Below are 72,089 nucleotides of genomic sequence, written 5' to 3' on the forward strand. Positions count from 1 at the left end.
TTTTTTGAAAATCTCCAATTTGAAAAGTAACTGGTGCGTACCATTTTTGAAAATTAATTTTATTAATAACGGTGATAAAATCATCATCATCCCCATTAACTTTCTCTTTTCCCAAAGAAAGATTTTCTTTATAGATGGGGTTTTCTAAAATAGATAATTTTGTTTCAAGTTCGAAATCTTTGATTTCTAAATGCTTTAAACTATTTTTGATAGAAATGATGTCTTCTTTGATTTTATTTATTTCAAGTTGAAGATCTTTGACCGAAAGAGTTTGATTCTTAATAGGAATTAATTTAGAAGTCATTTCTTTGGAAGAGTATTTTTCTAATAATTTTGAAATATTGAAAGGTTCAATTTGAGGAATTGGAATACTTTCTTTGTTTTTAGAGGTAGAGGTTTCACCCAAAACCATAGTTTTGAGTTTCAAAAGGGTTTCTCTTTTGATCTCTTTATCTTGGATTTTGTCAACGAGATCAAAAAGAAATTCCACATTTTTCTCTTTATCTGTTAAAACATTAATGCATTTGATAGGAGAGGAAGAAATCGAAGATTCAGAATCAGAAGTTTGATCATTAATTTGTAAAATTTCGTCATCTTCATTTTCTGAAGAAGAAGAAGAAGAAGTAGACTCAGGAGTTTCTCATAATATTTTGGATATTTTATCTCCTAGCTCAGAGTCGTTAATAAATAATTCTTGAATCTTTTTCTTTGTGGTACAAGCATTTGCTTTATGCCCAGGTTTTCCACACGAATAACAAAAGATTTTGAAAGCTTTGTTTGATTTTCGGAAATTTCCAAAATTTTTCTTTCCTCGTTTCTTTCGATAATAAGAAGGATAAGAATTTTTATTTTTATCTTTTGAAAATTTAGAAAATTGTTTTTTAATTTTCTTTTTTGTAGAGGGAGCTCTAATAGCTTCCATACCAAATGCTTCACAGAAACATCCAATTTCTTTCCTAGATTGTTTCTTTTCAGAGGTATATTTGGCTTGGAGTTTGAGTTCTTCACATAAAGAAAGACCTTCCTTTTTAATGAAAGCGAATAGTCCTCCATAAGTAGTATTATTAAGAGCTTGTTCTTTATCTGTATCATGTTCAGCTATTTTTCTAAAAATTCTTTGAGCAAATAATTTTGGTAGTCCTGATATAAATTTTTCTTTCCAAAAACTTTGATTGCAATCTTGTCTTTGTAAAACATAACTAAAGAAGGTATCTTTATACCATCTATAGTCACTTAAAGTTGGGTAACGTAAATTTTGTAAAATCGTTTCTCTAGAAGAAAGAGTTTGAGTAGGGTTACCGACAAAATGAAAGGCAATAACTATGATTAAGAAATCACAGCAGTCAGATTTTTGAAATACATTTCCTTGATCATCCATGATGTCAGTAACGTGATTCAAAATTTCTAATCTGTCTTGTAAAGTGAGAAGATTATCCCACCAGTTTTTTAATTGCCCAGTAAAACCTGATATAATAAAACCAAAAATTATTTGTTCATCCAAAGGTTTTGCCTTGTAAGCTACAATAGCCATTCCCATATTTTGAAGAGTATTAAGAATTTCATAATCAGATTTTCCATCTATGTTCCATTCATGGATCATATCTGGGGAAAAGGATTTGGAGGTAAATGTAGACCTTTCTTCATATTGAAGATCAACAGGAGTAGGCCTAGGATAATAGTTTTTTGTAGGGATATTCTTCCAAGATGATCGAATTTTATTAATTTGATGAGGATCATTATCAGATTCTTGAAATTGCTTTGCAACTTTTGAAATGATTAAAGACTCAAAATTTTCTTCATCAGAAGATATCTCTGAACTTTGATATTTACTCAAAACCTTAATATGACTTGGACTATCTGCTAATTTTTGTAAAGATTTTTGAATTTTATCTAACACTGCAGAATTAGAGTTAGAAGAAGTAAAACCATTTTTTGGAAACATTTGAGTCATAGGTATAGTTAATCCTGGTGGTTTGAAATGCGGTGCAGAAACCTTATCAGATCCTAATGATGCAATCGTATTAGGGGCTATGGATCTAGAGGTTTCTTTTTGTAGATTATCAACCTTATTTGAAAGTTGATCTACTTGTGTAGCAACGGTATGAAGCATTTGATTTGTAAAATTATTTTGATGATAAATTTTAATGATGTCTTCTACATTTGAAGTTTAATCTGTTTGATCTACTCTTCCTTCTTTAAAAGGACTAGCCTTTATTTCACGGTCATAATAGGGAAAAGTAATATTTTGTAATGGTGGATGAACTGAACTAATTGTTTGTCCATCTTTCAAAACCCAATTTTTTTGAATTTTGGTTTGTACAAATATGTGATTTTGAGAATATGGATTAGCAATACCTTGTTTTTCACAAAACAATAAAAACCATGTAAAAAACGGGATATTAATTTGAAGAGTATTCATATCTTTATACCATACATCTCTTATTGAGTCTTTGAAGGAGCGAGAAAAAGATCTAAACCAATCTCGATGTTCAGCATTGTGAGAGGAATTAAATTCATCTCTTAGATAGTTTTTATCTATTTCAAAATCTTTAGTAATTGTATTGATAGAGTCAAAATTTTGCATATCAGACATTGTGGGAGATGCAGGTCTAGATGAAGATATTTGAGAAGTTTGAGAAGCAATTGCTTCATATTCAGGAATAGGAGATTTATATCTGACTTTGATTGGTTCAGAAATGACTGAAGTTGTTTTTTGAGGAAAAGAAAAAGATCTTCGTGGATAGTTGGAAGAAGAAGTACAAGGAGAACTAGATAATTCTCTCATAGACCCAAACCTTATAAGAACTTTATTTTCGTCTTCCTCAATGCATTCTATTTCTTGTCTTATGTTTCTAGGAGGCATTGGATTTGAGAATCGAAATGTCTCAGGAATAGAAATTTGATCTCATCTCAAGGTTTTTGCTGTAGAAACTATTGATTTAGTATTCTCAGCATGAACCTCTATAAAAATAGTTTCTTCTTTTGAAGAAGCCTCATGTATGAATTTTGGATTAACTGTGGAATTCATTAATCTAAAATAAACACGGAAAACAATTGCAAAATTTCTAGCAAACTTTTTAAATTTATTATTTAAAATTTGAATATCTAAAAAATGAAGATAAGATTAATGGGTCTTGAAGATCTACTGTAAAGTTTGGAAAACAATTGAAATATATTGGGCCATTACAGATATTAGTTTGAATCATAGCCAAAACAGAATCTTTATAATTATTAAGTCGATCGTCTCTGAGAGCTAGGAAAATTGGACAATCAACTCCTTTATGAACTAATGGTTTTATTCCTATTTGAACAAGGCCAAAATGAATGAATCTAAATCTGTGTTTGAGATAAGCTTTAATGCTGGATTCTGAAAGTAAATGCATAGTTTCAGATTCTTTTTGAATGCTTCTAGTCTCTTCATGAGTTTTGATGCTAAATGCAGTCTTAAAATCAGTAATGCCTATATGATAAATTTTAGTAAGATTTTCTTTTGGAATTTCCCAATTTGAAAAGTTCTTTTCTATATGAACTTCACTACTTTGAATTATATTATTAGGTGATCCTAAACTAATAGCTTTCCTTAACCAGTTTGCCATTAATAAATTAAATGTTGCATAAACTAAATATGACTGAATTGAATGGGAACAGTGGGACCACCTAACCGGGAACACCAAGACTTAAAATGGCTTACCAACAATTTAATTAGGCTGACCAAGCACTAATAAATGCACAATTAATTACACTGTTCTCGGTTTACACAATTAATTTAATAGACAATTAAATAACCGGTGTAATAACCGGGAACAGTGGGAACAGTGTAATTTAATACACTTGTTCATTCAAGTCTTGTTAAAGTGCAGTTGAAAAACTATTTAAATCATTAAATTAAATATTAATTAAATTGTTTATATAATTTTTATTAAAATAACCGTTACTTATAGTATATATTTCATTTGATTATGTAGAAACAATTGTAGAAATATTAATAACACTAATTATTCAATAACTCTATTTGAAAAATTAATAATTATGTTATGGTAGAAAATATTTTTTTGATTTCTTTTATATACACCCTTATGTATTAACTTTATGTAGAAAAATTATTTTTTTATTTTATTTATAAAGTTGTATTGTATTTCACTTGATTCTTTTAGATAAATATTCAATTCACTTAATCTTTTTCCATTTATGTTTATTTTGCAATTTACATTATCCAGCATAATAAAACAATGTGACTTACATTTGCACTTTTTCATATTTTATATAAGAACTTAAAAAATTATTTTCTCTAACATTAATCCTAAAAAAAGTAAATACCAAAATAAAATGAATTCTTTTTTTTCATCTCTCGGATTTTCGCAAATCAAAAATTTTGTTAATAATTATGTAAATTTATACATGATAGTCAAAAATTATTTGGGGAATGACTATAATTATTTATGATAACATTGTTGGAAAATCACCTAAATTTTTCTTAAAAGTTATAATTTTAAAAATAAAAGCACTATATGTTATAAACTTTTTAAATCAGATAGTGCGTGCAATTGAAAAACTATTTAAATCAGTAAATTAAATATTAATTAAATTGTTTATATAATTTTATTTAAAATAACCGTTACTTATAGTATATTTTTCATTCGATTATGTAGAAACAATTGTAAAAATATTAATAACACTAATTATTCAATAACTCTATTTGAAAAATTAATAATTATGTTATGGTAGAAAATATTTTTTTGATTTCTTTTATATACACCCTTATGTATTAACTTTATGTTGAAAAATTATTTTTTTATTATATTTATAAAGTTGTATTGTATTTCACTTGATTCTTTTAGATAAATATTCAATTCACTCAATCTTTTTACATTTATGTTTATTTTGCAATTTACATTATACAGTATAATAAAACAATGTGACTTACATTTTCACTTTTTCATATTTTATAAAAGAACTTAAAAAATTATTTTCTCTAACATTAAGACTAAAAAAAAGTAAATACCAAAATAAAATGAATTCTTTTTTTTCATCTCTCGGATTTTCGCAAATCAAAAAATTTTAATAATAATTATGTAAATTTATACATGATAGTCAAAAATTATTTGGGGAATGACTAAAATTATTTATGATAACATTGTTGGAAAATCACCAAAATTTTTCTTAAAAGTTATAATTTTAGAAATAAAAGCACTATATGTTATAAATTTTTTAAATCACATCGTGCGTGCAGTTGAAAAACTATTTAAATCTAAATTAAATATTAATTAAATTGTTTATATAATTTTTTTTAAAATAACCTTTACTTATAGTATATATTTCATTTGATTATGTAGAAACAATTGTAGAAATATTAATAACACAAATTATTCAATAACTCTATTTGAAAAATTGATAATTATGTTATGGTTGAAAATATTGTTTTGATTTCTTTTATACACACCCTTATGTATTAACTTTATGTAGAAAAATTATTTTTTTATTATATTTATAAAGTTGTATTGTATTTCACTTGATTCTTTTAGATAAATATTCAATTCACTCAATCTTTTTCCATTTATGTTTATTTTGCAATTTACATTATCCAGTATAATAAAACAATGTGATTTACATTTGCACTTTTTCATATTTTATAGAAGAACTTAAAAAATTATTTTCTGTAACATTTAGCCTAAAAAAAGTAAATACCAAAATAAAATTAATTCTTTTTTTTCATCTCTCGGATTTTCGCAAATCAAAAAATTTTGTTAATAATTATGTAAATTTATACATCATACTCAAAAATTTTTTGGGGAATGACTAAAATTATTTATGATAACATTGTTGGAAAATCACCTAAATTTTTCTTAAAAGTTATAATTTTAAAAATAAAAGCACTATATGTTATAAATTTTTTAAATCACATCGTGCGTGCAGTTGAAAATCTATTTAAATCAGTAAATTAAATATTAATTAAATTGTTTATATAATTTTTTTTAAAATAACCGTTACTTATAGTATATATTTCATTTGATTATGTAGAAACAATTGTAGAAATATTAATAACACTAATTATTCAATAACTCTATTTGAAAAATTAATAATTATGTTATGGTAAAAAATATTTTTTTGATTTCTTTTATATACTCCCTTATGTATTAACTTTATGTAGAAAAATTATTTTTTTATTATATTTATAAAGTTGTATTGTATTTCACTTGATTCTTTTAGATAAATATTCAATTCACTCAATCTTTTTCCATTTATGTTTATTTTGCAATTTACATTATCCAGTATAATAAAACAATGTGACTTACATTTGCACTTTTTCATATTTTATAGAAGAACTTAAAAAATTATTTTCTCTAACATTAAGCCTAAAAAAAGTAAATACCAAAATAAAATGAATACTTTTTTTTCAACTCTCGGATTTTCGCAAATCAAAAAATTTTGTTAATAATTATGTAAATTTATACATGATAGTCAAAAATTAATTGGGGAATGACTAAAATTATTCATGATAACATTGTTGGAAAATCACCTAAATTTTTCTTAAAAGTTATAATTTTAAAAATAAAAGCACTATATGTTATAAATTTTTTAAATCACATCGTGCGTGCATTTGAAAAACTATTTAAATCAGTAAATTAAATATTAATTAAATTGTTCATATAATTTTTTTTCAAATAACCGTTACTTATAGTATATATTTCATTTGATTATGTAGAAACAATTATAGAAATATTAATAACACTAATTATTCAATAACTCTATTTGAAAAATTAATAATTATGTTATGGTAGAAAATATTTATTTGATTTCTTTTATATACACCCTTATGTATTAACTTTATGTAGAAAAATTATTTTTTTATTATATTTATAAAGTTGTATTGTATTTCACTTGATTCTTTTAGATAAATATTCAATTCACTCAATCTTTTTCCATTTATGTTTATTTTGCAATTTACATTATCCAGTATAATAAAACAATGTGACTTACATTTGCACTTTTTCATATTTTATAGAACTTAAAAAATTATTTTCTCTAACATTAAGCCTAAAAAAGTAAATACCAAAATAAAATGAATTCTTTTTTTTCATCTCTCGGATTTTCGCAAATTAAAAAATTTTGTTAATAATTATGTAAATTTATACACGATAGTCAAAAACTATTTGGGTAATGACTAAAATTATTTATGATAACATTGTTGGAAAATCACCTAAATTTTTCTTAAAAGTTATAATTTTAAAAATAAAAGCACTATATGTTATAAATTTTTTAAATCACATCGTGCGTGCAGTTGAAAAACTATTTAAATCAGTAAATTAAATATTAATTAAATTGTTTATATCATTTTTTTTAAAATACCCGTTACTTATAGTGTATATTTCATTTGATTATGTAGAAACAATTGTAGAAATATTAATAACACTAATTATTCAATAACTCTATTTGAAAAATTAATAATTATGTTATGGTAGAAAATATTTTTTTGATTTCTTTTATATACACCCTTATGTATTAACTTTATGTAGAAAAAATTTTTTTTTATTATATTTATAAAGTTGTATTGTATTTCACTTGATTCTTTTAGATAAATATTCAATTCACTCAATCTTTTTCCATTTATGTTTATTTTGCAATTTACATTATCCAGTATAATAAAACAATGTGACTTACATTTGCACTTTTTCATATTTTATATAAGAACTTAAAAAATTATTTTCTCTAACATTAAGCCTAAAAAAAGTAAATACCAAAATAAAATGAATTGTTTTTTTCATCTCTCGGATTTTCGTAAATCTAAAAATTTTGTTAATAATTATGTAAATTTATACGTAAATCTAAAAATTTGGTTGTATTACTTAACAAACAATTTCTCTTTACCTTGTACCATCCGGGGTACATTGTAGTTGTAATCTTGAACAATTGCTACTTTTCTTTGTTTTTTTATTTTCATGGTCTGTGACAATTAACTCTATGCAGGTTTAATTATTGTTCATAGCACTTGCTTTTATTATTGTTGTTTGTTGCTTTCATCACTAACAAATCTATATGGTTTGTGCTGAGATTTGATAACTCCCAATTCTTTTTGATTGATGTCAAAAGGGGGAAGATTATTGCACAAACTTAACAGGAGCAGTGAATACACAATTACATATCTTGTTGATTTATATTGATTCTTATGGATATAATGTGTGCTGCTGTGTTTATGGTAGTTTAGTGATCATCTGTGTTGCTAAGTTTGTTGAAGTTCTCATGAATATTTGTTTCTGTGAAAATACTTAATATGTTATGTTAGGTTTATTATAGTTTTATTATGTTAGCTCATATTATGTTAGTTTTATTATATTAGGGTATTATGTTATGTTAGTCTTTATCTATTTCCGTTTAACTTAGTTTATTTTATTTAGGTTTTAAGTTAATTAATTTTGAAAACTTTTTGAAAAATATTTGATATTTTAGAGTAAACTGTTTGATTATGAATGCTTGGTAAATTATATTCTAACAAGTTGATTTGCTAAGTTAATTAGAGTTACTTTAATCTCTAGTATGCTCTATGAATTTTGTTTTACTCTATTTCACTTAAGTTTGTTTATAAAGTTTGCCATCATCAAAAAGGGGGAATTTGTTGGCCTCTTAAGGTTTTGATGATGACTTTACTTTTAAATAAACAAACATATTATTAGAGATTGTTTTGTAGGTACATATCCGATTTAATGTGAATCGTTGATAAAGCCTATGACTTGATTCGTGGAAGCTGTACATGTCTCAAATATCCAAGAAGTTGGGCAATGCCTCTGGAAAACAGTTTACTGTTCCTAGGAGTTGAAGTTCTGACGAAGGTTGTAGATGGAGACAGTGTGCTGTTCCTTACGATGCAGGTCTGAAGAAGACATTGACTGGAAGATTACGAAAATTAAGTTTTCTGTTTTTGGTTAATGTAAAAGGTTAAAATTTAATTAGTTGCTTAATTAAATTTATTTATTAATTGGCAAAATAATTTTAATTCGCCTAAAAACATGGAGAAAATCAATTCCTTGTTTATCTCCTATAAACTCGGAATTCAAGAGATTTGTTCTCTACTTTGAATTGGTCTCCTACAATTTAGGATCTCCTTGACCCATGATGTTTTAACCGTGCATACAGCAGTTACATTCCACTCTTACCTATTAACTCACTTCCCGTTTTCTTTGGGAGTAAGTTAGTTATGGAGAACGTGGGATATGTGCAGCTCCTGGAGAACATGGGCTGAGTGCACTGCTTGCTGTTCCTCTTTTAAAAGAAGGGAACTTACGGTTCAGATGGGTATGCATGAATTAAGAGTGTCCATCAAAAGGGAGATTTATTTGAGAAAAATATTCTAAGTTTTTAATGCCAATTAATTCATAATATTTCTCTTAAAGCAACTATTTCATTTTGATCTTTATGAATTGGCCTTGTAAAGGGTAATCGAGTGTTATTGTTGTAATTAGACTTGTGGGAAGTCTAAGGGTAGTAGAAGAGAGAATCGTGAAGAAGAGAAAGAGAAGGAGAGAATAGAAGAGAGAATTAGGCCTAAGTAGAGAAGCTTTGAGTAAAGCACTTAGAGAATTGAGAAGCTTCAAGTGAAGCAAATTATTGTTATGTGTAATTGTAATTGATTGCCTTAACATAGTGAGAATTTTGAAATCCCGGGGGGTCGTGGTTTTTCCTTCTTATTAGGCCAAGAAGGTTTCCACGTAAAATTCTTGTCTCCTTTATTATTTTTCTTTTCGTTTTTAAGTTTAAGTTTTTGTTCTATACTTATTATAATTCCGCAAAAAGTTGAGCAAAAAAAATCTTAAACTAACTACACAACAATTCACCCCCCCTCTTGTTGCATTCGATCATCCATTAGTATTTCTACAATTGGTATCAGAGCCCTGTTCCTCATTTAATCAGGAAACCCTGAGAGCAGTATCCTGTTCCCTGTCAAGATGTTGAAGATGAACGAACGCATGGAAGAAGGTTACTCTACACAAAGGCCACCTATGTTTGATGGGAAATTTTACACCTATTGGAAAAATAGAATGGAAATATTCATAAAGGCTGAAAATTACCAAGTATGGAGAGTTATTGAAATTGGAGACTTTGAGGTGACGACCATCAACTCCAACAATGAAGCTGTTCCAAAACCAATCACTGAATATGAAAAAGAAGATTTTCAAAAGATGGAGATGAACGCTCTTGCTATCAAGTTACTTCACTGTGGGCTTGGTCCAAATGAGCACAATCGAATTATGGGTTGCAAAACCGCTAAGCAGATTTGGGACCTGCTCGAAGTTACCCATGAAGGTACTAGTGAAGTAAAGAGATCCAAGATTGATTTGCTGATGTCCAAATATGAAAGATTCGTCATGGAATCTAGGGAAAACATTCAAGAAATGTTCACTAGATTCACGAATATTACGAATGAGTTAGTCTCTCTTGGTAGAATCATTCCCGTTGATGAACAAGTTAGAAAAGTGCTTAGGAGTCTTCCTCAAGACGAACGCTGGAGAGCAAAGGTAACAGCCATTCAGGAGTCCAAAGATTTCACCAAGTTCAGTTTGGAAGAACTGGCTGGTTCCCTTATGACCCATGAATTGCATTTGGGAACAGTTGACAGTTCCCGAAACAAAGGACTGGCTCTAGCAGCAGATGATAGCGATGAATCTGAAACTGGTGAAGAGGAAGCAGCACTGTTGGCACGAAAATTCAAAAAATTCTTCAGGAACAGAAGATATGGAAATCAAAGAAATAACAAAGAGAAGGGAACAACGAACGTGAAGACAAGTTTTGAATGCCACAAGTGTGGGAGCACTGAACACTTCATCAAGGGTTGCCCTCAATGGAAAAATGAGAAGGGCAAGGGAAAAGCAAGAGAAGTTGGAAGACAATATAAGAAGGGTAATTTCAAAACTGATTTTAGGAAAGCAATGATAGCAGCTTGGGGAGATACGGAGAGCGAGGCTGAGACAGAAGCTCCAGTTGAGGAGGAAACAGCAAACCTATGCCTCATGGCATCTCATGAAGAATCCGAAGAAAAAGAGGTAATGCTTTCTGTTCCATCTCCTAAACAACTGTCCAACATGAGTAAAAACAATTTAATCAGATTACTCTTAGAGAAACAAGAAAAGCTAGATGAAAAAACAGCTAAGTGTCTCCAGATTGAGAAAGATCTTAACTTAAGTGAAGATCATATCTCATATCTAAACTCCTTTAGAATCGATGTACAAAGTAGATTTTTTGATTTATTAGATGAAAATATAATTTTGAAAGAGCAGTTGGAGAAATTAAAACAGGAATTTGTCACTCTTAATATTGAATTAAATCAAAGCAAATTGTTAGGATTAAAATCGGTTGAAAATGATAAAACCACTCATGAGTTTAACACAGAAGTTCAAGAAATAAAATTAAAACTAGAATCAAGTGAGAAGGAAAATAAGTTCCTAAAAGATCAAATAAACTTAAGAGGAAAAGGGAAAATCAAAGAAATTCCCAAATGGATTCTAGATGCTAAAACCAAGAGTAAAGAAGGTCTAGGCTTTATTAAGAATGATAAAAAGAAAAAGGTATACGTAGATCTTCCTAGTAGTAAAGTCTGTTCCTTCTGTGGCAAAAGTGGACACCTAAAACATCAATGTATAAAGAGGGAACAGCATGTCAAAGCAAATAAAAATTATGCCGAACGTACATGGATTAAGAAATGTGATTCAAATATTATCGACAAGGAACCCAAGGATGAATGGGTTCCTGCATCTAACCATTAGTTTGCTTTGCAGGTTCAAGTGAGGGGGAACAACTCATGGTATTTCGACAGTGGGTGTTCCAAGCATATGACGGGTGATAAATCTAAATTTCTCTCACTTGAAGCCTATGATGGGGGAACAGTAACCTTCGGTGACAACATGAAGGGTGAGATAATCGCCAAAGGAAAGGTTGGAAGGTCTAGTTCCCATGCCATTGATAATGTATTTTTAGTCGAGAGTTTAAAACACAATTTGTTAAGTATTTCTCAATTTTGCGACAAAGGTAACTCTGTTAAGTTTACTTCTGAAAAATGCATAATTTCTAGGAACAGTACAGGAGACCCTGTGCTGGAGGGAATCAGAAAAGGGAACACCTATGTGGTGGACCTGGACACTGTTCCCAGAAACAGTCTAACGTGTTTAAGTGTTATTGAAGAAGACCCACTTCTTTGGCACAAGCGTCTAGGTCATGCTAGTTATTCATTGATTAACACTTTAAGATCAAAAGACCTAGTAAGAGGATTACCTGCAATAAAATTCCTTAAAAATGAAATTTGTGATCCTTGTGCTAAAGGAAAACAAGTGCGGTCATCCTTTAAATCAAAGAACGTTGTGACTACCACTAGACCATTAGAATTAATTCATATGGATTTATGTGGACCAATGAGAACACAAAGTCGTAGTGGCAAAAAGTATGTGTTTGTTGTTGTTGATGATTATAGTAGATTCACGTGGACCTTATTTTTGGCAAGCAAAGATGAAGCTTTTGATGAGTTTGTTTCCTTTGCTAATAAAACACAAAAATCTACCAATAATCAAATTGTTCACATTAGGTCTGATCATGGGAAAGAATTTGAAAATTCAAACTTCATGAATTATTGCAATGAACATGGTATAAATCACAATTTTTCCGCACCTAGAACACCACAACAAAATGGAGTGGTAGAAAGGAAAAATAGGACCTTAGAAGAAATGGCTAGGACCATGTTGATTGCTAGTGGTCTACCTAGGAATTTTTGGGCAGAAGCCGTTAATACTGCATGCTATACATTGAATCGTGTACTAATTAGACCAATCACTTCAAAGACACCCTATGAATTGCTTAAAGGTGTTAAACCAAATATTTCCTATTTTCGTATATTTGGATGCAAATGTTTTGTACATGTAAATGGAAAACGAAATTTGGGTAAATTTGATGAAAGAAGTGATGAGGCAGTGTTTCTTGGTTATTCATCACAAAGCAAAGCTTACAGAGTATATAATAAGAGAACAATGAGTGTAGAAGAGTCTGTTCACATAATCTTTGATGAAACTAACTTTTCAACAAGTGAACAGGAAACAAGTAATATTAAAATAGGTCTTGCAAATTTGGAAGATGAAGATGAAGGAATAAAAGTGCAAGATCGAGGAACAGCAAGCGAACAGTCGATACAAGAAGAGGCAGAAGAAACTGATCAAATCCAGGAACTGCCAGCACAACAGGACCAGCAGACTGTTCCCAATCCAGCTGTTCCCACAGATGAGCAAAATGATCCAGTAGCTGAACAGAATGCCAATCAAGTTGCTGAACAAGAACATGCTACTGTTCCTTCAAGATAATTTGTGCCTAAACCTTGGAAGTATCAAAAATATCATCCTCTTGATTCAATTGTAAGTGATATAAATAAGGGAACACAAACTAGATCTCAATTGAGAAACTTTTGTGCACACTTTGCGTTCCTATCATCACTTGAACCTAAAAATCACGAGGAAGCTTTAAAGGATTCTGATTGGATAGTTGCCATGCAAGATGAATTGAATGAGTTTGAGAGAAATAAAGTGTGGCACTTGGAACCCAAACCGAAAAACAAGAAAGTTATTGGTTTGAAATGGGTATTTCGGAACAAGCTTGATGAGCATGGAATAATTGTTAGAAATAAAGCTAGACTCGTGGTTAAAGGTTATAATCAACAAGAAGGTATTGATTACACTGAGACTTTTGCTCCAGTAGCAAGGTTAGAGGCTATCCGAATCTTAATTTCTTTTGCTGCATTTATGAATTTTAAGCTATATCAAATGGATGTGAAATGTGCTTTTTTGAATGGTTATCTTGATGAAGAAGTTTTTGTAGAACAACCTCCAGGTTTTGAGAATACCTCTTGTCCTAATCATGTCTACAAGCTTGACAAAGCCCTATATGGCTTGAAGCAAGCACCTAGGCAATGGTACGAAAGACTTTCAAAGTTTTTGATTCAAAATAACTTTGTAAGAGGAAAAATCGACAAAACCTTGTTCTTTAAGAATAAAGGTTCTCATATTTTGGTTGTTCAAATTTATGTTGATGATATTATTTTTGGTGCTACTAATGATTTATTATGTAAAGAATTTGCTAACCTTATGGGTACAGAATTTGAAATGAGCATGATGGGAGAATTGAATTTCTTTCTTGGTTTGCAAATTAAACAAACTGAAAATGGTATTTTCATTCATCAACAAAAATACATCAAAGAACTTCTTAAGAAATATGGACTAAACAACTCTAAAACCAACCACACACCTATGGCTACCAGTGTTAGACTAGATGAAGACATAAATGGGAACAATGTAGATCAAACCATGTATAGAGGCATGATAGGTTCTTTATTGTATCTAACTGCAAGTAGACCTGATATTTCTTTTAGTGTTGGTTTATGTGCTAGATTTCAATCAAATCCTAAAGAATCACATCTCACTGCAGTCAAACGAATTTTGAGATATTTAAAGGGAATAGACGACTTGTCCCTATTTTATCCTAAAAGTGATGTTTATGATTTAAAAGGTTTTAGTGATGCAGATTATGCTGGTGATCTTGTTAATAGAAAGAGTACATCAGGTATGGTACAATATCTTGGCTCATGTTTAGTTTCATGGAGTTCCAAGAAACAAAATACAGTTGCATTATCCACTGCAGAAGCTGAATACGTAGCAGCAGCAGCTTGCTGTTCCCAAATGCTTTAGATAAAACAGCAACTTAGAGATTTTGGTATTAAAGTTGAATGCATTCCTATTTATTGTGATAATACTAGTGCCATATGTATATCTAAAGATCCAGTGCATCATTCACGTGCTAAACATATACACATCAGACATCATTTTGTTAAGGATAATGTAGAACACAAAAATATTGTATTGAAGCATGTTAACACAAATGAACAAGTTGCAGATATTCTGACCAAACCACTTCCTAGGGAACAATATGAAAAAATGAGATTGGAACTTGGTATGATCAAGCTCCACTATAGTTAGTTGCATATATTTCCCTTTGAAGCATTATGAGAATGAAGAGGTCAGGAATCAATCTCAAAATCTTGATTGAAAATCAATTATTACATGGATCAGGTAAACACGTAATGAAGTTTGTACTATGAATGTTTTTACGTTTGCATGTTGTTAATTCAAACAGACCAATGCAATAAGTTCATTATTTTCTCCATAATATTTCATAAAATTTTCATATTATATCATCACATTGTTTGGAAATTAGTACAGCCAACTTAAAATTAAAACTAATGGGAAACGGTTTTTAATAACCAAAATACACAATCCTTCCATATCTAATGCATTGATGAAAAGGCTTTGATGAGATGGTACGTTTGATAACTATCAACTCTCTTTAAAAAGCCCTCATTACATCACAATCACTCAAACCGTCATTCTTCTCCCTCCTCACAAACCGTCACAAGAAACTGTCCTTCTTCTCCCTCAAATCTTCAACACTCAACCATGAAAACTCCCAAATCAAGCAAGAAAACATCAAAATCTGGAAAGAAAGCGTCCTCATCCCACCAAAACATCCAGCCGACACCCTTACAAGTTGTTCATCCATCCCCATTGTTAAAAGATGCACCACCACCAACACCCTCACAAGAAACCACTGACAGTGCTCGACCAAAACGCAAATCATTCACACCAAGAGGTGAATCATCATCCCAAACTGCCAAACGTTTGAAGCAAGTCGACCCAAATAGTGCCGAGGAGATTGCTAAAGAGATGACTGTTGGATTTGGGGTTGACAAATTCTGGTATGACTCTACTTACTTTCCACAACTCCATGACATTTTAAAATTTCAAGAATGGGAAGGTTTGATGACGGAATATTGTTGCAATTCTCTCTTCCCAAATATCATGAGAGAGTTTATTTCAAATTTTTCAAATGATTGTGGTAAGTGTTCCAGTGTGGTTAGGAACATTAAAATAGAGTTTAATAGTGCTTTATTGGCAGAATGGTTTAAAATTTCGAATGTAGGGTTTGATACATACAGTATTGGTGCTAAGATAGTTTTCTCTGGGATAAATGAAAAAACAATCTTTAAGTTTTTAGGGGTTGAACAGAAAAGGGGTAAAATCAGTCACAATGTGTTGTCCCCATTGCATAAATTACTTTATAATGTAGCACGAAGATTCATCTTGCCCCGAAACTCCAAGAGGAGTGAGGTGAGTCTGCGTGATGCAACTCTGATTTACTGCATGGACAATCAAATCAAAATCAATTTTCCATCTTTAATGATTTCGCATTTGTCTGACTGTATAGAAAAGAAAAATGTTGTAGGGTATGGGGGGCTGTTAACTTGGATTTTCCGTAAATTTGGTGTGCCATTGGATGGGTTGGAGTACCCAATGGGACCAAATATGAAGATTGGTGCTCGTTGTTTGAAAAACTTGCATTTGAAAGTGACTGATGAGGGGGTATTAATAAATGACTTAGAAGAAGTTGTTTTTGTTGGTTCTGATGATGAAGAAGTAGAAGAAGAAGAAGAAGAGGAGGTTGAAAAAGAAATAAAAATAAAGAAAGAAAAAGGAATTGAAAAAGAAAAAGAAAAAGAAAAGGAAGAAGAAGAAAAAGAAGAAGTAAAACAAGGGCCTGTTCCCAGTGAAGCAGAAAACAAGGGGGAACAGGAAGAGGAGACTAAAGTTGAGGGGTAACAAGGAGAAAAGGAAGGAGATTCCAGTGATGAGGAGGTCGTGATTGCTAAGCTGAGGAAGGGTAAAGCCACTCAGAGGAAGAGTAGGAGGCTTGCTTCAAAGGGTAAGGCAGTAAAGGTTGATGATGTTACTTCAAAAACCATTCCTGAGCCTACTTCATATGACCCTCCTTCTCCCAAGCCAACCACTCCACCACCAACTCAAACCTTATCACCACCTCCATCACCCATTCACTTCACACCACCACCATTTCCATCCTCTCCTGGTGTTGGTTGTGCTGACCCTACTCCTACAGCATCTACAGACTCCATCCTTTCAAAACTACTTGATCTACAGTCTCAATTAATTGCATTTCAGGATGAGACTCGTGTCTCGCTAGCTTCAATTGTGGATCAGCTAAACCAAATGGAACAACGCCTTGGTGCCAAGCTGGACACAGTGGAGGTGCAGACTGAGTATATTGATGAAGAGACTGCCCCTTAACCCTCTCCCTCTGTTTTTAAAAGATCCTATTGGTTGTATTACTTAACAAACAATTTCTCTTTACCTTGTACCATCCGGGGTACATTGTAGTTGTAATCTTGAACAATTGCTACTTTTCTTTGTTTTTTTATTTTCATGGTCTGTGACAATTAACTCTATGCAGGTTTAATTATTGTTCATAGCACTTGCTTTTATTATTGTTGTTTGTTGCTTTCATCACTAACAAATCTATATGGTTTGTGCTGAGATTTGATAACTCCCAATTCTTTTTGATTGATGTCAAAAGGGGGAAGATTATTGCACAAACTTAACAGGAGCAGTGAATACACAATTACATATCTTGTTGATTTATATTGATTCTTATGGATATAATGTGTGCTGCTGTGTTTATGGTAGTTTAGTGATCATCTGTGTTGCTAAGTTTGTTGAAGTTCTCATGAATATTTGTTTCTGTGAAAATACTTAATATGTTATGTTAGGTTTATTATAGTTTTATTATGTTAGCTCATATTATGTTAGTTTTATTATATTAGGGTATTATGTTATGTTAGTCTTTATCTATTTCCGTTTAACTTAGTTTATTTTATTTAGGTTTTAAGTTAATTAATTTTGAAAACTTTTTGAAAAATATTTGATATTTTAGAGTAAACTGTTTGATTATGAATGCTTGGTAAATTATATTCTAACAAGTTGATTTGCTAAGTTAATTAGAGTTACTTTAATCTCTAGTATGCTCTATGAATTTTGTTTTACTCTATTTCACTTAAGTTTGTTTATAAAGTTTGCCATCATCAAAAAGGGGGAATTTGTTGGCCTCTTAAGGTTTTGATGATGACTTTACTTTTAAATAAACAAACATATTATTAGAGATTGTTTTGTAGGTACATATCCGATTTAATGTGAATCGTTGATGAAGCCTATGACTTGATTCGTGGAAGCTGTACATGTCTCAAATATCCAAGAAGTTGGGCAATGGCTCTGGAAAACAGTTTACTGTTCCTAGGAGTTGAAGTTCTGACGAAGGTTGTAGATGGAGACAGTGTGCTGTTCCTTACGATGCAGGTCTGAAGAAGACATTGACTGGAAGATTACGAAAATTAAGTTTTCTGTTTTTGGTTAATGTAAAAGGTTAAAATTTAATTAGTTGCTTAATTAAATTTATTTATTAATTGGCAAAATAATTTTAATTCGCCTAAAAACATGGAGAAAATCAATTCCTTGTTTATCTCCTATAAACTCGGAATTCAAGAGATTTGTTCTCTACTTTGAATTGGTCTCCTACAATTTAGGATCTCCTTGACCCATGATGTTTTAACCGTGCATACAGCAGTTACATTCCACTCTTACCTATTAACTCACTTCCCGTTTTCTTTGGGAGTAAGTTAGTTATGGAGAACGTGGGATATGTGCAGCTCCTGGAGAACATGGGCTGAGTGCACTGCTTGCTGTTCCTCTTTTAAAAGAAGGGAACTTACGGTTCAGATGGGTATGCATGAATTAAGAGTGTCCATCAAAAGGGAGATTTATTTGAGAAAAATATTCTAAGTTTTTAATGCCAATTAATTCATAATATTTCTCTTAAAGCAACTATTTCATTTTGATCTTTATGAATTGGCCTTGTAAAGGGTAATCGAGTGTTATTGTTGTAATTAGACTTGTGGGAAGTCTAAGGGTAGTAGAAGAGAGAATCGTGAAGAAGAGAAAGAGAAGGAGAGAATAGAAGAGAGAATTAGGCCTAAGTAGAGAAGCTTTGAGTAAAGCACTTAGAGAATTGAGAAGCTTCAAGTGAAGCAAATTATTGTTATGTGTAATTGTAATTGATTGCCTTAACATAGTGAGAATTTTGAAATCCCGGGGGGTCGTGGTTTTTCCTTCTTATTAGGCCAAGAAGGTTTCCACGTAAAATTCTTGTCTCCTTTATTATTTTTCTTTTCGTTTTAAGTTTAAGTTTTTGTTCTATACTTATTATAATTCCGCAAAAAGTTGAGCAAAAAAAATCTTAAACTAACTACACAACAATTCACCCCCCCTCTTGTTGCATTCGATCATCCATTAGTATTTCTACAATTATGTTATGGTAGAAAATATTTTTTTGATTTCTATTATATACACCCTTATGTATTAACTTTATGTAATAAATTATTTTTTTATTATATTTATAAAGTTGTATTGTATTTCACTTGATTCTTTTAGATAAATATTCAATTCACTCAATCTTTTTCCATTTATGTTTATTTTGCAATTTACATTATCCAGTATAATAAACAATGTGACTTACATTTGTACTTTTTCATATTTTATATAAGAACTTAAAAAATTATTTTCTCTAACATTAAGCCTAAAAAAAGTAAATACCAAAATAAAATGAATTCTTTTTTTTCATCTCTCGGATTTTCGCAAATCAAAAAATTTTGTTAATAATTATGTAAATTTATACATGATAGTCAAAAATTATTTGGAGAATGACTAATATTATTTATGATAAGATTGTTGGAAAATCACCTAAATTTTTCTTAAAAGTTATAATATTAAAAATAAAAGCACTATATGTTATAAATTTTTTAAATCACTTTGTGCGTGCAGTTGAAAAACTATTTAAATCAGTAAATTAAATATTAACTAAATTGTTTATATAATTTTTTTTAAAATACCCGTTACTTATAGTATATATTTCATTTGATTATGTAGAATCAATTGTAGAAATATTAATAACACTAATTATTCAATAACTCTATTTGAAAAATTAATAATTATGTTATGGTAGAAAATATTTTTTTGATTTCTTTTATATACACCCTTATGTATTAACTTTATGTAATAAATTATTTTTTTATTATATTTATAAAGTTGTATTGTATTTCACTTGATTCTTTTAGATAAATATTCAATTCACTCAATCTTTTTCCATTTATGTTTATATTGCAATTTACATTATCCAGTATGATAAAACAATGTGACTTACATTTGCACTTTTTCATATTTTATATAAGAACTTAAAAAATTATTTTCTCTAACATTAAGCCTAAAAAAAGTAAATACCAAAATAAAATGAATTCTTTTTTTTCATCTCTCGGATTTTCGCAAATCAAAAAATTTTGTTAATAATTACGTAAATTTATACATGATATTCAAAAATTATTTGGAGAATGACTAATATTATTTATGATAAGATTGTTGGAAAATCACCTAAATTTTTCTTAAAAGTTATAATTTTAAAAATAAAAGCACTATATGTTATAAATTTTTTAAATCACTTTGTGCGTGCAGTTGAAAAACTATTTAAATCAGTAAATTAAATATTAACTAAATTGTTTATATAATTTTTTTTAAAATACCCGTTACTTATAGTATATATTTCATTTGATTATGTAGAATCAATTGTAGAAATATTAATAACACTAATTATTCAATAACTCTATTTGAAAAATTAATAATTATGTTATGGTAGAAAATATTTTTTTGATTTCTTTTATATACACCCTTATGTATTAACTTTATGTAATAAATTATTTTTTTATTATATTTATAAAGTTGTATTGTATTTCACTTGATTCTTTTAGATAAATATTCAATTCACTCAATCTTTTTCCATTTATGTTTATATTGCAATTTACATTATCCAGTATGATAAAACAATGTGACTTACATTTGCACTTTTTCATATTTTATATAAGAACTTAAAAAATTATTTTCTCTAACATTAAGCCTAAAAAAAGTAAATACCAAAATAAAATGAATTCTTTTTTTTCATCTCTCGGATTTTCGCAAATCAAAAAATTTTGTTAATAATTACGTAAATTTATACATGATATTCAAAAATTATTTGGAGAATGACTAATATTATTTATGATAACATTGTTGGAAAATCACCTAAATTTTTCTTAAAAGTTATAATTTTAAAAATAAAAGCACTATATGTTATAAATTTTTTAAATCACTTTGTGCGTGCAGTTGAAAAACTATTTAAATCAGTAAATTGAAAATATTAACTAAATTGTTTATATAATTTTTTTTAATATTTCATTTATATACACCCTTATGTATTAACTTTATGTAATAAATTATTTTTTTATTATATTTATAAAGTTGTATTGTATTTGACTTGATTCTTTTAGATAAATATTCAATTCACTCAATCTTTTTCCATTTATGTTTATTTTGCAATTTACATTACCCAGTATAATGATACAATGTGACTTACATTTGCACCTTTTCATATTTTATATAAGAAAAAATTATGTTTTCTCTTTAACAGTAAGCCTTAAAAAATTAAATACCAAAATAAAACGAATTCTTCTTTTTCATCTTTCGGATTTTCGCAAATCAATAAAATTTGTTGATAATTATGTAAATTTATACATAATAGACAAAAACTATTTGGAGAATAACTAAGAATATTTATGATAACATTGTTGCAAAATAAACTAAATTTTGTTAAAAGTTATAATTTTAAAATTAAAAGCACTATATGTTCTAAAATTATTTATCTAGTTTATAAGATATTAATATTATAATGTTTTATTGATTATATGTAATTACATTTCTATACCAAAATTTATATTTTATGTAAGAACATGAGAAATTATTTTCTGTTTAACATTAAGCCTAAAAAAAATAAATACCAAAATAAAATGAATTCTTCTTTTTCATCTATCGGATTTTCGCAAATCAAAAAATTTTATTAATAATTATGTAAATTTATACATAATAGCCAAAAGTTATTTGGAGCATGACTAAGAATATTTATGATAACATTGTTGGTTAATCAACAAATTTTTTCTTAAAAGTTAAAATTTTAATATTAAAAACACTATATGTTCTAAAATTATTTATCTAGTTTATAAGAAATTAATATTGTAATTTTTCACTGATAATAAGTAGTTGCATTTCTATTTTAAATTTATATTTATATAAACCTTTATCCTAACTATTTCGTACATTGCATGAGTTATCTATATTTGTTATCAATAATTGTCTAAATTTTAAGGAATAAATCAAAGAAATAATTCAAATAAAAATAGGAAAGATAATGGTCAAACAAACTGAGTATAATAAATTTTGATATAAGATCAATATATAATAACTAAATGAATAACTTGATTTACAATATTTGTTCGTCCATACATTTAAATTTTTAAAAGCTCAAAAATCATTATAAAATATTCTAAATGTAACAAATCAAATGAAATAGTTAGTAAATTTAAAAAAATGAAAAGCATTGTTTTTCTTAATTAGCGTAAGTACTATAGTGATTAAAATATTTGATTATAAATAAATCAAACTAATTATAAATATATCTATATATATATATATATATATATATATATATATATATATATATATATATATATATATATATATATATATATATATATATATATATATATATATATATATATATATATATATATACACACACACACACACACCTTTTGATCTCTTTTGTACGCACCTTATGTATTCATTTTATTATTTTTATATAGTTGCATTGTATTTGATTTGTTTCTTTTACATAAATATTCAATTCACTTAATCTTTTTCCCTTTATGTTTATTTTGCAATTTACATTACTTAGTATAATAAAAGAATTTGACTTACATTTGCACCTTTTAATATTTTATATAAGAGCTTTAGAAATTTTTTTTATCTATTTAAAATTAAGCCTAAGAAAAATAAACACCAAAATAAATTGAATTCTTCTTTCTCCTCTTACGGATTTTCGCAAAACAAAAAATTTTGTTAATAATTGTGTAATTTTTATACATAACACTCAAACATTATTTTGAGAATGACTAAGAATATTTATGATAACATTGTTGGAGGATCACCTAAATTCTATCTTTAAAGTTATAATTGTGTAATTTTATGTATTTTATAAGGAATTAATATTATAATTATTTTGTACTCATAGTATGTAATTGCATTTCTATTTAAAATTTATATTTATATAAACTTTTATTCTAACCACTTCGTGCATTGCACAAGTTTTCTATACATGTTATCAAAAACTGTCTAAATTTTCTTGAACATATGAAAGAAAGGATTGAAATAAAAATATGAAAGATAATGGTAAAACCAAAATTAGTATAATAAAAATTTTGATATAAGATCAGTATATAATAACTAAATGGTAAATTATCAACGTGATTTACAACATTTGTTCGTGTATACATTTAAATTTTTTAAAGCTGAAAATTCATTATAAAACGTCTATTATTTACCACAAAGGTCTCAATGTTTCTATTTATTATATGAAATATTCTAAATGTAACAAATCAAATGAAACAGTAAGTAAATTTTAGAATATGAAAAGCATTGTTTCCTTTAATTAGCGTACGTAATGTAGTGATTAAAATAATTGAATATAAATAAATCTAACTAATTATATATAGAAAGATTATTTATTATATGGTAAAAAATATTCAAAAAGATCCTTTATTATATGCTAATATTTTTTGCAGAATTAGAAAAGAAATAAAGCATGAAAATATATATATAAAAGATTTTGTTCTAAAATTGGCATATAACTATTTTTCTACACTTTCGTTTTCTACAACGAAATTAGGGTTCATTATAACAATAACTAGAGCAACATCTTCATCGTCTAATTTGGATAATGAAATTTATTTATTAGTTAAAAAAGTAAATTAAATATTAATTAAATTTATTTATACAATTTTATTTAAAAAACAGTAATTTGTAGTATAAATCACAGTTTATTATCCAAAAATAATAAGTGAAATACCAATAAGACTAATTATTCAATAGCTTTATTTTAAAATTTAAAAATTATGCTATGATAAGGAATGCCTTTGATTTTTTTATAAACACCCTTATGGATTAAGTTTATGTAAAAAGTTCTTTTTTTTTTATTTTTATATAGTTGCATTATATTTAAGTTCACTCTTTTACAGAAATATTAAATTCATTCAATCTTTTTTCCAATTACGTTTATTATGCTATTTACATTACGTAATATGATGAAATAATTTGTTTTACATTTACCCCTTTTCATATTTTATATCTAAACTTTATAAATTATTTTCTCTATAAGATCAAGCCTAAAAAAATAAACACCAAAATGTTCATCGTTCATTGTTCATTGATCATTGATCCTTGTTCATTCTTCATCGGTCATTCTTCATCGATCATTGATCATTGATCCTTGTTCATTCTTCATCGTTCATTCTTCATTGATCATTAATCCTTGTTTATTCTTCATCGTTCATTCTTAGATTATCATTGATCGTTGTTCATTCTTCATCGTTCATTCTTCATTGATCATTGATCCTTGTTCATTCTTCATCTTTCATACTTCAATGATCATTGATACTTGTTCATTCTTCATCATTCATTGTTCATTGATCATTTATCCTTGGTCATTGTTCATCGTTCTCTGTTCATTGATCATTGATCCTTGTTAATTCTTCATCATTCATTGCTCATTGATCATTGATACTTGTTCATTCTTCATCGTTCATTCTTCAATGATCATTGATCCATGTTCATTGTTGATCATTCATTGCTCATTGATCATTAATCCTTGTTCATTGTTCATCGTTCATTGTTCATTGATCGTTGATCCTTGTTCATTCTTCATCGTTCATTCTTCACTGATCTTTGATCCATGTTCATTCTTCATCGTTCATTCTTCAATGATCATTGATCCTTGTTCATTCTTCATCGTTTATTGTTCATTAATCATTGATCCTTGTTCATTCTTCATCATTCATTGTTCATTGATCATAAATCCTTGTTGATTCTTCATCGTTCATTCTTTAATGATCATTAATCCTTGTTCATTGTTCAATGATCATTAATCCTTGTTCATTGTTCAATGATCATTAATCCTTGTTCATTGTCCATTGTTCATTGATCCTTGTTCATTCTTCATCGGTCATTCTTCATTGATCATTGATCCTTGTTCATTGTTCATCGTTCATTCTTCATTGATAATTAATCCTTGTTTTTTTTTCATCGTTCATTCTTCAATGATCATTGATCGTTGTTCATTCTTCATGTTCATTCTTCATTGATCATTGATCCTTGTTCATTCATCATCTTTCATTCTTCAATGATCATTGACCCTTGTTCATTCTTCATTATTCATTGTTCATTGATCATTGATCATTGATCCTTGTTGATTCTTCATCGTTCAATCTTCAATGATCATTGATCCTTGTACATTGTTCATCGTTCATTGCTCATTAATCATTAATCCTTGTTCATTGTTCATCGTTCATTGTTCATTGATAATTAATCCTTGTTCATTGATAATTAATCCTTGTTCATTTTTCATCGATCATTCTTCATTGATCTTTGATCCTTGTTAATTTTGCATCATTCATTCTTCATTCTTCATTGATCCTTGTTCATCGTTCGTTGTTCATTGATCATAGATCCTCGTTCATTCTTCATCGTTCATTCTTCATTGATCTTTGATCCATGTTCATTCTTCATCGTTCATTCTTCAATGATCATTGATCTTTGTTCATTCTTCATCATTCATTGTTCATTGATCATTGATCGTTGTTCATTCTTCATCGTTTATTATTCATTGATCAGTGATCCTTATTCATTCGTCATCGTTTATTGTTCATTGATCATTTATCCTTGGTCATTGTTCATCGTTCTCTGTTCATTGATCATTGATCCTTGTTCATTTTTCATCATTCATTGTTCTTTGATCATTGATTTTTGTTCATTCTTCATCGTTCATTCTTCAATAATCATTGATCCTTGTTCATTTTTCATGGTTCATTCTTCAATGATTATTGATCCTTGTTCATTGTTCATCGTTTGTTGCTCATTGATCATTAATCCTTGTTCATTGTTCATCATTCATTGTTCATTGATCATTGATCCTTGTTCATTCTTCATCGTTCATTCTCCATTGATCATTCATCCTTGTTCATTCTTCATCTTTTATTCTTCAAGGATCATTGATCCTTGTTCATTCTTAATCATTCATTGTTCATTTATCATTTATCCTTGGTCATTGTTAATCGTTCTCTGTTCATTAATCATTGATCCTTGTTCATTCTTAATCGTTCATTGTTCATTGATCAGAAATCCTTGTTGATTCTTCATCGTTCATTCTTCAATGATCATTAATCCTTGTTCGTTGTTCATCGTTCATTGTTTAATGATCATTAATCCCTGTTCATTGTTCATTGATCATAGATCCTTGGTCATTCTTCATCGGTAATTCTTCATTATTCATTCTTCATTGATCATTAATCCTTGTTTATTCTTCATTGTTCATTCTTCAATGATCATTGATCGTTTTTCATTGTTCATCGTTCATTGCTCATTGATCATTAATCCTTGTTCGTTGTTCATCGTTCATTGTTCATTGATCATTGATCATTGATCCTTGTTCATTCTTCATCGTTCATTCTTCATTGATCATTGATCCTTGTTCATTCTTCATCTTTCATTCTTCAATGATCATTGATCCTTGTTCATTCTTCATCATTCATTGTTCATTTATCATTTATTTTTGGTCATTGTTCATCGTTCTCTGTTCATTGATCATTGATCCTTGTTCATTCTTCATCGTTCATTGTTCAATGATCATAAATCCTTGTTGATTCTTCATCGTTCATTCTTCAATGATCATTAATCCTTGTTCGTTGTTCATATTTCATTCTTTAATGATCATTAATCCTTGTTCATTGTTCATTAATAATAGATCCTTGTTCATTCTTCATCGGTCATTCTTCATTGATCATTGATCCTTTTTTATTCTTCATCATTCATTCTTCATTGATCATTAATCCTTGTTTATTCTTCATTGTTCATTCTTCAATGATCATTGATCGTTGTTCATTCTTCATCGTTCATTCTTCGTTGATCATTTATCCTTGTTCATTGTTCATCATTCTTTGTTCATTGATCAGTATATAATTTTTTGTTGAGTGTGCCTTCATGAAATTCAAACCACTTGCTTTTTTTAGCAAGAGTTTGGCATCACGTTCATTGTCTGGAAGGATATTCTTTTGAAGGTATTTAATGAAGGGACCCATCCATGTTTCGGATCTGTCGATTGTTGAAACTGTCATGTATTAATGCTGGGATTAGGGAGCACCTCCCATATGATGTCATGGGCATCTGATGTTTCAGCCGAGCTAGCCAATCGTGGGAGGGAATCAGCTTGGGCATTTTCTGATCAAGGGATATGAACAAGTGAAAATTTATAAAATTTAACGATGGAATCTCTCACCTGTTGTAAATACATTGTCATGCTATCGTCCTTAGCTTTAAATTCCCCGTTCACTTGTCCCACTATTAACTATGAATCAGAAAAAACAAATAGGATTTTTGCCCCAACCTCGCAACAAATATTCAACCCTAAAATGAGAGCTTTATACTCAGCCTCGTTATTGGACGCAATAAACTCAAATCTCACTATTCTTTCCATTCTGACCCCAGCAGAAGACACAATAAGTAATCCGACTCCACTCGTAGATTTTGTTGAAGAGTCATCTACGTATAGTTTCCATTCTTGACCAGGATCACTTGGACTCGCCCCCGTGCTCTCAGTTATGAAATCAGCCAAGGCTTGGGCCTTGATCACCATACGTGGTTCTTATTCAATTTCGAAATCCGCCAGTTGATTGGCCCAATCGGTGATGCGGCTTGAGTGATTTCTTCCTTCCAAGATTTTCTTCAGGGGCTAATTTGTTCTTACTCGGATTAAATGTGATTAGAAATAGGGTTTTAATTTCCTACTTGTCATTACCAGGTTAAACAATATTTTTTCCAGTTCACTACAATTTCCTTCTGAAACGCAAAAGGCATGGCTTATGTAGTACATTAGGAGTTGTTTCTTTTCTCTTTCAGCGACAAGAACTCCATAGAGTGAGTATTCGGACACTAAGACATATAGTATCAAGGTTTCTCCTTGAACATGGGAAATTAACTTGGGCAAGGAAGCCAAGTATTATTTCAGCTTATTGAAGGATTCTTCTGCGTCCTCGGTCCACTCAAATTTCGTTTGTTTAAGGGTTTTAAAGAACGGAGTGCATTTGTTCGTGGAGTCGGACATGAATCTACCTAAGGCTGCTACACACCCCGCCAAATTTTGTACTTCTTTCACAGATTTAGGGGATTTCATAGCAAGTTTGGCTTTTATCTTATCCGGATTTACTTCAATTCCCTTTTCATCTACTAGAAAGCCTAGACATTTCCCTCTTGTTACCCCAAACACACACTTATCCGGATTTAGGCACATTTGATAGTTACGAAGAGTCATGAATGTTTCCTGTAGGTTCGTGGCGTGATTGGCGGCTTGTTTGCTTTTTGTTATCATGTCATCTACATAAACCTCTAAGTTTATGCCAATCTGAGTGTTAAAGACTTTGTTTACCATACGTTGATACGTGGCTCCCGCATTCTTTAACCCAAACGACATGACCTTATAACAATATACCTCGGCACTTGTGATGAAGGCCATGTGAGGCTGATCTTTAAGGGCTAGAGGGATTTGGTGATAGCTTGCATTAGCATCCATGAAGCGTAGCAATGCATGTCTCGCTGTTGAATCTACAAAATGATCAATCTTTGGAAGAGGATAGTCATCTTTTGGACAGACCTTATTTAGATCAGTAAAATCAACACACATCTGCCATTTTCCGTTGGGTTTCTTGACTAACACGACATTGGAACGCCATTCCGAATATTAACATTCCCGGATGAAACCAGCTTCAAGCAATTTGTTAACTTCTTTTTTAGCTGCCTATATACTTTATCTTCTTTGATGTCGTAATTTTTGTTTGAATAACTTGTATTCGGGTTTGATGTCCAGCTTGTGGTACAAAATGTTTGGCGGAATTCAGGGCATTTCCTCTATAGAGAAAGCAAAGATATCACGGAATTCGGCTATAGTATCCAAAACATCGTGTCTCACTGCCTCTGTGAGGTTCTTACCCACTTTGATCTTCTTTCCTTCGAAAATTTCAACCTCTTCATGTAGTTCCGTGGGTTGGGGTCTTTCTCGCACATTCAAGGTATCCAAGTACACGCTCATGACGGATTGATTCTTCTCTTACTCTTCCCTCTTCTTCTTGGAAGATTCTCCGGGAGCGCCATCGTGCTTTAGAGTGTTAATAAGGCACTGACGGACTGCCTTCTGATCCCCTTTGAGGATTCCAACTTTACCATCATCTTGCTCGAGCTGCAGCAATAATTGATGTGGTGAAATAACAGCTTTGAACTTGTTGATTAGAGGAAGTCCCATGATAGCATTGTAAGGGAATTTTAAATCCACTATAGTAAAACGGACGGGAATTGTTTTGCAATTGTTTCTTTCACCTACCCGTACTAGAAGTAAGATAGTTCCAAATGGCAAGACTCGATTACCTCCAAAGCCAATGATGGGCTTATCTATGGGTTATAAGTGTTCTTCTTCGAACTTCATTTATTTGAGGCAATCCATTGTGATAAGGTCAGCAGTACTTCCTGTATCTATCAATACCCGTCTCACCTTCATTTGGCCAATCTTGATTTTGACTACTAATGGATCAGTGTGAGGCTACTGTAGCGGTTGTGAGATAGTTGCATCAAACTTCATTACAAGACCTCCCGCGATTGCTTTAGGGGGCTTCTGAAGCAAAGAGTGGACACTATCTCTGGCAGCTCTAAGTGTGGGATAGTCTTCAAAGAAACCACCTATGATCATGTTAATGACGCCGCGTGTATTGCTAGAGTTTTCTTTTCTTTCTTCCTCCTTTGGAGATTTATACCTCGGACGGTATGGCCTTTTATTGTCACTACGAGTGCCGTACTCCTTCTGATTCATAAACCTCCCCAGTTTTCCTTCCTCGGCCAATTGATGCAAAATACGTTTAAGCTCTCTGTATTGTGTTAAAGTGTTGCCGTATTCTCGATGATAATCACGCCATAAGTTATAGTTACGGTGATCCGGAGGTATAGTGGTAGGTGGAGGCATCGGGAGTTCATCTCGGATGGCATAAATGATTTCTCTTCTATTTCTATTAACTTGAGGATCATTTCCCTCATCCCTCAAGTTGCTTCCGTGACATAGATGTGTCTGGGCCTGGGAGGCCCCATCTCGAAAGGGGGACCTCGGTGACGAGGGGGATAAATTCTGTCTCTTCTCTTTTGGGGTTCATCTTTGTGAAACTTTTGTGAATGCTTTTGTCCCTACTCCCTTTTGTCGTGCTTCCGTTTCTTGAAATCATGTGCATGACATATCTCAGAGGCAGTGACAGAACTTTGACATTGTCTCATTGCTTCTGCATATGTCTTCACTTGATTCTCAATGAGTTGGAATTTCAGCTTCGGAGTCCTCATTCCGTTTATCAAGGCGTTAAGAGCGACATAATCTTTGTAAATTAGTGACTTCCAAAATTGCTTCTTGAAATTTCTTAAGATAGGTGGCTACGGATTCTCCTTCTTGTTGTATGATGCTTAGTAAATGGAAGTTGGACTTCTCTTGTCTTTTAGAAGCCACAAAATGATTTACGAATTTGGCCTCCAGTTGGGTAAAGGTGATGATGCTTCCAACTGGGAGAGACATGTACCAGATTAAGGCGACGCCACTAAGAGTAGTAAGGAAGAACTTGCACAACAAAGCCTAGTTTGTAGTGTATAGCAACATCAGATTCTTGTACGCCACGATGTGTTCTTCCGGACACTTTGTTCCATCAAAAGGATTCATGTTGGGGACTTTAATCTTGGCAGGGTTAGGACTCGCTAGAATTTCAGCGGATCAGGGGGAATTTAGCAACATAGGGGCCTCTTGCGGCCCTCTTTGGCTGATATCCTGTGGGGGCTTGATGGTGCTAATTGGGCAGCTGGACCTAGAAAGCCGCGACATCTTCCTCTCTTCCCGCTTCTTGTCCACAAATGATTAGACACTCTATGACTGTTAAGCTCTGTTTTCGTTTAAGTAGCTTCTAGCATATTTAGTTTTAGCCTTCAACTTTCTTGTTCTTCTTTTCCCTTGCTTAAAATTTTTTGGAGTTTGGATCTATCCCTTCTCTTTTTGTTCCTTCTGCTTGACCGCGACATCTTTGTGTCCCCATCATCAGATTTTTGGGAACTTGAGGCATATTTGGTAGGCTCAATAAATTCCTTAATGTTCTTGATTTGATCTACCAGGTCGGCCAACACCTGCTGATGGGGGGGAAGCGGCATTGGCTCTGACAGTGGTGCGGAGTTGTTTGGTGAAAGTATTGGTGCAATTCTGCACCAATATGTCCAGATCTCTGCGAGTCACGACTTGATTATTAGCCTGACCCGCTGAAGTATCTGTATCTGTGTTTTGCACGGTGGCGGTTTGCGTAGGATTCTTCTTGGGAGTTATGGATTTTTGTTTGAGTATTTATAACACTTCCCCACAGACGGCGCCAAACTGTTTCGGTGAAGAAACGAGGAGGTGCAAGAGACACTTGAAATACCTGAAGTGGAAGCATTATCAAAGTCAACAATCAACGAACTGGAAGTGAGATGTAATTCTTCAATAGAAGTGTATTGAAGTCCTAATACACAACATGTTAGCCTTGTCCGGGGGGTGATCTCTCGAAAAACCTTTCCAACGCTCAAGTCAGATAGGAGATGAGATCAATGAATGAACAATAATAGATTGAATGCAAGACTATATGTATCTGGATGTTGATTGATTATGTTCTGGTATGTTGATAATGAGTAGAGATTTAGACAGAGTTTCGGTATAGTATATATGAGCATGTTCTGATATGTGATATTCAACAAGTATTTATAAGAAGTCAAAGTAAGGTAGGTTAGTGGGATCATAGGGTCATTGGCATGATGGGAGATCATGGTACCAAGTAGAGAATAATGGATAGTTACACAAGAGAAGTTAGGGTTCCTAAAAATGAGGGAAGTTACATGGCAGTTTAATACAACAGAAGGAGAAGTTATAAAAAGATTTTGACTACGGGTCAAAGTCAAAAAAGGTCAAGTGCTATCAAAATAACATTATAACAATAAAATAAATAAATATAAATTTAAATGTTAACTTAACAATAAATGTAATTTGAAAATGCATTTTTAAAATTAAAAATTTGATATTTATTTTGAAGAACTTTTTAATTTAACTATTTCATAAGTGTTTTTTTAGTTAAATTAAATTAATGATTATGTTAAATTTTGCTATACCAATATACTAAATGACATTATTATATAAGGTTTTTATTGCATTTAATAAAATACACATTAATAAGGATATAAAATATACATAATTGCATTTTTATCTTAAATTTACATTTAATTATAATTTCATACATCGTGCATTGCACGGGTTTTATACTAGATTTTGATAATAATGAGCGACAATTAATTACTAAGTAAAATTTATTGCATTTTAGTATTGGTTATTATTTATTAACTGTTGGAGTTGGCAATAAGTCGTATTGGTATTGGTTATTGCCTTATTGGTATTGGTTATTGCCTTATTGGTATTGGTTGTGTTCTCGAAGAGCAAAGTGAGGAATAGTCTTAGTTCGCAAACATGGTAGTAATACTTCATGATCTGGTTGGATTGAAGAGTTGAAGTTTTGAATCCGAAAAAGTTGCGACTCTCAATTAAGTTGAGATGATGGATGATGAAAGAAGGGAAGGAGAAAGAATGGAAAACAATCAGGATGATGTTGCACTGATGAGATCGACTGATGATGATTCCAGTTTGGAAGAAGAGGGCGGAGGAAGAGGAACTTTTAACAATCTCATCTCACAATTAAAATCAAAATCAAAATCAAAATCAAAATCAAAATCAAATTCAAAATCGCCTACAGTAAGTCTAGATCGTGGTTGGAATCAAATTGGGGTTGGGGATGAAGAAGATCCCCCTGCTTCTACTTCTGCTTCTGCTTCTGAATCTTCATCTTCCCCATCTTTTGGTTTTAGTCGTCATCATCACCATCATCATCATCATTCTGACCTCGATTCAGAAACTGGCGGAGAAGCTCTTGGTGATCCTCCAGAATGGGCTTTGCTCCTCATTGGCTGCCTTCTTGGTCTCGCTACAGGTCTTTGTGTTGCCGCTTTTAACCGAGGGGTATGATTTTCAATTTATCGATTTATCCTTTTAACAAAGGGATTGTCAAATGGATTATTGAATGTACTCGTCAAATTTATGTGTCTAGTGTAGGTGCATGTCATTCATGAATGGGCTTGGGCTGGTACTCCTAATGAAGGCGCTTCTTGGCTTCGGTTACAGAGACTTGCAGATACTTGGCATCGCATACTTCTCATACCAGTTACAGGTGGTGTTGTTGTAGGAATGATGCATGGTTTGCTTGAAATTTTAGACCAGATTAAGCCCCCTGCTCCCCCTTCTAAGACTAAGTCAAAGTCAGGTTTTCATCTCCTTGCCGGAGTCTTTCCCACAATTAAAGCCATTCAAGCTGCTGTCACTCTAGGTACCGGTTGTTCCTTGGGTCCTGAGGGTCCTAGTGTTGATATTGGAAAGTCTTGTGCCTACGGATGCTACTTGTTCATGGAAAATAACAGAGAAAGAAAGATTGCTCTTGTTGCTGCTGGAGCTGCTGCTGGTATTGCTTCAGGTACTCAACTTCCTGCTTCTTCTAAACTTGTTCTCATTTCATTTTTATCTCATTTTTGTTTTCTAAGTTGTATAATGGATATGGTTTCTAGGGATTTGGTTTTCTTTGGTTGGGTCTCCTATGCGAAGAAGAGAGATATATTTGTTGCTTCTGATTTTATAGTTTGATAATAGGTGGGTTGAGTTTTGGGAACATGGTGGCCAAAACTTTTTCTATAGTTAGAATTGGAAACATTTCTGGAGTGTGGTTGGCATGTTACTTATACTAGGATGTCGTCCGAAACGATGCGCCACATGGCCTGAGTGCGGTGTCAAATGAGCAAGGAAACATAGAGTTTAGGTATAGGAGGTTAAGGAAAACCAAGGGTCTTAGGTTAAGAATGAGATCTTGAAATGCTGATAGCTTGACCGGTAGATTTTACATATGGAATTGAAGAAAATGAACATTTTATGTCTACAAGAGAAAAAATGGATTTGAGATAGGGTCAAAGCCATAATAGTTTTGAAAGGCAGGAATATAGTTTGTTGTGCTTAAGAGAAGATAGAAATAGGAATGAAGTTGTTATGGTGGATGAACAAACATCTAAGGATGTGTCATACCTGGATAAGGGGAACCCATTTTGTAGACTTATGTTAGGCGTCATGAGAAGGGAGGGACATTTTTTAGTACAAGTAGTTAGGGAAAATGTTATATTCTGTTTTGTATGTTCAGTTAGAAAATTGTTAGGCGCCATGCTATATAAATAAGGAAATGTAATTGTTGTGGACATCAAGAAATACAATCAGAGGAATTTGGTTGGAGCTGCAGTGCTCGAGCACTGCATCATACTTGTCTTTGCTTTTCTCCGCTTTTCTTTCTTTCTTCTCTCACAAACACTTGCTCAATCAATTAGGCCACGTACTGGATAATTGAATTTAAGAAAACAACTCAGAAGTTGGGTGTATTACTTTTTTCCCACCTCGAGGACAAGGTGGATTTTTTAGGGGCCGGTATGTCATGAAGAGCTGGAAAGGGGTATTATAGGAATTAATAATAAATAATATTTAGAAATTAGTTAAGTTGGGGGAATTAAAGGTAGGGATAATTAGTATAAATAAAGGGGAAGGGAAGGGAATTAGGAATTCATTCAAGTAATAGTTTTAAGCGGAGTTTTAATACTCATTAGGAGAGAACAAGCCTCTCGAATGCTTGTATACTATCGTTTATAATTTTCCTTTAATTACATTCAATCTTTCCATATACGTTTACATTTTCATAAAATTCATTACATTCATATACATTTTTCTTTTGTTATTAGTAAAATCTGTCCTATGGCTAAACCAGTCCATAATAGTTTAACAAAGAGGTGAGGGGGGTTTAGAAATATGAGGGTTGATGGAAAGGTATGGGACATTTTTGATAAGCTTATTCATGAAGGTTGGCGAGTTGGTTTAGGTTGAGGGAGAGGTAGGGTTATTTTAATATTTTAGCGTGTGACAGTGAAAAGATACTGAGCTTGGGTTTATGTTGTTTTAGGTGTGTTGTTTTAGGCGTGTGACAAATGGGATGAATGGGTGGACAATTTGACTTGGACACTTTTGTATCAGACTAAGTTCTTTCATACAACAACATTTCATTGCCTCAATGAAGGGGGTTTGGATGTGCACAACCTTATCATTATTATACACTTGTTAGTGATAATTAAGAGGTTATTATCGATTGACCCTTGTTAGTAAACATCATTTGTAACTTCACATAAATTAGATGTATACATGATTAAATGAGCCATTTTACTATTGTATCTTTTTGGATGTTATGCTTGATTTTGTGGGTTTGGGATTCAAGAGGAAAATTTAAGTTGGAATTTTATCAAACAAAAGAACCTTGATAAATTTTTGAATATTTACGTATAACGATTTTTTGAGGGAGACGAATTTTTGTAGTTTGACGTATAGAAAAGTTAGGAATGATTGAATAGCCATGTAGGTTTAATCCGATAAAGAAACATTCTTCATATCAAACAAGCTTCAAAGTTGATAAATTCTGTATCTCCCAATCATGACAGAGAACTTTGAAAACAAAAAAGGCATAAGTCTTAATAATTATTTGGAAAATTTCGTTTGACTTTGATTTTGTGCAACAGGGCTATTTATAGGAAAACAACTAAAATTAATATGGCACACTGAAAATTAAATGTAGCTAGAGTGGCACCTAAAAATGAAATTCAAACTAACAAAAAATTTGAAAACAGTTGAAAGTGGCGCCTAACACTATTAGTTGAACAATTTGAATGTTTCGACTGATTTTGAATTTCATGAACATAGACAAACATTTGAGGGTTGGTTAAACGTGTAGTTAGCATCCATTTGAGAATAGGTCTTCAAGTCTAACTATTGACCTTTTCTTCCTTCAAACTTTTGACCCCCCTTTTTCCTTTGTTGGCTGAAAATCAGTTGTATTAGATTGAATTGATTAGTTGGACTCTCATCTTCATAGGTTTCTCTTGCTTGATTGATGATCCAATTTGCGTGAACTAGGCCCAACATGATTCTTTTTCACGTGGACCCTCTATTTTCCGAGTCCATACACCATTCTTCAACCCGAAGGACTTCTGTGCTTGAATTAAAAATTACGGAAACACTTTAACACTGGAATTAAAATTTTGAGACACCTCCTGCCTCTTAGATCCGATTACACAAAGAACTTACAAAGAACACAATGATTGAAGACACAGCTTCGAGTGCTGCGCAAACTCCCTTACAGCTTCGAGTGCTGTGAAAACTCCTTCCCAATCAATTCTTATTCAATAGTTGGATAAAACTAAGTCAATTACAAGGTGGCCTTATATAGGTATTCACTAATGCCACGTAAGCCAAACAACTAAAATAAAATGACACCTAAGCATACGAAAAATAAACTCAAAATAGAAACATTATTACAAATATTCATTTAAACTCCAAACTAAACCGCCAACCCCTCCCTTTTTCTCCTCCTTTGGTAGGGCTTAAGGACCCTAGGAACCGTGGGTGTTACAATACTCCCGGCCAAATTAAGCACCTTGTCCTCAAGGCGAGCATTAGGAAAGGTGGCAAAGAATTTGGTAGCGTCTTCCCATGTAGCTTCTGTTTTGTCATGACCATCCCATAACACCAATATCTCTTGTGGCTTGAATGGTAATTGATGAACTTGCAAAATGTCTAACGGTTGTAACACCTCTTCTAAGTCGGCTGTCAATGGAGGGCCAACTGCAACAACTTGTGTTACTCCCTCGGCTCGTTTGAGCTGTGAGACATGGAAAACCGGATGCAAGTGACAATCTTTTGGAAGCTCTAATTGATATGCTACCTAACCCACATATGTTTGTGTGCTCGCGACTAATTATTAAAATATATTAAATCACGTAAAGTGTAACAAGAAGGAAATGAAGCTCTTATATTTGTTGTAATCCAAGTATAAGGGTGATGAACAGATTGCCCTGTTTGGTTAGTATAGCTGCCAATAGGTATTATTATTTCTGCTACTTGATACGATGTTTGATCTTCCTTCTATTTGTTGTGATCCAAGTAGAAGGGGTGTGCACACTAGGGTTACTTGAGACTACCCTGTTGGCCTTAAATTATTTGGGGTGACGACCTCTTGATGAAGTAGGTATAGGGGTAAAGCCTCGACCTACTGGCGTTCTCGTTCCAAAATTATTAAATATCAAATAAATTAATTGGTTTATGTGATATTATATTTTTTTCATAAATTGATTTTTAAACTCAGCTTTATATTATTTTCCAAAATTATTTTCAACTCGATTATAATTTATATTTCTTAACCTATTTCAAACTTAACTGTTTTACGGGATGGAGTTGGAATTACTCAATTTCCTGATTTTGAGAGTTTTTCCCTCGTTTTCTTGTATTCTTATTTCTGCAGGTTATTGATCGTGTGGAAATCGTGGAGTGAGGGTCACCTAGAAAGCTTTTATTAGAGTCATGTCTCAGTTAAAATATCACCTCCAGTTGTAAAGTTGTTTAGTTGTTAAATTGTATAGAATTATTTTATAGTTGTTTAGCCTTACATTTATTTCTTATCAGAAATAGATGTGACGGTAACGCTCCCATGATTGGGATTTGGTTTATGTTCTTCCTTAAAAATGCTTATAAAAATTGGACCAATTATGGGGGTGTTACACATTTACAGTAATGCACGTCTAGCAAACCATTTTTTAAAAATGACACCTAGAAGGTGACTTCAATATTGCAAATTCTTCTGGTTCAAAAGTTCATATAATGATTGTGGCTCTCATTCCTTGCCCAAATTTTAGTTTTCTTTCATGTGACATTTATGTTGTGTATTTTATGAAGACAATGATTTTTGAGTTGTTTGACCTTCTATGTTGTGTACTTTTCTTTGACAGGTTTTAATGCAGCGGTTGCTGGTTGTTTCTTTGCTATTGAGACGGTGTTAAGACCTCTTCGTGCTGAGAATTCACCACCATTTACTACGGCGATGATAATTTTAGCTTCTGTTATTTCGTCAACTGTGTCAAATGAATTGCTTGGAAATAATTCAGCTTTTACAGTGCCATCATATGATTTGAAATCAGCTGCAGGTATAAGATATCTGTTTACACTTTGTTACATAGCACACCCGTGTCACCTATTCGTGTTCCATGTTAAAAGTTTCCCATAGGCTTAGTATTAATTGGTTGATAGACGTTTGTGTTAGTTATGGCGATCCACCCTCACTTCAATCTCAAGTACAACCTCAGCTCATGAAGTGATCCAAATGCTAGAAGTAGTTAATTAAATTTGCTTAATTTTGAAACAAGAAACATTATTTATTTATTAGTAAAAACTTTTATTGTATATTTATAAGTTAAATTTTATAAAAACACTTTAGGTTTAGCTTAATTTTAATAGACTATGTAACACACGTGGATGAGAGGCCATGATGTGGTATCCATGGAAAGAACAAAGAATTCCGTTAAAACGTTGGAAGGACTTGAAGAGTTTAATCTTGGAGAATTTTCGGCCGTTTGAAGACGAGGATTTGTATGAACAGTGGATGGGGGTGGAGCAAACCAGATCTATGGTGGAGTATAGGAAGGAGTTTGTGACAAAGTTGACCCACTTGCAGAAAATGGCGAAATTTGTGATGTTGGGAGCTTTCTTGAGAGGTTTGAGAGAGGAGGTGAAGGCTGAAATCTGGAGTAAGCAATGTTGTGGGCTGAGAAGATAGATCGGAAAATCACAGGCAAGTTGTGGTTAGGAAGAAGACGGGGGAGTGCGAACTTACCCTTATAATGCTCAAAAAAGCTTAGCTATCCAAAATACCAAAATAACCCTCAGCCATCCAGTTACAATACAAACCCTAAACCTACCCAAAACCACCTGAATCAACATTACCCAATACACTACTGAAACCGAATACCACCTAAAAACGCTGGCAACCATACCGGTAGAGAATCAGACAGGTGACCGACAAGGAATTCCGAGAAAAAAAGGGCTAAGGGACTGTGTTTTCAATGTGATGGAAAGTGGTCCTTAAATCATGTATGTATTAAGAAGGAAATGAGTGTGTTGATTGGGGTTATGGAGGACGAAGAGGCGGCGAAAGAGGATGTCTTCATTGAAGAGGTGGAAGATATCACTGAATTGAGTGGTTGGTATCATAAACCCTAAAACAATGAATTTAGTAGGGAAGATATGGGAAGAAGAATCAATTGTGATGATTGATCCCGGGGCCACAAATAACTTTGTCTCGAATCAAGTAGTTCAGAAGCTGAGCATTCCATATGAAGAATGAGAGAAATTCAGGGTGATTTTAGGGAATGGGGACGAAATAGTAGGACAAGGGGTTTGTTGGCAGGTCTGTTTTGAGTTGCAAGGGATTGTGGTACTGCAAGATTATTTGGCGTTGGAGTTGGGAAATTCCGATATAATCTTGGGACTGCAATGGTTGGAAACACTTGTGCCGGTAACCACCAACTGGAAAAAACACTAACACACTACTTCATGTGGCAAGACAGGAAGTTAAAATTGTTAGGGGATCCTTCATTAAAAAGAACAAAGATTTCATTGATGGCAATGTTCAAGATGTTAAAGAAATAATGGGATGGAAAGTTAGCAGTCTAACACCCACATACCCACCTTACTACAACCCATCTGTGAAACATACCAGGATCTTTCTCAATCTCAGCTAACCCTACCTCCACAAAGAAACCAAGATCATGTCATCAACCTTAAAGAAAAGTACCGACCCAATCAACTTACGACCTTATTGATATCCCTATAGCCAAAAGAATGAGATCGAACGATTGCTACAAGACGTGCTAAAAGTTGGATTATGGCGGTTTTGTGTAGATTACCGAGCTTTGGATAAAGCTATGGTGCCCGATAAATATCCCATTCCCATGATAGATGAGTTACTTGATGAGCTTCATAGAGCCATGATATTCACTCAAATCGAGATATCACCAAATCCGAATGAAGCAAGACATCCATAAAAATGCATTTCAAACCCATGGGGAACCTTATGAGTTCTTCATCATGCCATTTGGCTTGACCAATGCTCCCTACACATTTCAATCTTAATTGAACAAGGTTTTTAGACCATATTTACGGAAGTTTGTTTTGATATTTTTTTGATGACATCTTGATTTATAGTAAGGTGAAGGGCGAACATCTTGAACATGTAGCCAAGGTTTTTCAATGCTTAAGGGAAAATGCTCTTGTGGTAAATGGGGAGAAATGTGACTATGGAGTAGGAAGAGTGGCTTATTTGGGATACATGATTTCAGAGGCAGGGGTTTCGGTTGACGATGAAAAAATCGTAGCTATGACCAAAGGGCCCACACCAAAGAACCTTAAGGAGTTGAGAGGGTTCTTGGGTCTAAACGATTACTATCGTCGTTTTGTAAAAGGGTATGTGAATTTGGCCAAAGCTATCACTAATAAATTAAAGAAAGATTTATTTGCATGGAATGAAGAAGCAGATCAGGCCTTTGGACAATTGAAGATAGCCATGACAAAATTGCCTGTGTTGGCAAGAATTCCAAAAGCCATTTATAGTGGAAACTAATGCTACAAACCACGGATTTGGGGCTGTGTTTTTGCAAGAAAAGCTTTTTCAGTAAAACTCTTGGAGTTCGAGATAGCAACAAACTCTTGGAGAACTTGCGAGACACAATTGTAGTCATAAGGCATTTTCAATGCTCAACTTCCATGAAAGGATGAAGTATGAACTAAAGGTAATTTTTTACCATGGATATGCAAAAGAGGAATAAAATACAAAAGAACACAACCCAAATCTACAAAATATGTATTTCGAAAAGAACACATAGTTCGAGGAAATAAAAGGGTTAGCAGAACTAGAAAACAATGAAGAGGACACCAGAGTTATGCAGAAGAGAAAGAAAGAAGAGAATCAACCGGAGTTCAAGGACTATGTTAGAAAATACTGGAGAAAAAAAGAAATTCAGGGTCAAAAAGAAAACAATAAAGATACACAGCAAAAAGGAGATAATCAAGAAGCAGAACATGAGGTTTCAAAAGGATTTGGGTAAATTAAAGAGGCTAGTAGGTGGAGGAGCGTGTGGTAGCGTGTGGTTTAGGTCTTGGAGGCTTAACCAAAGAAGGGATTTGAGGAGGTGGTTTGTTTGGTGCCCTCGACGGCATTGGAGCAAGAGAAAGAGAGTAGGGAAAGAAGAGTCCACTCAGATGAGAGAGAAAACAACACAAGGAATGGGAGAAGTGGAGATCGACATTAAAAAGAGGGTCGGTGAGTACAGAAGTTGTTGGGAGACGGTGGCGGCTATGGCGGCAAGGGGGGCTGAAGCTGTTGAGGGGAGTAATAGGCCGATGAGTAAGGGTAAAGAGGAATTAGGGTTTGTGGATTGGAAGAGAAAGAAGAAGCAGGGGGGCGGTGGTTCCGATTGGGCGGTGGACTCTATCACCAGAGATATGTGGGTAATAGTCGGCGGCGGCTTGGGGAGGCACTTAGACATGGAAGTAAGATTTTTAGGATTTGTGAGAGGAGAAGAAATGAGGAGAAGGGTGAAGGAGCACAGTGGTAGTGGCGGTGGTAAGGTGGAGATTGTCGTCGGAAAGTTTGGTAAGGTTGCCGATGAGTCAGAATCAGCCGGTGGGACTGCCGGTCGAGGCAGCGGCGCCTGTAAGGTGTTGATGGCGGTGGCAGAAGAGGTCATAGAATGGGAAGAAGAAAAGAAGAGAAATTAAAAGAGAGGCGGTTCGGCGGGCACCGTAATGCCGGAAAATTCTGGCGGGTGATCGGAGTAGAGATGGCCGAAGATCGTTATGTGGTCGCCGACAATATAGTGAGTTTAGTGATGAAAGTCATACATGTAGGGTTCTTGGGTTTAAATGAAAGAGAAGGGGCAAAGGGGTATTTAGGGTTTTTGATGGGAAAGAAAGATTTAGGGCTAATTTTTGGAAGGTTTTTGCTATGAACTAATAAATTGGACTAAAACTGTAAAATAGAATTTGAAATGATAAAATGATAAAAGAGTAATTATATTATTAGTTGGATGATAAAGGAAGAAAATAACAAGATAAATCAAGCACTCCGAGAAGCTTGAGGTCTCCCAATTGAGTATAAAAGTCACTCACAATTTACTTAACAATATTCATGATGCTAACGAGTCTTTAATTCCCCTTATGTATAGGAAAACTACCACTTCAACCTAACTTATTCCTCAAGTACTCCTAATATAGTAATTACCAGATTACCCCTTCGTCAACCCATTATCCCCAATCATCAGGTCATTGCAAAACACTAAAAAAGTTCACAATTTCCATATAACATCATATATCCCACTTTATATAAATTACATTAATAATAAAACTGTAAATCATTAATTTTAGTTATATTTTTCTTGATTGCCTTTACTAAGTAGTCTAGTTTGCTATGTTAATAATAATTCTCCAACTTTCATAATCTTCCTATTACATTAAAATTTGTTTGTATTTGGTCTACCGCGGGGATATTATTTCTCTAGATTTATCTTGTATTGGTTCTCCTCGGTCAGCCCATCATGTATTGTTGGTGTTGATTGTTGAACTATCTATAATTGTGAATTTTTTTCTCTTTAAGATCTTGACATGTGTGGAAAAGTTTCTTACTTTGTGTATGTTGGAGTTGGAGTTGGAGTTGGAGTTACACAGATTCTAATAATATTTTGTAATGCCTTACTGCAGAATTACCATTATACTTGATTTTGGGTATGCTATGTGGTGTTGTTAGTGTATTTTTCACGCGTTTAGTAGTTTGGTATACCAAGCTCTTTGATTTCATCAAAGAAAAATTTGGCTTTCCCGCTGTTGTTTGTCCTGCATTAGGAGGTTTGGGGGTTGGCATAATAGCTCTCAAGTATCCTGGAATTCTGTATTGGGGCTTCACAAATGTTGATGAAATTCTTCATACTGGGAAAATTGCTTCAGCACCTGGAATATGGTTGTTGGCTCAATTAGCTGCAGCAAAGGTTGTAGCTACAGCTTTGTGTAAAGGATCTGGGCTTGTAGGTGGCCTTTATGCTCCAAGCTTAATGATAGGTGCTGCAGTTGGTGCTGTTTTTGGAGGTTCAGCATCAGATTTAATTAATTCAGCTTTACCTGGAAACACCTCTGTTGCCCAACCTCAAGCCTACGCACTGGTAAACATGTAGTAGGAGTGTAGGACTTGGTATCCATAATATTTTGATGTTTTCCTTAATTCTATTTTGAAATTGAAATCACTAACTTCTGTACACATTGCAGGTTGGAATGGCTGCTACTTTAGCTTCTGTTTGTTCTGTACCCTTGACATCTGTTTTACTTCTTTTCGAGCTGACTAAAGATTACAGAATATTGCTTCCGCTCATGGTAAAGATTTCCGAGCTTTTTGCTCAATTGAGACTGTTCTTTTGCTTTAGACTTTCTTTGATGCATTAATGTGCTTGGTGATCTCCGACATTTACTGATGCAGACAAAAGTAGTTCAATTATTAGAGTTATCGCAAAAATTTACTAGCTCACTCTCATTTTTATTCTTACAAGAAATTTTGAGGATTGGAATAAATCAAGGAGGGATTAGTATAATGATAATGAATCTGAAGTTTTACATATGATGCGAGAGATCGAATAAAGAGGAAAAGGAATAATACAAGATTAATGGGTTCGTGTGAGGTCTACAATGTCGAACATTTGAGGTTAAGCAATGAGAGAAATTTATGAATGGAAAAGAAAGTCTAGGAAAAACAATTTGGGATAGCCTATAAAGGAAAGCAAGAAGATTACTATGCTACTGTTGTACTCTTGAAAATTTCACTCTACCCTTGCTTTCCTCCATGGCCCATATGTCTAGCATTTTTGTAAGAGCTATTGGATACGCTTATATGAAGTGCTATGCCACTTCACTCGATTCAAGATTAAGTACATTCCCTCATGAGCCGTTTGCATTAGTTCTTCAAGTGCTTGGTTTTAGTCCATTTGTTCACAAGACTTTGTTAACATGTTTTGAAGCGCATGGTTAATAAATGCCACTTGGGCGTACATATTACATAAGGTTGCTACATGGTGCTTGGGCTACTTGGTTTATTTTTAGGTATTTTACTATATTTGCTTTAAATAAATAAGATGTAAATTAGAGTAAATTAACAAGTCTTGTTTTTGTTATGGGATATTCAGTTTTGGGGGTTAATTGAGGGTAGATTGACAACTTAAATCAGATTCCGCCTAGTAATAGTTTTTTAAGTGGGGAGTTAATTAGAGTCGCTTGCTGCTTCATTACGGGCCAGCTGCACCTCTTGATGTTTAGCTCTTTTTGGCTTCCTTTTCTTTATATAGGAGCTCATATGTCCAACAAAATTCAGAGTCTTATAAACCAAAGCCTCGTGTTTTCTTTCTTGCATATCTTTGTGTCTGCAAACTGTAAAGTTATCAAGATTTTTTTAATACTTTGAGTCTGTCTTGAGTATTGAACTACGAGAGACTGAGTGTGTTCGTGTCTCTAGCCTAATCCCGAAAAGATTGAGTTTGTCTTATGTTTTCGCCTGTTTCGTTTTTCTTAAAAAATCACATGTCCATATTTTGTTTTTTGAATTTTTTGAATCAGTTGATTTAACTCTTACATCATCTAGAGCACCTTATATGTATTTCCTGATTTAAATGAGGGACATGATACCAAAGGTAAAAATTACAACAACTGGCTTTGGTGTATTAAAGGAGAGTTTTAAAGTGTTAATTCGTGCAAAATACTAAACAAAGCAGATCAGCCCCTGTTTGCGGTATAAAAAAATCCGTTGTTGCTGTTTGCTGACACTAGTTTAAAAAAAATCTATTGCCGAAGAAAATCTTGCGGAATTCTGAGACAACCCTGCCTTCAAAAATTCAAAAACACACAGAAATCACAAGACACAATGATTGAGGCACAACTTCGAGTGCTGTGCAAACTCCCTCTCAACTTTGATTGTTGAGAAAACTCCTTGCCTTCAACTTTTTATTCACCAGCCAAAAAAACTCTCAAGTCTCATACAAGATGGCCTTATACAGTTATACGCTAATGCCACCTAAGTCCAACAACTAAAAGTAAAATGACACATAAGCATACAAAAATATAAACTCAAAACAGAAAACTATTTACAAATATTCCTAATAAACCCAACTAACCCACCAGCCTTTCTGTTTTCTTTCTCCTTTGTTAGATCTTAAGGACCCTCGGGACCGTTGGTGTTACAAATTGTTTGAGATCAATCAATTCAAGATTAGAAAGAATAGAAAAAAAATGAAGAAAGTGAGATTGAAAAGCAAAAGACAGACACATGAATGGATGCTATGGCTGATATGCACTTAAAGGCTACAAGAAAATTCGGTGGTATTGAAAATGAAGATATTAGTAGTGGGAATAATTAAAGTTTTTTTTGATGAAGATAGAGGTCTTAATATTGATCTTCCTGAATTTGATGTGGCACATGATAGCTAATTATTTCTTGTTTGGCTAAGTCAAATCATAACTGTTTTTGAATATAAGGAGTATGATGATAAAAAGAAGTTTAAGCTTGTTCTTTAACTAACCAAACTTTATGCCTTATGGTGTGTGAATGTTATGGCAAATAGAAGAAGAGAGGGGAAGGAAAAATTGGTTCATCGGAGAAATTAAAAAAAGATGAGAGATAGAATGGGCGAGTAAGGAGTATGAACTAGCAGTACTTGTAACTTACGCATCTTTCACAAGAAAATGAGATGTGTATGGAAGATTACTTCGAGGAGTTTGAGAAGTTGTGTTTGATTTGTAATCTGCTTTCACAAGAAAAGGAGATGAGTGAGGAAGATTACATCAAGGAATTTGAAAAGTTATGTTTGAATTGTGATCTACAAGAGAAGAAGACCTTTAAAATTGCTGGAGTTGTTAAATGGTTGTCCAAAAACATTACTAAAAAAGTGGAGGTTACTCACTATGCTTCTTTTAGTGATGCTTGCAATTTGGCTTTGATGTATGAAGTACAAGCCAATGGAGGTAAAAATAAAAGCCTTAGTTTCCTTACAAAAGTGCTTCGAAATTTACTTCTTCCTACTCAAAGGGGAGAATATTTCTAAGTAAGGTTTTCCCATCTAGTTCAAAAAATTAGTAAAATGAAAGAAAAACTGACTTGTCGCCTAGTGAACTTACAACAAGAAGATATTTTAAGTGTCATAGAAGTAGACACATTGATGAGGAAATAAGATGAATATTATGATGGTGGTTCAAAAAGTGTTGTTTAGTGAGCCACAAGCTGATTTAAAGTAACGCCATAATTTGTTCCATACTAGATGCAAAATTGGGGAGAAGACTTGCAATCTAATTGTTTATAGTGGCACACAAATCAATTGAACCAGTGAATAAGCTCAAATTACCTACTAGAAATCACGAAACATCGTACAAGTTTAATTGGTTGAATGATAGCACTGGATGAATGTAGTGGTAGTTATGCTTTGGTTGTATCATGTAATGAGTTTGAAAAGATAATGGATGAATGTGGTGGTGGTTATGCTTTGGTGGTAAGGAGTCTAAGGACCAAAGATAAATTGATATGACAAAAAGGAAAAAAATAAAAAGACGGAAAACACATTAGTTCATCGATTGAGAAACCCAAAGATAAATGAGATTGGGGGTAATGTGGCTGCTAAACATTGATAGTGCTGGAAATGAGAGAAGCAGAAACATTACTGGGATGATGGTGAATCAGTGATGAGTTAAAAGAAGGGTGTGTAATGTGTATGGCAGAGGTGGTGGATGGTTGGGCAAGACGGGGGAAGGAGGAAATTAAAAGAAATTAAAAAGAAAAAACCAATTAAAACTCAACATGTCACCAGTTACAGGCCATTGGATCATTTTGAGCGGATAGCACATATAATTGGGATTATTTTGGAAGATCCCGTAGTTGGCATTATTCTAAGCTATTTAGTGATAGTTGGGTCATTCCTGTCAATTTTGTTGTAAGCTAACTGCTCAGTCCTGGTAACTCTAGTGGTTTTTTCTTTGTATCTATTAATTTTTTTGCCACTGTTATCAGGTGAAATTGTTTCCCTGGTGGATTTGTTAAATTTTGTATAGAAGTACTGAATTCATTTATCACAAATTTTATATAATAATTCTAATTATTAGGGAGCTGTTGGTTTGGCAATATGGGTACCCTCTGTTGCAAATCAAGGAAACGAGACAGAACCAGCTGAATTGAGGAATCGCACACGAGGTTATTCTTCTGTTTCTTCTCGTGAGAATGCTGTGGACAGCAGCAGTGGAGGTAGAGAGCATGTAGAGCTCTCTGTCGTGAAAGATGCTAATGTTCTCAGATCATTTGATGCACTAATTCTTGATGATCTGAAGGTTGTCATCCTTTTTCTCAAGCTGACTGTTGCTACTTTATAATTGTTGTTTCCTATACATTCTTTGTTTTCTCTGTAATGATGACTCTTTTATTCTTATATAATCAGGTCTCCCATGCTATGTCAGTGAACTATTTTTCTGTTGTTCTGGATACAACCGTGAGAGACGCTATGAAATATATGCATCAAAACCAGCAGAATTGTGTTCTTGTGGTTGACAGTAATAATCTACTGGAGGGTATCTTGACAAGGGGTGATATTAAACGGTATTTGTCCAAGAAATCTGCCAAGGTTATCAGCAACAAATCAATACCTTACGATGTGCGTGGAATCATGGTTTATCGTATTAGTAATTTATAAAAATGGAACCAAAGCATGCCTTTTTAAAACTGTCTAGTGTTTGATGTGATGGTGATGCATACAGCGTTCTCTGCTTTGGGGTTTTCAAGCATCCAATATGGATCCTAGACCTAGTTTTTTTCATTTCTTTACAAGAACTAAGATATTTTGTTGGGGTTGAGCATAATTTGTTGTATGGCTAATTAAGTGTTATCTGAGTCTATTAAGCATGTAAATGTCCGTATTATGTCACTATCTGTATATGGTGTTAGTTTTGAAGATGTGAATAATGCATATAGAACTTACTCAAAATGCCATTGTGATTAAGAAACGTTTTATGCCGTTTCAAATGTCCAACAAGATGTGCTGACAAATGTTCAAGCAATCAAAACCTTGAGGGGGAAAATAGGATCATAAATCCTTAGAATTCAGACATGGTTGCTATAAACCCTTGGTACTGAGTTAACTGTCTCCAAAAGCTGTTGTACAGTTAAAATTTCCAGATGTGAGGTTTTCTTTAATGTATCAATTAAAATTCCCTTTGATCGGGACTTTAAATGGGGCCTTTTGGTTGCATTGGATAGTCAATGGCCATGGTGTACTCTTATTTTTGGTTAACCGATGTGGCTAGAAAATGAGAGAAGACAGAGGGATTCACAGAACAGAGGAAAACAATTAAACAAAGAGGGTGATGGGGAGGAGGAGGTGGAGAGGAGAGCTGGAATGGGTAATTCTAAAGGCTGGGATAAACTTTTTTTCATGGTTGTTTTTTCTTTTAAATTATCAGCAGACCAATTCTCTGTTTTACATTGTTTCGAACTTAAATCATTCATGCTAGTACTTTTTATTATTATTTCAATACTTTGTAATTATTTTATTGAGAAAATGACCTTGATTTTCGGAAGTTTTATTGTTGGGAAGTAAAAAAATTTTTTTTTACTATTTTCTTTTCTAATTTTGAATTTATGCTTTTCCATTGTTGAAACCCTTTCTATATGTATTACATAGATCTAGGTACATGAGTCTTTGAGGGTTCAGGGACTTCCTACTGTTTTCCTTCTCACTTTTTGTAGGTTTCATTTAAATCTGTATAACAGCTACTCTTGGAATATTGACAGGTATATGCATGTCCTGTTTACATGGCGTGTACTCGTGGGATCAGCTACCGTGGCTTAGAGCGTGGTGTTTTGACTTGCTTCCCAGACACTGACTTAGTGACAGCCAAGGATCTAATGGAAGCTAAGGGTATTAAACAGCTACCTGTGGTGATGCGAGGTGGAAATTCCCAGGAAGAAAGAAGGCGAAGAATTATGGCTGTCCTTCACTATGACGCTATGTCAAACTATCTCAGGTTATCTATCATTTTTTTGTTTTCATAAGAAGTTTATTAATAATAACTAAATTAGGGATAAGGCATTCCTATGTTATTAGAAAATAACTATATGATTCTCCCATTACTACTACTTAGATATCCTAACATATAATCCAAAAACAAACCATTAGCCTTTGCCCAAAGTGAGGTTAGGAACTTGACTCTACCTCAAAACATTCTTGAATTCCACTCTACTCAAACGAACCAAAGAATAGCAATGAAGCAACATCTCCATAAATAAATTAGGTGACTCTTAGTTCCAAAACTAAAATTCTCATTTGAAGGAACTCTCAAATTTTTGATAGTTCCATCCAAACCTCTCCAATGATGCTAATAGTCTATTGAATATATCAACTACAAAACTAGAGACTGAATTGATTGTTTAAGTGTTAACTCCCTTCCTACATGACCACTATTTGGAGATGAATGATGCCAGCAAAGGAGTTTTTGTCTTAAGCTGAGCACAGGACCTATGACCAACCTACCATTCTTTCTGAGCAAACCCTCCTTAATAGTATATCCTTCATAAGTATGAAGATCTTGCAATTCCTCAATAATAGAAATCAGATTGTTATCCAAGTGGTAACTAGTTTTGATTTGTGCAGCCAAATTAGAATCAATAACAGAAATGGCTAGGCAAAGAATTTCAGCCCCTTGAACCCTATAGAGCATCAACAGCAATATTTTCTTTCCCACTTTTGTACTGTATATCATAGTTAAAACCCATGAGTTTAGAAAACCAAAATTGTTGAAAAGGGGTGCACGCTTTCTGTTCTGGCAACCACTTTAAAACTCTTGGTCAGTCTTTATCAAAAAATGAGTGGAAGAAAGGTATTGTTCCCACTTTTGAACAGCATGCACAATAGCTAATAGATCCTTTTCATATGAGGATAACTTTTGCCCTTTAGAACCAAAGGTTCTACTAATATATGCTAGGGGTTTACCTTCTTGCATCAAGACTGCGCCAATGCCATAAGAGTAAGCATCAGCCTCCACCACAGAGTTTATTAAAATCTGGTACTGCAAGACTTGTGGCACTTATGTCAGTGTCTCAAAATCTTGAGCTGATTCTGACCAGGCCAAAGTTTGCTTCTTAGCTACATTACCCTTTTTTAGGATGTCATGTGAAGGTTTACAGATCAATGCATAGTTTGGAATGAACTTCCTGTAATACCCTGTGAGGCCCAAATAACTTCTTAACTCCTTAATGGTTTTTGGAATTGGCCGTACAGCTATAACCTCTACTTTCTTAGTGTCAGTTTCTACCCCCTTAGCTGAAATTAAGTGGCCTAAGTACTCTACTTTAGACTGCACAAAGGAACATTTGCTTTTTTTGATAAACATATGATTAGCTCTCAACAAATCAAACACCAAGGCTAAATGGTCCCAATGACTGGTTAAAGTGTCACTATATATAATAAAATATCATCAAAATATTCAAGAACACACTTTCTGAGAAGATGTTTAAAGACATGGTTCATCCATTTTTGAAAAGATGCTAGAGCATTAGTAAGGCCAAAAGGCATCACTAGGAATTCATAATGTCCAATATGGGTTTTAAAAGCAGTTTTGAAAATGTCAGTAGGATGCATTCTGAATTGATGGTACCCAGCTCTCAAATCAAGTTTAGTAAAGACACTAGCACCAGCCAATTCATCAATTAACTCCCCAACAACAGGATTAGGAAATTTATCTTTAATAGTTTTCTTATTGAGGTCCCCGTAGTCAACACATAGTTTCCATGTGTCATCCTTCTTGCCAACCAAAACTACAGGTGAAGCAAAAGGACTGCAGCTAGGCTGTATAATACCTTTATCCAGCATATCTTGAATTAATTGTTCAATAATATCCCTATGCTTCAGAGAGTATCTATAGGTTCTTATGTTTACTGTAGTATCCTCCTTTTTAAGAGGAATTCTATGATCAAAGCCACCTCTCAAAGGTGGTAAAAAGAGAAGATAGCAAAAATGTCATGGTACTGGTCCTTTAGCCACTGTAATTTAGGAGGAAATGACTTTAGAGGGGTACTACTCACTGTATGATCCTGGACCTCAATAGCCCTAATTTGTAACCAACACAACGGATGTGCACAAGTGATCATCTTGTAACTTGGGGTACCCACAACAATTCTAACCTTCTGAGGTGGGACTCCCTGTAAAGAAAATGGTTCACCCTCCAGGTCAAATTGCATAACTAGGGTGTCAAAATCCAATTGGATCTTCCCTAAGGTTTTTAACTACTGAACTCCTAGTACCATATCACAACCCCCCAAGGCAATGACCAAAATTTCGGTTTCAAAAGTTTTATGATTCATTTCCCAATTAAAATGCTTGCACATGGATTGACAAACTATATTACTACCATCAGCTACTGTCACAGCCTGAGTGGAAATGGTTTCTGTTTGATAATTCAATTGTTTAGCTTTACTGACATCTAAAAAATTATGGGTACTGCCTGAATCAATGAGTATGTGAATGACTATGTTACCAACCCTTCCTATGACCCTCATAGTGTTTAAGTTTTGAATTCCAGTTCGTGCACTGACTGAAATCCAAGGGTCAAGATCAACTAATTCCCTGTCTGCATCTAATTCAGTAAGAATAGGTTCTGTATCAAGGTTTTCTATTCCCTCATGAGTTCCCTCAATTTCAACAGTAAAAAATTGAGGTTCTTTAAAATTACTTTTATGGTTTATGTGATATTTCTGATCACAATAATAGCATAATCCTTTAGCTATCTTTTCCGCTCTAACATCAGTACGAATGTATTTAGTAGGTTTGGGTGGGACTTTGATAACTTGAGGGAGATATGATGAAATTCTATGGTTAGGTGTGGCTAATAATGGAGGTTTATTGCTATTTTGTTGGTACTTGGAAGGAAAAACAGAAGAAGGTGGTTTTGATGGAATTTTATTCAATTCTTGAAGTTGTTACTCTTATAACCTAGCAATTTTAATAGTTTCAGTTAAAGAATTAGGATAAAAAGCTCTAACAAATGGTTTGATTACCCCCCTTAATCCACTTATAAAGCTTTCAAGGATGTATTCAGTGGACAAATTAGGCTCAATTTGCATTCAAACAGACCTAACATGTTCAAATGAATCAATATAATCCTCTAAACTTCCTTCTCGAGTAAGTTTATTAAAGTGTTCCACAGCAGTATCCCCTTTCTCATCTTTAAACCTTGCATAAATTATCCCATTTCACATTTTTTCTATTGGCTAAATAACTAGTAACCCAAATTTCAGCCTTACCAGTCATGGCCAAAGAAGTTAGATACCTTGTCCTCATCAGAAATACCGCATGAACTAAAATACCTACCACATTTCTTAATCCATATTCTAGGATTAGTGCTATCAAAAAGACAACGCAATTTAGGCACCATATTTTGAGGTTTAGACATGTTTACCTCCATTTTCCTTGTATGATCTAGGCTAGGACAATCCCTTAATTCCTTAACCCACTGCATGAGAATCTGCATTGACTGATTTTGTTCTTCCAACCTTCTTTCAAGAGTTTTAACATGTTCTTCCATGACTACTACACATCTAGTAATAGGAGCTAGTTTCTTGTTCCTATCACTAGCCTTTCAACAAACAATTTGTGGGCATTCAACAAAAATTCCGATCTTTGATCAAAAATGCAATCAAGAACCAGAATTTGATTGTCAATTTCAAGACAAATCAAAAGAAAGAAGAGAAAAAAAAAAGAAAAAGAAGAGCAGGCAGCAGTTTGGCTCTGATACAAGTGTTATGGAGCTTTCCTATTAAGCTGTACAATGGTGATCTCAAGAGACAAAATGAAGAGCTAAGGAAGAAATATGTTCTCCTCCAAGACAGAGACTGACATTAGAAGAAGAATAAGAAAGACTTCTATTTCATAATAGCCAAAATTACAATGAGTTAGTTATATAGGATTTCAAAACAGATTTTCTAATTACAAAGGAAGAACAAAACAAATCTAAAATTTCTGAATGATCAAACTCTGATTCATTTATTGATGATAATGACGTCCTTATAAGGCTACAATCTGAAATATAAAAAAAGATATCTAATCAAAGTGGGCCTAAACTAATTCAAATAGATTAAGAAGTCTAATGGGCACATTTTGGTCTTGTTAACCTTAGTGGACATTTTGATCGCAGGATATTCTGGTCACACCTCTGTATTGGAGTCATCCGCACTGAATCTTGTGCTTTATTTGGCATCTGCAGATCCCTGTAAGAGGCTACAATCAGCATATTTAGCTGGCATTTTCAGATCCCTGACATTTAAAATCCAATCCTGTTTATGACGATCTTGAATCTTCCATAACTCAACTCCTTAGCTTCCAAACCAAAGATCCTGAGAGGAGCAGGACCAACATTTACTGTAGAATTAATCACAATCTTTAGAATTGAAATATTAGCATCTGAATTGCAGCTTCTCTTTCTCTACCAATTAGAACAAAGAAATCTTCAGCAGGATTATGTGCGGGGCACCTGCTAAGATAGGTCGAGGAACAGATGGATGTTTATAAAAGCATTCCTTTGCAGCATACCTCAGTTGTATGACCTATACTGTGCAACCACCATGCTTAATAAGTAACCATAATTCTAGATCCTGTGTCACCATTACCAAAATGGAATTAGGGAAGGTTTCGTGAGGTAGGCAACAGAAAATACCAATTGATTTGTGAATTCTGACCTCTTAAATTAGCACTCTATGAGCTTTCTTCAGCCATATGCTTGTTTATTTATTTATTTTAATCCCGATCAAATCTTTGTAGTATTGTTTTTGATTCTATTTTAACCTGCAGAAAAGAGGTTGGAAATCAAACATCACATCTTCCTGGTCAAATGCTTGCCAATGACAATGGCCACTGATCTACAAAGCCACCTTAAACATTCTTATTCAAAGCTCATCACCAACGTTGGACGTCGACCTTCACAAGTGTTTTTTGCCCGTTTGATACACATCAATTAAGCCATCCTTTTAGTTTTAGTTTTGCACCAAATCCAAATGTAAAGTAAATATTGTTATTTTGGAATTAATACATTGATAAACATATTTTTAATTGCTGGTTGACTTTTTACTTTTTTAACCAAAATTTTTTATTTAAAATATAATTATTGTATACCGAGGAAATGAGTAGAGATGACAGCAAAAGGATACGGCTTAAGCAATTGCTTACGTAGCTAATGACTTATTTGTATCTTCATAGTGTTGTATGAACTCTTACATTTTGCAGTAGATCGATCTTATATTACCTTCATAGGAGTATATTCTTACATGCATCATTTCAGAATTGCAAATACTTCATTAATATAGAGACGAAGTATACTTGAAAGATGAGACAAACAAACTTTTAAAATAAATGAGCTTATTTTAATGAAGGTTAGAAAAAATTGTCCAAGAGTTAATGAGCTTTATTGCGCTCTTCAATCTTTATTATTTATATATATATATATATATATATATATATATATATATATATATATATATATATATATATAGAGAGAGAGAGAGAGGTTTAGGTGCAAACCTCTCTTATATGCGAAGTGTGCGAATGATTTGTGCGATCATTTGTCAGTTTTTCTTGCACGTTATAGTTTGCATTTTTCACTCCCTTTTTTTGTTTTTCTCTCTCTGGAATTTCTGATTTGTTCACCATTTTTCTTTCTTCAAGCTGCTGCTGTGTTCGATTGTCGTTTTCGGTATGTATTTTTTCCTTTTCTTTTTTTTTTGTTTCTCTATTGCATTTTACTTGGTTCTGTCTAAATTTCTCTTTTGATTTAGTTTTTTTGATTAGGGTTTCAATTTGTGACTACTTTCTTAATTGCTATTGTATTTCTCAAATTAGGTTTGAGTTCTTTCATTTTATCTATTTTTTTGTGATTTTTCAAGTTTTTTTAGTACTTTATTGAATTGTACTTGCGCATTTATGTTTATTGTGATTTTTCCTGCGTTTATGTTTGATTTCTTCAAGTTTCTTCGACTTCGATTACATATTTTGCTGCGTTTTTGTAACGAATAGTTCTTTTCCAAATAGAAATTTATAATAATATAATAGTAAGTAATGCTAAGCGGAAGACTATCGAACCGTGATTATTGCGAAAAAGAAACAAAACAAATTTTCAAAAAAACAAAGAAAACTTAAATCATTAAAATAAAATTTTAAATATTACATCTTTCTTTAATACATAATTATCGTCCATAATATAACTACATACATATTATATCCTAATCTCACATAAACAATACAATAGCTTCTTAATAACTTCATGTAAAGTCACCTGCAGCATCTGCTCTCGAAATATGGGAGCAGCCGATGGGAATCGGTCAGCTTTAAAAAAAATCGAGTATAAAAACTTTCCGCACTTATACAAGTATAGAAAATATATGCATTGCAATAAGTAATATGCAAAGATAAGTGCATCACAATAAATAATATGCAAGGTATCTTATGTATTATAGGGAATTCATTTTAAGATTAGATTTATTTATATACACTAATCTTCTGGTCCTTCTGCTTGAGTACCAGGGCGTGATTTACTAACACTTCTGCTTGAGTGTTAGGGCGTGAAATCCGATTACTTATTTAATGAATGCAACACATATGATCTTTGTTTGATATATGTAAGGGCCCGTTAGGGTGAGGTAAACCAAAACCCCTAACTTAGTGGGAGTCGTCACTCCTCTAGTACAATGTTGCTCGAGCCACAAGTCAGGTTAAACAACCTTACTGTGTTCGCCGTATTTTACGTGCCGGAAAACACGTCCCACGTTTTTTACATGTCGGAAGCATGGTTCGACATTTCCTTACTATCAAGCCTTTTTATTATCATGTTACTGTTTTCATATAAATGCAACATTAGAATAACATATAATAGAAATTCTTTTATAACAACTTACATATAAATAACCATTTATTATTAAACTAAATCAAAACTAAAATGTGTCTTTAGTATTTATTTATAGATAAATTTTCAATTAAGCTTTATTAATTTCTTAATAATCAATTTCTTAAATGTCTATTTATTATAAATGATAGAATAAATAGTTCCATCATAAATAAATACTAAAAATGTCTTTAAAAGGATATATTGGGTTTATTCTAGATCCTGGCCCATTTATCCAAATTTTTAAAAATAAAATTTTATTTTATTTAATTAATTTCTTAATAGCCTATTTTTAGATTAAGTACATGAATAATTAATTTCCTTAAGATCAAAATCTACACAAAATATTTTAAAATAAAATAACTTATTATTAAATGAGTTGGTGCATATTCTTATTCACCAAAATAAATTAATTTTAATTATTATTTTCATTTTTCTTTCTTTTCGCCTATTATAACAATTTAGATTATTAATTTATTTCTTTAAAATTTAAATATCACAAAATTTAACAAAAATAATAATAATGAAAAGAAAATACAGTAACACTAAAATAAATTATTTTTTTTTCAGAATTATTTATTTTTAACCCAATTTATGAATTTCCTTATTTTATGCGTTTTTTAGCAAAAATTAATAATAATATTTATACTCAACTATAATTCACGAAATTAATACACAATTTATATCTCATATATATATATATATATATATATATATATATATATATATATATATATATATATATATATATATATATATATATATATATATGTACAGAAAAATTTTTGTTTAAAAATATTAATATTTACTATTTTAATTAAAATTATTTCAAATTATGCGGTTTTTGGCAATTAAAAAGAATAATTTATATAAATTAAATTACAACGAATTAATTCACCAAAATTTATAGAAAATTTAATTTATATATACTAAACACATAAAATTTATGGGCATAATTTAATGTAAATAAATATATATAAGAATTTATACCTTTAATGATTTCACTATTAATCAATTTCCTTTGCTGTAGAATTTCTAGCCATAAAATTAGCTTCCTCCCCTTGAATTTCTATAATTAACACTAAATACTATTATTAAGAAAATTTTGAGGATTTTTAGGAATTTTTCTTGGGTTTTTAGAATTTTTCTTCAGGAATTAGCTTTTATGAATTAATTTTTCTGACTTTCTTCTTTTTTCTTTTTATTTTTTTATTTTTTATTTTTTATTTCCTACCCACGGTGTGCCTTAGATTATTTATAGGATAAAGATTTTTATTATTTTAATTTTTTTCCTTATCCTTCATAGGCAAGTAAATAATATTTAACTCGCAAATTTTTTACTTCTTGGTTTTATCCTAAAGATAAGACTAAACTAAAGTTAGGCCACCTAGCATTGCTTGCCGCCAACTCCAAAAGTTCGTAGGATATATATATATATATATATATATATATATATATATATATATATATATATATATATATATATATATATATATATATATATATATATATATATATATATATATATATATATATATATATATATATATTATTATTATTATTATTATTATTATTATTATTATTATTATATATTTTATTTTTAATCATAATTTATTATAGGAAATAAAAAGATTAAGTTATTGTAGGTAATTTAGCTAGACTTAATATTTAGGTAATTTATTTTAAGAGAAATAAATTATATATAAAGGAAATATCAAGAACTTTATAAACGATTGGAATTAAATTTCGAAACGGCATTAAAAAGAAAACAATAAAACAAAACGATTATTGAATTTGTCAAAATATTTAAGATTAAGAAAAACGGTCTGTTACTACTCTTCCCCCCTTAACATAGTTTTGTCCCGAAACTTGATCCTAAAAGAACAACTGAGGATTGCATTCTCTCATATTAGTTTCGCTTTCCCAAGTTGCCTCTTCGATATGATGGTTCGACCATAGCACTTTAACTTGAGGTATGCTTTTATTCTTCAATTTTTTCACTTGACGATCCAAAATTCTCATTGGTCTTTCTTCATAAGCTAGGTTTTCATCAATTTGGAGGGGTTCGTGAACTAACACATCTGATGGGTCGTGGATATACTTTCTCAACTGAGAAACATGGAATACATTATGAACTCTAGCTAAACCCGGGGGTAAAGCTAGTTCATATGCCACCTCTCCTACTCTTTTCAAAGTTTCAAAAGGTCCGATAAATTTAGGGCTTAATTTCCCTTTTATCCTAAAGCGTTGGACTCCTTTCGTTGGTGAAATTTTTAGAAATACTTTATCACCTTCATCAAATTGCAAAGCTCTGCGAAGGTTGTCTGCATAACTCTTCTGTCTACTTTGTGCTACATTTATGTTCTCTTGCACCACCCTCAAGCTATCAATAGAGTCTTGGATAAGATCTGGTCCTCCAGGCACATTTCGATCCATCTGATCCTAACACAACGGCACTCGACATTTTCTCCCGTATAAGGCTTCTTTTGGTGCCATCTTGATGCTGGTTTGATAGCTGTTGTTGTATGAAAACTCTATCAAAGGCAATTTCTGCTCCCATAAACCACCAAATTCAAGAGTACAACATCTCAAAAGATCCTCTAATGTCTGGATGGTTCTTTCGGTTTGGCCATCAGTAGCCAGATGAAATGCGGTACTTAAACATAGTTTAGACCTGAATGCTTCTTGCAACTTTTCCCAAAATCGTGACAAAATCGGTACTTAAACATAGTATAGTATAGTCAACTTAAACATAGTATAGTCATTACTCCCAAATACTCAACAACTTGATAGTGATGAACAATTTCTAGATCTAACTTATGGATTTCTCGGTATAGTTCCCAAGGTACCGTCATTATAGCATTTACAGATATCCTCGGCCTTCTACTCAATGCATCTGCCACTTTCTTTGCTTTTCCAGGATGATAATTTATGTCAACTTCAAAGTCTTTAATGATTTCCAGCCACCGCCTTTGTCGCATATTGAGCTCCTTCTGAGTGAACACATATTTCAAATTTTTATGATTAGTGAAGTTCTTGCATGGTGGTCTATAGAGATAGTCTCTATAACTTCAGGGCAAAAATTACAGCTGCTAGTTCATTGTCGTGTACTGGATAATTCAGCTTGTGTGGCCTTAATGCTTGGACGCATAAGCTACTAATTTGCCTTCCTACATTAGCACACATCCCAAACCTTCTTTCTATTCATCACAATATACCTCAAATGCTTTCCCACAGTCAGGCATGATCAACACAGGTGAAGTCATAAGTCTCCTCTTAAGCTCTTCTAGTGATTTACTCTGCTTCTCGCCCCATTGAAACCGAACTCCCTTTTTAAGCAACTCAAACAACGGTCAGGCAATTTTAGAAAAATTTTCCACAAACTTCCTGTAATAGCCTGCTAAGCCTGAGAAACTTCTTATTTCATTAACACTCTTTGGATTCGGCCATTCCATTACCGCCCTAATCTTTTCAGGATCAACAGAAATTCCATCTTTCGAAACAACGTGCCTTAGAAAGATATCTTTTCTAACCAAAACTCACATTTACTAAACTTGTCATAAAGTTTCTTCTTTCGCAACTTCTCCAAAACTATCCTTAAGTGCTTCTCATGTTGCTCTTCATTCTTCGAATACACCAATATATCATCAATAAACACAATTACAAACTTATCCAGGTAAGGGTTGAAGTATCTTTGCATGAGATCCATGAATGCTGCTGGAGCATTCGTTAGACCAAATGGCATTACTAGAAACTTATAGTGCCCGTATCTGATTCTGAATGTAGTCTTAGGAATATCTTCTTCAGAAATCCTTAATTGATGATAACCAGACCTCAAATCTATCTTCGAAAAGACCCTTGCTCCTCCCAACTGGATCAAAAAGGTCGTCTATCCTTGGCAAAGGATAACGATTCTTGATGGTAATCTTATTGATCTCCCTATAATCAATGCATAGCCTCATACTCCCATCTTTCTTTCTGACAAAGAGAACCGGAGCTCCCCATGGTGAAACACTAGGTCAAATGAAACCTTTCTCCAGCAATTCATCAGCTGCTTCTTCAGCTCAGCCAATTCAGCCGGAGCAAACGGTAAGGAGTTTTAGAAATAGGGGTAATATCAAGAATAAGGTCAATATGGAAGTCTACTTCTCGTTTTGGAGGTATACCGGGTAATTCTTCAGGAAACACATCAAAATATTCTTGAACGTTTGGGGTTTCTTGCAAACTAGGTTTAGGTTTCACTTCTTCAAGTAGTAACAAAACATAAGAACCCTTCATCTCCTTGTCTTATCATTTGTGATGCTTGATTTACAGAAATTGTCTCTAGCTGAGATCTTGAGTTCTTCGAATGCACTTCATTCCCTCGGGAGTTTGTATTCTAACAACCTTTTCCTTACACAAAATCTCCGCTGAATATCTCTCCAACCAATCCATGCCCAAAATGATATCAAATGTTCCCAAATCAAATTGAATTAAGTCAGCTGGTAAAAGATTCCCACAAATCTCCAATGGAAAATCATAAAAGATAAGGTCACACAAGAAAGGTGTACCATTAGGTGAATTGATACACAAGTGGGATTTTTGAGGTTTCAAAGAAATAGAAGATATGTGGAGAAAAGCACTAGAAATAAAAGATCTATCCGCTCCACAATCAAACAAAACATTTGCTGTAAAATTACCAACAGGAAATTTTTCCAGAAATTACTTTACCTTCAACTTCAAACTCCTGGTGTAAACCATCATAATGATATCCAATTGCATGCAGGCCTACGGATGCTCTAGTCTCATTCTTCTAAGTGCCAAATGCTTTGTTACCTGCAGCTTCCGATATTGTTATGCTCTGATTGAACGTTTCCCCACAGTTATTAGCCAGATGTCCCTCCTTGTGACACTTGTAACATACAATCTTCCCATTACAGTTTTGGCCTCGATGATGTTTTCCACATAACCTACATTTCCACTGTGTCGGTATTGCTACAGCCCAAAACGACTTCTTTCCCTCACTCTTGGCCTTCTTGTATCCATCGCCTCCACTAGATTCATTCCTTTTTTATTAAACCCGTCTTCTTTTTCCAAAATACGTTCGTACTCCAAGGCTTGATTGTACAAATAATCAAAATCTTGGTATCTAGGAGTGCCTTTTTGGATCCTGAGGTTCAGACCCTCGAAAAATCTATCGCCTTGCCTCGATCAGAGATCACTATTTCAGTAGCGAATCTAGCCAACTCTCTGAACTTACTTGCATATTCGATCACTGATATAGTTCCCTGCCTCAGTAACAAGAATTCATTCTCTTTCTTTCTCTGAAGCGAGGGTGGGTAAAATTGATCACGAAGCTTCTTTATAAATTGTTCCCAAGTGGAATCTATGGCAGTTTGTCTTACAGTCCTCTACCATAATTCAGCAGTGCCTGTTAAGTAGAATGCGGCTAATTTCACTTTCATCCTTGACGGGCAGTTTATAGCCTCCAATAGTTTCTCCATTTCTGCAATCCAATCCTCAAACCGAGCTAGATCAGGTTCTCCATCATATTTTGGAGGTTGATGACTAGACAATCTCTTATAGAATTTCCCTTCATCATCTTCATGGGAACGACTCATCTGCTTCTCCATTAAGTTCAACAGCCTCTCAAAATTCCTTTCCATCATTCTTAATTGATTTTCCAGAGCCTGAACTCTTGCATTTTGTGTCGTATCTTCAGCAAAATCGTTCCTCGTCTCCAAAGGTCCACCTCTTGCGATACACCCTCTACCACTACCTCTTGGCATCCTTTAATAAAGTAGGGAAGTGTTGCATTAGCTATTAATCGCAAATCACATATATTTTTTTAAGCACATAAAACACATAAAACAAATTTTATTTAAAATACTAATTAATTTTTTTTTTCAAAAACGTAATTTATCACGGAGTTTCCTAGTATCGGATAAGAAGATCTGACCGTTCGAATAACATTGGCTCTGATACCAAGTGTAAAGGACAGTTCTTTTCCAAATAGAGGTTTATAATAATATAATAGTAAGTAATGTTAAGCGGAAGACTAAACGACCTTACTATGTTCACCGTATTTTACGTGCCGGAAAACACGTCGCACGCTTTTTACATGCCGGAAGCATGGTTCGGCATTTCCTTACTATCAAGCCTTTTTATTATCATGTTACTATTTTCATATAAATGCAACATTACAATAACATATAATAGAAATTAATTTATAACAACTTACATATAAATAATCATTTATTATTAAACTAAATCAAAACTAAAATGGGTTTTTAGTATTTATTTATACATAAATTTTCAATTAAGCTTTATTAATTTCTTAATAATCAATTTCTTCAATGTCTATTTATTATAAATGATAGAATAAATAGTTCCATCATAAATAAATACTAAAAATGTCTTAAAAAGGACATATTGGGTTTATTCTAATCCAAGCCCATTTATCCAAATTTTTAGAAAATAAAATTTTATTTTATTTAATTAATTTCTTAATAGCTTATTTTTAGATTCAGTACATGAATAATTAATTTCCTTAAGATCAAAATCTACACGAAATATTTTAAAAATAAATAACTTATTAGTAAATGAGTTGCTGTATATTCTTATTCACCAAAATAAATTAATTTTAATTATTATTTTCATTTTTCTTTCTTTTCGCCGACTATAAAAATTTAGATTATTAATTTATTTCTTTAAAATTTAAATATCAGAATTATTTATTTTCTTATTTTATGCGTTGTTTTAGCAAAAATTAATAATAATATTTATACTCAACTATAATTCACGAAATTAATACAAAATTTATATCTCATATACATATATGTACAGAAAATTTTTTGTTTAAAAATATTAATATTTACTATTTTAATTAAAATTATTTCAGATTATGCGGTTTTTGGCAATTAAAATGAATAATTCATATAAATTAAATTACAACGAATTAATTCACCAAAATTTGTAGAAAATTTAATTTATATATACTAAACACATATAAAATTTATGGGCATAATTTTATGTAAATAAATATATATAAGAATTTATACCTTTAATAATTTCACTATTAATCAATTTTCTTTGTTGTAGAATTTCTAGCCACAAAATTAGCTTCCTCCCCTTGAATTTCTATAATTAACACTAAATAATATTATTAGGAAATTTTTAAGGAGTTTTAGAAAATTTTCGAGGATTTTTAGAATTTTTTTTAGGAATTAGCTTTTATGTATTAATTTTTCTTATTTCCTTCTCCTTTTTTTATTTTTATTTTTATTTATTTCCTACCCACGGTATGCCTTAGATTATTTATAGGCTAAAGATTTTTATTATTTTAATTTTTTCCTTATCCTTCATGGGCAAGTAAATAATATTTAACTCTAAAATTTTTTACTTCTTGGTTTTATCCTAAAGATAAGACTAAACTAAAGTTAGGCCACCTAGCATTGCTTGCCGCCAACTACAAAAGTTTGTAGGATATTATTATTATTATTATTATTATTATTATTATTATTATATTTTATTTTTAATCATAATTTAATATAAGAATTAAGTTATTATAGGTAATTTAGCTAGACTTAATATTTAGGTATTTATTTTAAGAGAAATAAATTATATATAAAGGAAAATCAAGAACTTTAAAAACGATTGGAATAAAATTTCGAAACGACATTAAAAAGAAAACAATAAAACAAAACGATTATTGAATTTGTCAAAATATTTAAGATTAAGAAAAACGGTCTGTTGCAGTTTTATTGCTTAATAATCTTGTGTTTTACTTGTTGTTTCTTGTTAATTTTTATGATTTATGTGTTGTTTTATGTTATTTTCGTGTTTTTTATGTACAATTTTTGTAAATGCTTTGTAAATATTTTGTGTTGTGTTATGTTATTTTCTTGTTAATTTTTATGGATTATGTGTTCATTTTAATGTTGCTTTTTATTTTACCTTTTTTTTGTTCCTGTTTTATGTGTTGTTTATATGACTTTTTTGTGTTATTTGTACTTTTATTTAAATGTTACTTGTTTATACTTTTTTTGTTGTGTTGTTGTACATGATTTGTCATTTGTTTATTTGTACATGAACTCAGACTTGTCATTTGTTTATTTTATGTATGTATCCTTTTTATGAGAGTAGTCTTGTGTTCTTGTTTTTGCTTTGTTATTTTTCATGGTTTATTTGTTTTTTTATGTTATTTTCTTGTTTAATTTCTGCATGTTGTTATTTGTTTTTCATGATTTCAGATTATATAAGATGGTTGTCACTAGAAATTCTCAACATTCTACTGAATCAACTGAGGTTGAGAGTATTAACAAACCTATTGCAAAGAGAAAAGAAGAAAAGCGGAAGAAAAAAAAAAGCAAAAGTTGAATTTTTTTTAACATTTTTTCATGTTATGATTTGTTGATTTATTGTTACTTTCTAATATATTAATTTATATGTTTTTTAGACTCATTGAAGCCAAAAACAACATCATCCAAACGTAAAAATTCCATTGATGCTGATACAGGTATTGAAGAGCACTTAAGGGAGTTCCGTTGCCTTTATGTTCTACTCCATCGTCATCAAAACGTAGAAAAGGGAATGATGCAAGTAAAGGTATTATTATGTTTTATTACTTTATATGTTTTTTTAGATGTATGTCAGTTTTAATTATTATTTTTATAAAAGCTATAACAGAAAAAGGTGTAGTTTTTGTAAACAAAATCACTGATATCACTGAAGTGCAAGGTGAAGAGCTTGAAAATGAAGGTACAAAGTTTAATCTATTTCTGTACCATTTCATGTTACTCTACATTGTTTTCATGTTATTTGCATAGAGTTTCATGTTATTTTATTGTACAAAATTCGTTTTTATGTGTTTTATGTGTTCTGTTTTTGTGTTCATGTTATGTGTTGTAGTGTTGTTCATTTTAATGTTCATTTTCCTAAATTCTTGCAACCATTGCAAAGCAAGTTTTAGGAATGAAATTATGGACACCACTGAAAAGCTTGTAGACAATATGCATGTATCAAAGAGTAGTGCTGTTGTGAAAGTAAGAGGTATAAAGATAAAATCTAGTGCTTCGAAGAAGAAGTCTAAGAGTCAGCAACACATAGCTGATGTTGAACATGAAGGTTGTTATATATTCATTTATCATTTGTACTTCTTTATGTTAACATATTTCATGTTATTATTTGATCATTTATGGTTACTTTCTAATTTATTATTTTATGTGTATTTTTAGACTCATTGATGCAAAATACATCAACATCATCCAAACCTCAAAAAACCGTTGATGTTGATAAAGGTATTGAAGAGGAATTGAGACAAACTCTTTCTTTGCCTATATGTTCTACTCCATCATCATCAAAATGTAGAAAACGCAATGAAGCAAGTAAAGGTATTATTATGTTTTAATGATCTTATTAACTAATTTTTATTATTATTTTGTTCTGTATAATTTAATGTTACTTTTCATGATTATTATTTTACTTTTATTTAAATTTCATGTTATTTATGCACGATTCTTGAAATCATTGCAGAGCAAGATTTAGGGACATAACGTGAAGATGATTGCAAATTTAAATTAATTAAATAATTATATATTTGGTTAGTTTTTCATCATATATATATATAAGTGATAAATTTTCTTTACGTAGTTGAGGCTGCACCAATGCCCCAACCTGCAAATGAAGGTGCATAATCTAATGTTGTTTTTTTATTGGTTTTGCTTTGCTTTATGTGAAATTCGTGTTGCTTATACGCAGTTGAGGCAGCAACAACACCCGAAGTAGCAAATGTAGATAAATTTAATGTTGATGAGCAAGCAAAAGATAATTCCATTTTTGAATATGAATCAGTAAGTAGCGGACATGAAGAAATTGAGCAAGATGATGAGCAAGATGATTTAGGGACACAACGTGAAGATGATCAATCCAAAGAAGGTATGCAAATTATATATTATTATTTAATTTTATATTATAAATTATTGCCTTTATTTGATTAACACATTAAAAATATCTACAGATGAAAAAGCTAATACTAATGAGGAAAATCAAGAGGTTGAAGAAGTTGTACGTGAATAAGGTATCCAAGACTAAGATATTTTTAAATTTTTTAAATGTTATTTGTACATTATAACATAAAACTATATACTTATATGTATAGTGATGGGAAATCTTAGAAGTGAAGGTGAACGAGGTTCTACAAAAGAAAAAAAATGGAAAGTAGGCAGGTAAATGTATAAAATTTATTTTTTAAATTTTAATATGAATTTGTGTTACTCTCCAACAATTTATTATTTTTGAAGTTTCAAAGCTCGTGTCGTCAAAGATTTTCAGTAGCAAAAGTTCAAGTGAATCTGCGAATAATGTTCATAGCGAATTTGAATCGGAAACTGATGATAGTGAGGAGGAAGAAAAGGGTATTTTTTAAAAATGTGTCCCTATTATTTTTTTGTGTTTTTCTTGTTGTTACTTTCTAAAAATTTATTACCTTTTAATTGTTTCATGTTGTTTTTCATAGAGTATTATTGTAATTAAATTTTTTTTTCTATTATAGATATTGAAACAAAGATGAAGATTGTGAATAGAAGGAAAGGAAAACAGTCAATAGGTTTGCATTTTAAGAACTTCAACTTATATAAAGTTTTTTTTTTCTCTTGTTTTAAAAGAAATTATTTTTCTTTGTAGATTTTCAAAGTCAATCAACTTGTAGGTTGACTAGAAGTCGTGCTTTGCAATTGAGTTTAGCTTCTCAAGAAAGTATTGTTGGCAAAAATATGCAATTGGTAAAGCATAATTCAAAGAAGGATGTTACATCTACGTCTATTGTTGTTAAACTTAAAGAGTGAGTGATCCGAAACTGTTTTTTTTCATTATTTTATTTTTGTTTTGTAGTGCATCTTTATGTATACATCTTGTAAAAGAGTTGTCAATGATAATTATGTTGCTTTTCAAATAGTTTTGGTTGTTAGTAACATATTTTTAATATTTCTTATGTGGCAGGCGAGAAAAATCCTTCCATTTACTTTTAAATACGGGGGGACTTATGCTTTTAGGTGATATGATGTCTTTGAAACAAAAAGAAGATTTGAAAGAAATTGGTTTTGATGGTCTATTGCATGTTAATTTGTTGAAAAGCTTTCATGGTATTGTGCCTTGGTTCATCAAACAATACGACACTAAGACAAGTGTCTTTATTGTTAATGAAACCACCAAGTTTATAATAACAATGTTTGATATATGTTGTAACAACCCGACTTACCGTTGACTGGGTAAACAGGGTTATCACTGGGTTCGTTTCCCAAGAAACCGAAATCACACTTCCAAAACTCAAGCAAAGGGGTCACAAGCTCTTCAACGTGACTAACTCAGCTAAACCCCAAAACCAACATCTAACTAATACACAAGATAATTATACAATTCTCTACAAGTCCGGAATAACCAGTACAGCCAAAACAAATTTACATTTATCCAAAATTCCTAATACAAATCTATAATTCCTAAGTACTCAGCTCAATATACATCCTTAGAACCACTAATCACCTCTGCTAATCCATTATTCCCATCTGGTTCCGATCTGTAGACAAACTAAAAGATGGAAACAACAGAGGATCAGATTAAACTGAATGAGAAGTAACAATCCAAAACAACAAACACAGTAATTCAAATTATAAATTTAAAAGCAACATCAGTTCCCTAGATCTATGTGTGCACAGGGAGTCTAGTTTGAGAGGTGCCCCATAGCTCTAAGGACATGTCGCTCTCGGGTGAAGCTAGTCAATATCTCAATGACAATTCGCTTCAAAAACAGGGAGTAGGGAACAATTTTTCTCAACTCCGTCAATGACCAGCTCGCAAGCCCGATCCATTGACCATATCATAATATCAACATAAGCATTCACAACAACATTTGTCTCAACAATTTCCAATTCAAAAGAGCTTTAGTAAAAAGTTTATTTTCAAGAAAGTAGTCTGGCCAGACCCTTTAAGGAACTGCTACTACTCACCGACGATGTCGCTTCAAGGTAACGAATCCAGCTATCAACTAGAAGGGTTCTTCGATGATATCGTCTCCTGGAGCATAACAAGATCACAACATCACTAGAGAGCGTTCGATACTACTATACTAACATGTAACTTATTACATCTTCTCCTAAGATCGCAGCTTAACCAAGAATTATGCTAGCATTCTAACCTTTAAAATCTTACAGTCGATTCAAGAATATCAATTACCCAATACTTTCGTATAAACAACCATGTTCCACCAATTTCGTAAATTCAATGTCCATCCATCTCACACTAACATATCAAGATTCACAAGGATTTAAGGTTACACCAAGACCCTTAATCTATTAGAATGTATTTGATTAAACACAAAGGTCATTGTTCTTCCTACAATAAACAAGTCTCAACAGAATCAAATACTTCATCCAAAAATATTTAATTATCCAATTAATTTCCATATCTCTTGATCCCAAATTAGGAATCCAAATGAGACGATTTAAGTGGCTACGCGACCATTACTCAGAGCTCTACCATTCTTATTAAGACACTAAAAGCCAGAAACAATTAGAACGATCCCAAAATAGCCAAAACAGAAGGTTCATTATGAATTTTCAAGACAGCCTGCTAGTATTTCACTATTTTGAACATAACTCTCTCATATAAACTCATTTTAGAGTGATTCAAGTGCCTACGTGATCGCGACTCGAAGTTCTATAAATCTCAAGCACACATAAGAACCCAAAAATAATCAGAACCATCCCCAAAATAGCCAAAACAGAAAGTTCAGTTTCGAAACTGAAATTTCAAAATCCACAATACCAAGTTTTATACTACAAATCAAATAACCCAAATAACCAATACTAATAAACACTAGCAAGAACACAATTACTTATTAAACTCATATACTCTAATTAAATTCAAGTTGATACCTAAATTTGAGTCAAAGACCAAATTGAATCCACATTTACCAAACTACTTTAAAACATTCAATTAATATTTAAATAGAATAGCTTGTGGATTACCTCAATCACCATTGAAGGAAGAGGAAAGAGTTGGTATGGTGGTGTGGTGACACAGGTCAGCCCAAGGGACCCGGTGGTGGTCCTGGGCCTGGACACCTGCTGCTGTCGTGGAAACAGCCACAAAAACGTGGCTGCTGCTGCTGCTTGGGGGTCGCGGCTGCTGTAAGGGAGAAGGAGTATGTGTCTGCGGGTGGCTACGATGGAGGCGTAGCCTGGTGGTGCTAGGGCTGCTACTGAACCATGAGGGAGAGGGAAGGAGGCATTGTTGAGAGTTTGAAGGTGAAAGATGATGAGGATGAAGAAAGAAATGGGGAAGGGGTGTGTCGGTTAAATGAGATAAGCATGGGTTCATTTGTAGCTTTGACCCATTAAATTCTATTAATGTCGTCTCATCGTAAAACAGTCTTATATAAGACATGCTGTAAGGGTATAATAGACGATTTATGAAATACGTAAATGGGTAGTATGAATAAGGATTGCATTTAGGAATTTATTTTTCAATGCTTTATTTAAATTTATTTTTATAAAGATATGATAGTAATCAGTTAATAAAATATAATCAAAATATACTTTTATCGAAGTACTCTTTATACGAATTTTATACATCAAATAAAATATACCTCTTTCTTGAAAATGTTAACAAATCAAATACTTGAGTCAATATTATCAAAGTAATAATATTAATACTCGAATTAACTTACTTAATAACCCCAATCATCTTAATAAACTTATAATTAAGCTTTATTAAATGTAGTCTATTTCATATGTGACATTTTTGGTTTGCCAATCAATGAATCAAACCCTGTTATTGAAACTAGTGGGCAAAGGAAGAATAATCCTGATTCTTATTTGGTTGACTGATAGAGGGAGAAACTAGATGATTGTCAAAGTAGGGAAATATCTTCGCAAAAACTGTTTGATAAGATTTTGACTAATTTAAGGGATAGCGGACCTGATTTTAAACGGTTCTTTGTAATGTTTGTGATGGTTACCTATTTGGCCCCTACTCCTCAGAAACAAGTAGATTGGAGCTTAGTTAAGCTTTTGGATGATATTGATGCTGTAGGATCTTTGGATTGGTGTGGTTGGGTGTTGAAAAAGCTTAGGGAAAAAGGGCACAAAATAAGGAATTTAAATACATTCCTGTTTGCGTTATCATCTTGGAATTAGCATTTTATCAAAGGTTTAGTATGAGAGGAGTTTGGCCTTCAAAAGAATTACCTTTAGTACAACACTAGACTTACGATTTGTTGAAAGAGAGAGCTAAATCTGAATTGAAAGCAAGAGCTATGGGCCTTGGAGAGTTTGATTCGTATATATACCCAATCACTTCAAAGAAGATAGAGAGGAACATTATGCAATTTCAACAAAGAAATGTGCTACAACAAGATTATTTGTCGATCCCTTTGCCGCAAGGGTACAAGATGGTTAGCGATGAGGAGATTCATAATGAGTCAAAAGATGTGAGTTTACTTTTAATTTACTAGTACTGTTATGTTTTAAGTCTTTTAAGACTTTTAATGTTTCGTTCTAAGAGTTTCATGTTACTTTTTGCAAACATTTTTAAGTTCATTTTTACTGATTTAAGTTTAATGTTCTGTCTTATAATTATTGTTACTATTTTAAATAGTTTTCATTTTTACTGGTTAAAGTTCATTGTTGCAAACAGTTTTAAGTTCATTTGTTTATGTCAAACCGTTTAACGTTAGCTTTTTAACAATTTAACGTTACTGATCTAGAATTTATTGTTTCTTTCTGATTGTTTAATGTTACTTTTTATCAGGAAATTGTTGAGGAATTAACAAAGATGAAGAGGAATATGGATATTGTTACTCAATATCATATGAACAATTTCAAGAGATTGAAAGCAATCGCTACTCAAGCCACTACCTCAACTGGCCAGAAAAAGCAGAAAGACTCTTTATCGCCAACCATTTTACAATGGCTTTCTAACCCTAATGTGTGGAAGGAAATTGATGATGTGGTTGAAAAACTTATGGATGTTAGGACAAGAGCTTCTAACACTAACTTTCCATCTTTTGATCTAGGGTTAGAAGAATTTGAGATTCTTAATGTTGGGCAAGCGAAGATGAAAGCGAGTGTTGATAAAGGAAAAAAGAAGATGAATTGACGAATCAGAGAATTTGAAATGTTGTGTTTAAAAAACTCATTTGGGTAATACTTTTGTTATGATGTAGTTTGAAAATTTGTTTTTTTGAATGACTTGGTTACTTTTGGATGCTACTTAGAAATTATGTATTTGACAATAGTGTATAGTACACAAGTAACTGTTTTATAAGTTTTAGCAACATATAAGTTGTTAAAAGTATCATTTATGCGTCTTTTATATTATTCTTAGTGTTTCTTTCAATTTATGTTATATTAAATACCTTGTGGGTGATACTTTTGTCAATTGTTAGTTACTTTTTGGGATGTTATTTTGAAAGGTTGTACTTAGAAAATAGTGTATATTAAACAAGAATAATTGTTGTATGAAGTTTTACCAACGTTTAACTTGCAAAAAGTATCATTTATGCATCCTATAGTAGTGTTTACTTACACTTCATTCATCATTCATTAGATTACATAAATATTTTCATAATATTCATAATGAAAATAAACCATGATGTTCAATTACATTTTTTAGAATGTTCACAGCCATAGTAACATCAATGACTATTTATAATTATATGGTTTTTAGTAGAAAGAAACATATTTGTAGTAGACAGAAACATAAATATCTCCAATTACATTTCTAAGCAATGTTGATATTAACAAGGACAAAACTACAGTCTAATCAATTTTGATCTTGAAGTCTGCAGTAACATCTTCATCTTCAACAGCAACACAAAATGTTGATTAATGTGTCCCTTATCAAAGTTCAAAAGAACAAATTTTAATAGAATATTGAGGTTATCAAAATAATTATTATTAATTAATCAAAAATCTTACTAAAAAGAT

General features: G+C 32.1%; 1 protein-coding gene and 1 long non-coding RNA gene across 6 annotated transcripts; both read left to right on the forward strand.

Moving 5' to 3' along the window:
- The first annotated feature begins 32,564 nt into the window (after positions 1–32,564).
- Positions 32,565–54,500, forward strand: LOC130820222 (chloride channel protein CLC-f). Of its 5 annotated transcripts, none has more exons than XM_057685503.1 (10): positions 32,572–33,201; positions 33,295–33,709; positions 38,094–38,288; positions 42,895–43,349; positions 43,453–43,557; positions 47,317–47,538; positions 47,646–47,858; positions 48,995–49,227; positions 53,392–53,466; positions 54,045–54,500. In XM_057685503.1, exons 1-10 carry the CDS (start codon positions 32,740–32,742, stop codon positions 54,109–54,111), a joined length of 2,442 nt encoding a protein of 813 aa, XP_057541486.1. In that variant the 5' UTR covers positions 32,572–32,739; the 3' UTR covers positions 54,112–54,500. The 5 variants fall into 5 exon arrangements, with proteins under 5 accessions (XP_057541488.1, XP_057541486.1, XP_057541487.1 ...); XM_057685504.1 differs by having other exon boundaries at positions 47,646–47,828; XM_057685507.1 differs by having other exon boundaries at positions 33,064–33,201; positions 33,290–33,709.
- Positions 54,501–65,870: 11,370 nt separating this feature from the next.
- LOC130820223 (uncharacterized) lies at positions 65,871–66,951 on the forward strand. Its single transcript, XR_009045136.1, has 6 exons — positions 65,871–66,042; positions 66,125–66,184; positions 66,266–66,332; positions 66,408–66,521; positions 66,659–66,712; positions 66,790–66,951. It is a non-coding gene; the product is annotated as an uncharacterized LOC130820223 (long non-coding RNA).
- Positions 66,952–72,089: the final 5,138 nt, after the last annotated feature.

This window comes from Amaranthus tricolor, chromosome 8 (genome assembly GCF_026212465.1).
Source record: "Amaranthus tricolor cultivar Red isolate AtriRed21 chromosome 8, ASM2621246v1, whole genome shotgun sequence".
Lineage (NCBI taxonomy): Eukaryota > Viridiplantae > Streptophyta > Magnoliopsida > Caryophyllales > Amaranthaceae > Amaranthus > Amaranthus tricolor.

What these genes read in the sequence shown, in the direction of transcription:
- LOC130820222 (XM_057685503.1), top strand. Translation starts at nt 32,740, where the DNA reads ATGATGGATGATGAAAGAAGGGAAGGAGAAAGAATGGAAAACAATCAG. An exon ending in ACAAATCAATACCTTACGAT is followed by an intron (nt 47,859 to 48,994) that starts GTGCGTGGAATC and finishes GAATATTGACAG; the next exon opens with GTATATGCATGTCCTGTTTA. An exon ending in GCTATGTCAAACTATCTCAG is followed by an intron (nt 49,228 to 53,391) that starts GTTATCTATCAT and finishes TTTTGATCGCAG; the next exon opens with GATATTCTGGTCACACCTCT.